We start from the raw sequence: 66,647 nt of genomic DNA on the forward strand, positions 1-66,647 counted from the left end.
TATATAGTGGTTAGAACAAAGACACATTTGGTTATTAATTCCAATGTGGCAAATAAGGGCATAGAAAAATATAAGAAAAACACCTAAAATCCAAATACACTACACAAATATGTAAAAATACATCAGAAACTAAAAATATTTGGGCTGAGCGTTAAACAATTGATCATCTCAAGGCAATATTAGATCGGCTTAACGCAGAGCCGAATCGGCTCTACATTAAGCCAATTGGGTTTAGGGGCGTTTCCAAGTTCACATTTTAAAGCCAATTTGTACATGCACAAAAGATCAAAAAAGATTAGGACACAAGAAAAATAAAGCAAAAGAGATAAATAAGATTGAATTAAATAAAAACCTTAAGAAAATCATACAAACCCTAAAAGCAATACTAACAGTAAGGAGCAATGGCAAAATTTCAAGTCATGGAATCCTAAAAATAAATTAATTATAAAAATGTAAAGAAAGCATAAATCTAATATGCAATCCTAATAATTTGACTAAAATAGATATATAACCCAAATTTGACTAAAATAGATCTATAAGCCAAAAAAAACATATTAATAAATTTAAAACCCTACATGTTCATATTATCAGATTCAGTATCCAACATGTTCATAATTATCATATTTAATTCCCAGCATGTACATATAATTAGATTCAATTCCTAGCATTGTTATAAACATATTAATTCATAAGAAATCCTATTCCAATCATTTAAAACATATAAGAAATAATAAACAAAAGAAATCCTAATCATATTTCTAAAACCATAAAGGAACACAAGAACCAGTTTAGTGCGAAATATGATGTTGATAATGCTGGATATAGGGTGTCGATATCCATTTTTCGGATCTAGATATCGAAGGAATTACAGAAAATCCGATAATGAAAGTTATTGCCTTTCTCGATCTTGGGAGATTAAGGAGGGGCGAATCCATGTAAAGGTTGAGGATAATTGGACTTAAAATTACTTTTCTAGAATCATTTTGGATCCAATTGATTGGCAAAATTAAGTTTGAGGGGTAAAGTGGTAGTTTTACAAGTTTAGGGACTAAATTGTCAATTTCTTTTGAAAACATCCTTATCTTTTCCATGCTTTGCAAAAAGACCATATCAATTAAATATTTCAATGGAGTATGATTCATAATACACCAACATATATAATATCTCAAATGAAAATAATGAACAAACAAATAGAAAAAAAAAAGATATCACTTGCGTTGGTGATTCCTTCATTCTTTACTCTTTATTCCATGCTTCCACCCTCCGTTGTTTAAACCTACATTGGACACAAATTTGAATTTAGCTTAAGATTGTTTCTTTCAACAAAATTAAACTTACTATTCAATTAAAACCTTGCGGGCTTCTTAAGAGCTAGTTTAAGGTCATTAGCTCGACCCTTTTCTTCACTTTGCTTCGAGTAGAGCCAATATAGCTACATGGTTTAGTAATGTCCCTCCAATGTAAGCCTTTACTCTTTGCCTATTGACCTTGAACCTTTCGCATCTAAGATTCTCCAACTTTATTGTCCCATGACTATAGCGACAAACGTTCCCTTGCTAACTTCTAGACTTGTAGTGGCAGATTTTAGTTCATCATTAATATGTAACAGAAAAGTCCTTCGCTTTTAGCTATTATTAGCGATGAATTATGTTTCAGTTGCTAATTTTTTTTAAAGATAATATTTAATTTTTGCCATCACTAATCTATCGCTACATTTCTGGTTTTCTTTTAATAAAAAGTATATTATTTATTTATTATTAGTATCAATAAAAAGTATATTATAATTAAATTAAAAAATGAGAAATTATATTAAATCAACGAAAGAATTTGAACACAAAATATAATAACATAAAGTATATAGAATGTATAAAAGTGTAAAAAATAAAAACACATAAAATCAATCAATAGTCAATAGGTCAATGATCAGGATAAGAGGTGAATGAAGGAGGATCCTGCGGAGGTGTATGCTGGCCGGGACGTGTTATTTCTATTATGAGGCATCACATGTCCTTCATTTGCTTCCGAATTTTCCACTCAATTACGACCGTTGTGCCCATAGCTGCCTGCTGCTCCTCTAGTACTGTCCTCACTGTTCGTCCATCTACTGTTGCAGTTCCTGCTACAACTCCTAAAGAATAGTGCCTCGCATATGCTACACATTAAAATCTGAAGATGCAGCAATGAAGGAGGAGGAATTGGTGTAGAAGTCTAGAGCTCTCGCACCCATATTATACACTCGATGCTTCTTCTCTCCACCAGACGCCTCTAAGAACAATTGCTTCAGGTCTGGCTCTTACGTCACCGTCGAACCTTCCTGTGTGTAACTAGCTTTTTCCTTTATGACGTGATAGCGATCATATAATTAGTTTTAAAAAGGTACTAAAAGATAATTAGGAAAATCAACCTTAAATATTAATTGTTAATAAACTTACAGCTACTTTATTAGACCTCATGTCAATCTATGCTTTATTCTTCTTGCTCGTGCGTAGCCTCGAAAATCTCGATGTAGTCTGGCTCTCGACCTAATTCTTTTGCCAGCCAAAGAAAACTTTATACATTAATAAATAAACATAAATAAATATTAAAAATGCAATCAAACATATGATTCTCACATACGTCCACTATACTCTACCCTAGAGATAGAACCTCTAGTATGGCATGAAGGATCGTATCTAAGGCCGCTTGTCTCACTCAGCTGGTTCTTCGATGCTGTAGCACACTTGGTTTTGAACTCCGGCTTGAACCATTCTAGCAGCCAACTATCCCAAACATTCTACAGGCAATCAAAGGTCTCTTGTCGGATCCCCTCCTCCTTGATAGATTATTGATGTATCAAATACTTGCTTGTGATTCCCACTTCTTATGAATCTGGGTCTCGAGATGCGGTTGCCACATAAAGTGTTTTTGATAGGAAAAAAAATATTAGGCGGAAGTTACTTGAAAGACTAAATTATTAATATAATTCGTTGGTATAACGACCATCCCTAATCACTTATCAACAAACGCTTATAATCCATCCTTAAACTAGCAACAGATAAGGCGATAGATTCTTGTTGCTAAATGGTAGGCTAGACTTGTAATATTAGTGATGGAATTGAAGACAGTGGCGATGAATTAGTGAGCAACAAGCCGAAGCTAAGTAAATCTAGCTAGCGACGAACAAAGATCTCTTATTAGTATGCATTAGATTACCTCTTATTAAGTCTTTAGATGTAACACCCCCGTTACATGCTAACCAACAGATATTTTTCAGGTGGCATACAAGCATTGTAGACTATATACCACATGTAGATAGGTCAATATACTGATTATTAAGAATCAAAACACTAGGTTATTAACATATAAATATATAATTATACTTATACATCATTTAACAAGTATTCATAACATCTTCTTATGCCTTATAAGGCACACTTCAATATACATTACATAACTACATACAAAATGCATCATGAGGAGACTCCATAAAACTGGCCTAACCTCACAGAACTGTTAAATGCTACATTTCGAATACAACCAACTGACGCACTACTATCTAGAAACCTGGAAAAAAATTTGGAGAGGGGTGAGCCTCCAACTCAGTAAATAAATAATTAACATAATCTATATCACATACACTTAATACAATTTTCACTAAATCACATAACTTACCATGATTCATAATTTACGCATAAGTTCATACTATTTAACTCAATTCATTACAACCATCATAAGAAAATACAATTCAGCAATTATGATTAGTTTTCACGGCTCGTGGATCCCCTTTAATGTGTTATTCCGCCTCATCCTCACCTATCATACATGTAAGCTGCTCTGCCTCATCCTCACATTACACACTTTTATAGCCTCTCTAGGCTTTAGCCTCCTAAGGCTTTATATATATATAAATATATTTTTTTTCACAGGGGAATCCACCATTCACATATGCATACGCACTTAACATCACAATTCAATCATTTCACTTATATCACATTCATGCAATAATAATTGTTCCACTCAACACCAATCATTTCCATCTCATTCATGGAAACATAACACTATATTAAGCAAACACAACCATTTGCGGAACATTTGATTAAATATATGAATATAGCAAATATTAACTATTTGCTTACTTAAAATACACTTATTCCTTCACCATAGAAGGACCTTCTTTCTCCACAACTTCCTTTCCAAGCCTTTGAGTTTCTATTTCTAAATATTCATGTAAATGCTAGTTCTAATGCATTACAAGACCATTCCCTTTTTAATTAATAGGTCTAACTCTTCCTCTAAGACTCAACTACTGTTTTAATATCATAGAAACATGTTCTATCTAGCTATATACCAATTTAACTCAAATTAACATCAAATAAATAGCATAAGACTAATCTCCAACATCTCTGTTTTCTGGACAGAATTTAGTACCAAAGTATATTTATTGATGGGAAAAATTGGCTTAATATAAAAATCTTGTATTAAATAGACATATACTTTTATGTTTAGAGTTTTATCTCCAAGAAGAATTACTCAATTCTGACTTCTATAGATTTAATTATTCCCAAATTACTGAGCAAGTGTCATACAGCTTGCTATACTCGAGCAATAATCTGTTTGCTCAATTTAGGCAACCAAAACGGCAAAACTAGCAAACTCATAAAACTACAACGTTATAGAGGACTCTTCAAGCTTTCCATAGACACTAATTAAGCTTAATTTGGATTTATATAACTCAAGTTATTGCCCAAAATACAGAACATAAAAGTTGGTGGAATTTTGACAGTTTTCTGTCTTGACATACTTAAGTTTAAATCAAGCTTAATCTCTTTGCAATCATTCAATACTCTACTAATTCATGATAATCAGATATTTAATTAATCAATGAAAGCATCAATTGAAGTTTTTCCAATTTTATAATTAAGAACCCTAATGAAAAATTAATAATATTCAAGTAACAACTCACCAATTTCAGCTTTTGGATTGCTAATATGCTCAAATCCTTTAGTTTTAGCTTGGCTCCTTTAATAATTGATAAAATCCTATCTTAATTTTAGGTTTTTTTGGGTATTTCACTCCTCTCTCTTGTTCTAAATTTTAGATTTTTAGTCAGGTACGAATTTTAGAGAAATGAAGAGGTAAAATGAGCTTGCTCATGGTTCCAATTTCCAAGATTAATCTCTTTCCTAATTCTTAATGCCACCACCTACTAAAATTAGTCTTATCATCCCAAGTTTAATTCTTACTAACCATATATAGATACTAACTTTCAATTGTGTCATTTAAGTCCAATCTTTTTACCTAACCTTCAACTAGTGGTTCAATTAAGTCTTAAGGCTTAATACACATAACCCAAGTACTTAATCAACTTATCTAAATTAATAATCTAACATCATGCTTCTTATTCTCTACTTATAATTAATATATATCTATTTTCATAAAATAAAAATATTATTAATATACCATCATATGCCCAATGATTAAATGTAAATGCATATAACATGTATGATGAGAATATAGTGACAGACATTCCCTTGCTAACTCTTAGACTTATAGCAATGAACTATAGTCCATCACTAAACTACATCGACAAAGTCCCTTACTTTTAGCTACTATTAGCGATGAATTATGTATATGTCGCTATTTTTAAAAAAATATTTAATTTTTTCCATCGCTAATCTATCGCTATATTTCTGATTTTTTAATATAAAAATATTATTTATTTATTTATTTATTATTACTATCAATAAAATACATATTATAGAGAAATTAAATGAAAAATAAGAGAAACTATATTAAAATCAATAAAAAAATACAAAATATAATATCATAAAGTATATAGAATACATGGAAATGTGAAAAATAAAAACACATAAAAGCAGTCAATAGTCAATAGGTAAAAGATCAGGATCAGAGGGGAATGAAGGAGGACCCTGCGGAGGTGTAGGCTAGTCGGAACTTGCTATCTCTGCAATGAGGTGTCGCATGTTCTCCATTTGCTTTTGCATATGGTCCTGCATCTACTGTTCCATTGTGACCCGTTAATCCTCTAGTGTCGTTGCCCGTTACTCCTCCATTTGCTATTGCAACTCTTGCTGCAACTTTTGGCGAATAGCGTCTCTTAAATGCTACACATCAAAATCTGGAGAGCAATAGCGGAGGGGAGGGAACTATTGTATAAGTTTGGAGCTACAGCACCCATGTCATACACTCGATGCTTCTTCTCTCCACCATACGCCTCTAAGAACAAGTGCTTCAGATATGGCTACCGCGTCTCTATTAAACCGTTTTATGTTTGACTAGCTTTCTCCTTTGATAGCGATTCTGCAATTAATTTAAAAAAAGTACTAATAGATTAAAATTGTTAAAATTAATTAGAAAAATTAACCTTAAATATTAATAAAAAAAGGTGCAAATAAGCCCATGACATTTAGCGCGAGAGAACATAAGCCCATAATCTTTTTTTAGTACAAATAAACATGAAAAAAAATGTTTTTTGTTATACTCTAAACCCTTTATTAGATAGAATTTATTTTGCAAATAAATATCATTTGGAAAGTAAATAATACAGTGAGAAAAGAGAGTGAATAAAGAGAAATAGTTAATAATAGAAGAAGAGAAAGAGAAGAAGTAAGTAAATAATTTAAACTTTTATTGAATAGAGAAAATTTTACAAAGAGAGATAGTAGGGAAGATAGTTCAAGAGTTCAAGTGATGCCTTCTTACTTCTAACGTACATCTATTTATAATAAGAAAAACTATACTATTCGGACTTCAAACAATTTTGAGTCTGTTACATTATTAATTTGTCAAAAGAAAAGCGATGGTTGTCAAATTATCTTGTCCACTTTGTCAAAAAGAAAAGATTCTTTGTCCGCCACTTGTTCATTCTTATCGACTTGTTTTGTCTTTTTGTTTTGTCCATTCTTCAAAAGATGCTTGTTTATCTTCTTGTTTTGTCTTTCTTTGTCCACTTGTAAAAAAGGAAAGATTCCTTGTCCATTTAGTCAAAAATAATGTCATAATTGTCGAGTCCATAGCAATCATCTTCATTTTGAGGAGCAAAGCTAGGTCCACTAGTGCTTCCAGAGTCCTCATTGTCACTATCTCCAGAGACTTGTGACAAAGCTTGTTCCAAGGCTGCTTTGAATTCCTTCTTTATTGTATTTCCAGATAATTTTGCTAAAATTTTGCTTTTATCCGATAAAAAGTTAAATTGTCCCACAGATTGGCTCGTACCAGATATCATGGAATTTTTTCCCGCAAAATGTTTTAAAATAGTTTCTTTATTAGTTTGAATGTCTTTGCAGTTTGTCCACCATTTGACACTATATTCTCGAACTAAACAGGCAATAGAATTTACATTTGGAGAGGGTTTAAAGGGTTTCACCTTGAATTGCCAAGAAAATATCCAAGGTAGGTTAAAGGTTTCGGAAAAAATGATCAATTTGTCATGTTTAAGAATGGGTAATTTTTCTTTAAAGATGGTAAATCCTTCCATAATTTTAGTAGGTAGAATTTCTGGGCAAAGTCCAAAATAGGTCCACCAATCAGAAAACCAATTGGGAAAGGTTTTTGAGTTGGTTTTGTGAAACATAAAGAACCAGGAGTGGTTCCAATTTCGAAGATAAAAAGTATAGTACCAGGCTTTCTTATAATCAAAATAATTAAAGCAAGAAGGTGTAAAGGTAACAGAAATTTTTTCGTACTCCCTGCGCCGAGGAGTCCCAGGAGCGTAACGTAAGGATCTAATTGATTGCTCTTTTTTTTCGATTGAGCTTTGGCAGTATAAGGATTTTGGTTCCAGTCGGTTAGGGTAAGGACTTTCAAAATTCTGCATTTTGAATAGGATATTTTTTCAGGAACGTCTTTATCAAAGGAATGTTCAATTTCTATTGAGTGAGTGTCCAAAAGGATAAATTCGTAAAAAAATTTTAGTTTGTACGAACTTTCAGGAATGAAAAATTGTCCAGAGGGAAAAGTATGTTGAAATAATTGTTGATAATTGGGATTTTTCAAATTCCCATTGAATATTTCGCTTTCAAGAATAGTTACAATTTGGTGTTAAGGTTTTGTGAAATATTTGGGTGGTTCGGTTTTAGAAGAACCTGGTTTTGTAACAGCTTGTAAAAAGTTGGATGGTTTAGGTGGGGTAGAAGGAGTTTTATCAAGTATTTCAAATCTGTTGGTAGAAACCAACGAAGATTGTCCAGACTTTTTAGCCGCAAAATCGGCTGGAGATAATTTTTTCTTAACGGGAGTGCCCATAAGAACTAGCTTGATTTATTTCCCTGCAAAAATTCTCTTGTCAAAAAATCAGGCAAAGAATTTGAAGAACCTTTAATATACTCAATATCAAAATCAAATATTCCTAAAAGTGCTTGCCATCTAGCAAAAACTTGTTTCGAAATAAAAATTTTAACATCTTTTTCCAAAATATTTTTTGCAGCACTACAATCAATACGTAGTAAAAAATATTTTCCAACTAAATCGTCTTCAAATTTTGTAATACACAAAACAATTGTTAAAAGCTCTTTTTTAATAGTAGAGTATTTGGATTGGGTTTCATTCCATGCTCTAGAGTGAAATCTAACCAAAGACTCTGTATTTTGACTAGGTAACCTCTGTTTGAGAATACCCCCAAAACTTAAATCAGAGGCATCTGTTTCTACTATGAGAAAGGCATTTGGATATGGTATGGATAGACAAGGTAAATGACGAATTTTTTGTTTAATAGTTTGTACGACTCGAGTGTGTTCATGGGTCCGGGGTTTTGGATTTTTTCTAAGACGATTGAACAAAGGTTTACAGAGGATTCTAATATCCTTAAAGAAATCAGATACATAATTAAGGCATCCCAAAAATCTTTGAAGTTGATTTTTGTCCTTAATTTCATCAAGAAATTTGTAAGTAAATTCCAAAACTCTTGAAATAGGTGAAACATTATTTTCAAAAATTTCATGTCCAAGAAATCTTATTTTTGTTTGGCATAGTTTCATTTTAGGTGCAAAAACAACTAAACCATTTTGCTTAATTATATTGTAAAACTTATGCAAATGAGAAAAATGTTGTGCTAATGAATTTGAAAAGACTAACACATCATCAATGTAAACAATGGTAAATGATTGATGATCATGAAAAATGTCATTCATATTTTTTTGGAATTCAGATGGTGCATTTTTTAATCCAAATGGCATGACATTCCATTCATAATGACGAAAAGGGACATTAAAACCAGTTTTGTAACGATCTTTTTCATTAATTTGAATTTGCCAAAAACCAGATTTCATGTCAAACTTGGAATAAATTTTTGAATCATAAAGTTTTTTCAACAAATCTCTTTTGTTAGGTAAAGGATATCTAATCCATTCTAAGACTTTATTTAAAGGTTTATAATTTATGACAAGTCTAGGTACACCCCGTTCTCTTTCTGCTGCATTGAAAACATAAAAAGCAGAGCAGCTCCAAGGAGAACTAGAATTACGAATTAACCCCTTTTGTAATAATTTATCTATTTCTTTCCTACAATGATTTTCAAGTTCCGTGTTCATGTGTATAGCATGTGATTTTGTTGGTATGTCATTTTAAGAAAAATATTTAACATAAGGTAAAGAAATCACATATTTTTTCCAATTCCAAAAAGCATTTGGGACAGGTGCACATAAGTCTTTAGTAAAGAGATTCTCAATATCTTTTATTTTGGCTTTTGTCACATCAAGGTCTAACTCTTCTTTAATCTTTATAGATAAGATTTCTTTATTTAAAAAAGTAAATTATTTTTTCTTTTGACTAATAAGATCATTAAAAACGCAATTTTTCTTTAAAATATTTATGTCTTTTTCTTGCTCAGAGAAAATGAATTTAAAATAAATTTCTTTTCCTAATAATCTAGTTTTGATACCGTGAGTGTTCACTGAAAAAGGATAAAGCAATGCTAAAAACGGAGTTCCAAGAATAACAGTAGCAGATAGATTTTTGATTAAAATAAAAGAAGTATAGAAACATAATCCATCATTACAAATTTTAACTTTAGAAAGCTTATAATTTATTTGCATTCTTGACCCATCAGTAATATGTAATTTTTCGATTGTTTTTTCAAAAAACTAGGTAGGAAAAATTCCTTCTCGAAATCTAAATTTTCATTTTTCAAATTATTAATTTCTTGTTTTATATTTTTAATTTATTCTTGTAAATCTTGAATATTAGGTGTAGAAATTCTAGAAGATTTTGGATCAAATCTTTGAAAACTTTCTTTTAAGTTGTAAGGAATAGGTTCAGATTTTTGGGTTTCGTTATGCAAAACAATATCTCTTAATTTTAAAAAGTATTTTTCTCTGTCTGAAGGGTTACTAATTTTGTCAACTAATTCAAAAAGATCAGAAAGGATTTCTTTTGATAAAACATTTAAAGTTGAATTACAACAAGGACCTGTACAAATTCCAGGACCTTCACATGTTTCAAAATCAGTATTTGTAGAAGAAGAATCACTTAAAATATTTAAATCATTTTCTTCAAAATCACTTAAATCAGAATTTCGAATCATGTCGGATAGTAAAAGATTAAGCATTTGATCTTTAAGTTTGTCAGAAATGTCTAAATTATTGATTTTTTCTTTCATTCTACACTGGGATTTAAAATGACCAACACGACCACATTTGTAACAAACAGGAGGACCTTTCTTTTTATTATTTTTATTTTTATTTTTATTTTGAGAAATATTTTTGGATGAAGAAGGTTTTTGAAAATTCGAAGTATTTTTTCTATAATTTTTATTAGAAGATTTTCTTTTCAAATATTTTTTAGTTTTTGAAGAAGGACCTTGAATACGTTCATAACCATATTGAGAACAGAAATCTCCTAACTCCTTTTTAGATTGTGAAAATTCATTTTTAATTTTAGCTTTTAATTTCAAATCCGTACACAAAGCTAAGCCTTCATTATTAATAAAATTAATAATTTCTCTATAGGTTAAAGTATCATAAGGAATAGTATTTCCATAAAAATCTCTAATCCTAGTTCTAACCTTTTCAGCAAATAATTTAGGTAAACCAGCAATAAATCTTTCTTTCCAAAAACTATGGTAACAATCAGTTCGAGAAAAAACTTTAGTTAAAAAGACGTCTTTATACCAGCGAAAATCTTGAAGTTTAGGACAAGTTAAATTTGAAAGAATTTCAGAAGATCGAATTTGATATTGATTAGGTTCACCAACAAAACATTTTGTAATAGCAAAAAGTAAAGTTGCTACAGCATCTTCTTCTTCAGTTTGAACAGATGTTTGATTTTCAGTTTTTATAACTATTTTCCTAGCATTTAAAATCCTTGATTTATCTTCTAAGGAGGTGTAATTATCCCACCATCCTTTTAATTGACCAGTGAAGCCAGATATTAACATCTGAGCTATTTTTTTTATCAGTATTATTTACAAATCTAGCTCTGTACGAAGTACAGGCCATGGTCATTTCCTGTAACATACTTAAAATCTGATATTCAGACAGACCATCTAAGTTCCATTCATAAACAGAATCTCCATCATATTTTGCTTGAGTAAAGCTTACTCTTTCTTCAAACAAAACATCTGGAGGAGTAGGTCTAGGATAATAATGTCTAGTCCTAGGTTTGTCAAAACCTCTATTATTGTATATTTTATTTATTTCAAATTTATCGTTAAAAAATTGACTCTCTAAATTTTTAACTTCATTTTGTTCAGGATTATCAGAATTAAGTACACTAACAGAAGGTTTATCTTTCAAAGACAGACTAGCTAATTTTAAATTTATTTGGTTCAAAATATCATCTTTATCATTTAATTTAATTAATTGTTGTTCAGGAATTTCATGGGGTTGGAAAATAGGTTTCATAGGTACTCCACCTGGCCTAGGTGCATGATTATTTAGGTTGGACGTCTTTATCCTATCCAGTTGTGAAGCAATTGTAAAAAGAATTTGATTTGTATAATTATTTTGATTTTGAACATTTCTAATATTTTTTAATAAAGGGAGTTTGTCATCATTCTCAGAGCTTATCCTTTTAAAAGGTGAAGCAATTATTTCTTGGTTATGGACATTTATCTTAACTTCTTCTAAAGGTGGATGAACAAAAATAATTTGTTTATTTCCTACAGTTGTAGTCCAAGTTTTAGAAACTCTATCATTTGTAAAAAGGTTTTTAAAAGGAAAATCTATATCATTATTGTTACAATAAATTTCAAACCAAATGAAAAACGGAACATTAACCTTAACAGAATTTAAATATTCATAAAATTTTTCTTGAATAGTGTCTCTTTCCCCCCTTGAAAAATGGTTTTGAAACCATAAAACTCTTTCACAATTTCTTATATGATAATAATCAGATCGTAAGAAAGATTTATCTATTTCAAAAGGAGTAGAAATCATATTTAATGTTGAAAAATTTTTCATAGTTGATCTTGAGGGTGACAAAACAGGTTCATCTAATTTTTATCTTGATCTATATTTACAGAATCAGTGTAAAAAGGTTGAGAAATTCTATTGTCAAAATCAACTCCTTGTAAATTTGTATTTGGATTTGAAAAACGTGTTGTGTGTGTAGAAGGTCTAGAATTTTCAAAAGTAGACAATCTCGAAGAAAGTAAAAAAGTAGGTGAAAAATTTATTTGAACAGAACCATTAGATTGCTCTAAAATTTGTGAAACTCTAGAATTATTTTCAATAGATTAAGGCTTATAAATTTCTTGTAAATCCCAAGTTCCAGCTTGCGATAACTCATTCCATTTTAATCTTTTGGGAACTTGAATTTTTGAATGTAAAGGATTAGCTTCAAATAAAATTGTCTCATTTCTTGTTAAAGAATGTCTAGCTCTAGGATCTATAGTTGTTGTCATTACTTTATAGTAAATTCTATAAATGACAGCTATAGATCTAGAATTTTCAGCAAAATCCATATTTTTGGTTTTAACAGTTAAAATCAAAGTGTCTAAAATATTTGAATCAAATAATAAAATTGAAAAATTTGGATAACAATTAAAATAGACAGGACCATTGGCTAAATTCGATTCAGCCATAGCCAAAAGTGAATTTGAAAAATTCAAATGTCTTGCATCTCTTAAACAAAGAAAAATAGGTATGTCCAATCCAATTCTAAATAAAGGTTTAACAGCAATTTGAACCATGCCTATATGCAAAAATTTAAATTTCTTTTTAATATGTTCATGCAATGCAGAAGATGAAAGTAAATGTAAATTTTCATGAGATTTATTTAAAGCAATAGTTTGTTCAGTTTGTTTAATAGAATAATTTTGTGCAAAATTAAAAGTTCCAATTCGATAAATACTATTAACATTTTGTTTAGGGATGGACCAATTATGTAACACCCGGAATTTTTTTATATATTTAATAAAGAGTTTTTATTTAAGTTAATTTTAGCTTTATTTTTATTCGGTTTAATTGGAATGATTTAAATACAAATTTTGAATGTTCATGTTAGATAAATAAATGAGTTATTTTCCATATCCAATTAGTTTGATTTTCAAGGAGTAATTAAGTAAACTATTTGAGAAATGATTATATTTTGGTTATTCAAATTTTTTTTCCAAATGCATATTTATATAAGTAAAATTATATATTGAAAAATTATGGTAGAATTGTAAAGGATGTTTATAAAAGAATTTTTGGAAAATTGGTATTATAATTGATTAGTAGTATTAAATTTTAAGTTGGAAATTGATTATTTAATTTAATTATGTGTTAGGACTAAATTGGAAATTTATTTTGGAATAAGGATTGAAAGTATAATGTTATTTTTATGGGGTATTAATGGAAATTTGTGAGCTTGGTATTTTTGTAAATAAATATGTCGGTCAGGGGTATTTTTGTAATTGTGTATTTTCAATAATTCGGTTTTGGCCCAAATTAAATAGTTAAGGGCTTAATTGAAAGGCTAAAGGAAAGTTTGGGGGTTAAATTGAAATTTTGATGGATGAAATTGTAAGTAATTAAGGAAGTTGAGGGACCAAATTGTAATAAGGAAAAGTTCAGGGGTCAAATGTCGATATTGAAAGGAATGGAAATCGGGGAGAGAGAAAAGAAAGAAGGAAGAAGAAGAAAGGGAGGAGAGAGAGCTGGCGTCCATGGTGGACAGACGGAGGCCAGGCGGTGTTGGCGTCGGAAGGAGGCAAAGCGAAAGCACGATGGTGGCGGTGGAGGCGGTGGCGGCGTCGGTGGCGGAATCGCTGACGTGTGGCGGCCCGGCGTCGTTCGGCCGTTCGGCCTTCCGGCCGATCTCGGTGGCGATCGGCCTCCCTTGGAGAGCTTCCTTTTGGCCGGCATCGGTTTTGGTGGCCGGGAGGAGAGTTCCGGCGAAGTGGTGGCGGTAGTGTTTTTGGGCTTTTCCGTGAGCTCCGGCCGGAGGATAGATGATCGGAGGATGTATCCCGACTCTCCTCAGCTCAAGCTTCGCGATGGCACTGGTTTCATGGCGATCGGGCTTCGTTTGCAAATCGACGGTCGAGATCGTCCATAAATTTCTCCGGATAATCGGGTGTCAAATCGAAAAATTGGGAGCAGGGATCGTCATCAGCGCGTCGTTGTGAGTCCGATGGTGTGTCCAGATCGTTGATCGGACTCCGGCGGCCGGAGGCGAGTCGACCGAGCGTCTCGGTAATTTTCTCTGGCCGTTGATCTTAGAAATCCTTGATTTTAAATTTGTGTCTATTTGATTATATTGAGTATTTGATGATTTTTGTGAGTCAAAAATATTTGTCTGTCAGTTGGCCTGCCATAGTCGTATTTTGTGCTGTGTGGCGGAGTCGGGAAATAGTGAAGTTTGGGGACCCGACTCCCGTTGTTTAAATTGTTGGATATTTGGAGTGTTTTTCTGGCAGGTCCTGGACCCGTTTTTACGGAGGGTAATGTTCGTTTTGTAGGGGAGGTTCTGCTGGATTTTCGGTAGAATTCTCCCGAGTCGAGATTCTTAGACAGTCAGTCCTAGGAGTCTAGACCTAGGATTAATGATCGATTGTTTCAGCGTTTTGATAAATTGTTTTCCGTGATTAGATGATCTGTCTGTTCGGCTCGCTCCAACCGAGGCACCGGAGCAGAGCTAGGAGGTCGCCCAATCCTGTGAGTTAAAGTCATTTAATCATTGCACTATTGCTAAGTCTGATTTTAATATGCTATTTTGGAAGTTTATGTTTAACATGGTTACTAATATCTCAACGTAATTAATTTTACTGGATTATTAATTATTGAAGATAATATGAGTATTATTATAGTAATGTTATAATAATTCCAAATATTATCGATTTTCCACGAGTTGCACGATGTTTTACTCTTAATTGTTAATCATTAATTTGATATGGTTGAATGACTTCATTTATACAATGATATTTATTAAATGGATGATTGTGTCTTGGGAAACGTGGCTTGTAGAACATGCCTTTGATGGGTTACATCGGGACGCGGCGCACCGATAATGATCATGGACATGTAATAAGATTTTCATGGGTTTGCCACGGTCGAGCATGGCTCTGCAGGGCTGATTTGTGTAAATTCTGGGAGGTAAGGTCCCTGGTCGAGCATTGCTCTCGGCCGGCTTATTTGGATACTTAAGTGACCGGTGGAGGTAAGGTCCCTGGTCGAGCATTGCTCTCGGGGGCGCCCGATCTTATTGGATTAAGAGAGCCGAATGGCTACTAGATTTCTTATTTGGATATTTAAGTGACGGTGGAGGTAAGGTCCCTGGTCGAGCATTGCTCTCAGGCGCCAGTCTTATTGGATTAAGAGAGCCGAATGGCTACTAGATTTTGGGGTTTAGGGTTCTCTAGAACCACTCGTCCCGTAAAAGTAAAAATATATTTTTATTTATTCATTTATTAATTTATTGTGGTATGATTATAATATGGATTGTATTTACGTGCATGGTTGATATTTTGATTTGAATGATTAATATTTTATGTGAAGGAAATAGTAGGGTATGATTATAGTATGATTTGATATCGATTTGAATAATCTATGTTTTCCGAGAAGAAGCAATAGTCCCTAGATTATTTGATTTTAACTCACTCTAGACCGGTCTCCATTTATATTTTTCAGTTGTGGTATTAGTTCTCCATGACTCTTATTCAGTAACTGACTCCTTCATCATCGGGTGATGTATTTGATTTGGTATGTAAATTGGTAAATCTTAGATTCTCATGAGTAGTAATAGTAAATGTATCGGTTGTAAATTTTCCGAGCTTGGGTCTCGCCTAGTTTTTCCGGTAGACCGAAGTAATTTTGTAAAGTGTAACTATTAAGATAAATTGTGGCTTTAATAATATTAATTTGAGATGAGATTTGTTTAAATCAGTGAGTGTCAGGCTTACTACGGGTTTCGGTGGCCTTAAGCCTACCCATTCCCTAGTGCCGGTCACGGGCCCACGGGTGGGGTCGTGACAAATTATGTAACTGATTTTCTATTTCTGGGATATTAGACTCTTGAACAGTAAATTCTTCAGAATTTAAATCAAAAAAAGTAGAAGAAGAAGAAGGAGAAACTATTTCTCGATTACTAAAACTGCGAAACAACGATGTCATTACCAAAGACAATAAACAAGTAAATAATGTTTAGGATAGTGGGACCACCTACCGGGACCACCCTAACTGATAATTGGGAAGACGGGCTGACCAACGGAAAACCAGGCTGACCAACGCTACCTTAAACAATATTACGAGTTTAATGACTAGGCTCTGATACCATATGCGGAGCATGATCAGAAAAATAGAGAAATAGTTAATAATAGAAGAAGAGAAAGAGAAGAAGTAAGTAAATAATTTAAACTTTTATTGAATAGAGAAAATTTTACAAAGAGAGATAATAGGGAAGATAGTTCAAGAGTTCAAGTGATGCCTTCTTACTTCTAATGTACATCTATTTATAATAAGAAAAACTATACTATTCGGACTTCAAACAATTTTGAGTCCGTTACATTTTAATTTGTTAAAAAGAAAACATTAGTTGTCTGCCATCTTGTCCACTTTATCAAAAAGAAAAGATTCTTTGTCCGCCACTTGTTCATTCTTATCGACTTATTTTGTCCTTTTGTTTTGTCCATTCTTCAAAAGATGCTTGTTTATCTTCTTGTTTTGTCTTTCTTTGTCCACTTGTGAAAAAGAAAAGATTCTTTGTCCATTTAGTCAAAAATAATGTCATAATTGTCGAGTCCATAGCAATCATCTTCATTTTGAGGAGTAAAGCTAGGTCCATTAGTGCTTCCAGAGTCCTCATTGTCACTATCTCTAGAGACTTGTGACAAAGCTTGTTCCAAGGCTGCTTTGAATTCCTTCTTTGTTGTATTTCCAGATAATTTTGCTAAAATTTTGCTTTTATCCGATAAAAAGTTAAATTGTCCCATAGATTGGCTCGTACCATATATCATGGGATTTTTTCCCGCAAAATGTTTTAAAACAGTTTCTTTATTAGCTTGAATGTCTTTGCAGTTTGTCCACCATTTGACACTATATTCTCGAACTAAACAGGCAATAGAATTTACATTTGGAGAGGGTTTAAAGGGTTTCACCTTGAATTGCCAAGAAACTATCCAAGGTAGGTTAAAGGTTTCGGAAAAAATGATCAATTTGTCATGTTTAAGAATGGGTAATTTTTCTTTAAAGATGGTAAATCCTTTCATAATTTTAGTAGGTAGAATTTCTGGGCAAAGTCCAAAATAGGTCCACCAATCAGAAAACCAATTGGGAAAGGTTTTTGAGTTGGTTTTGTGAAACATAAAGAACCAGGAGTGGTTCCAATTTCGAAAATAAAAAGTATAGTACCAGGCTTTCTTATAATCAAAATAATTGAAGCAAGGAGGTGTAAAGGTAACATAAATTTTTTTTGCAGTATAAGGATTTTGGTTCCAGTCGGTTAGGGTAAGGACTTTCAAAATTCTGCATTTTGAATAGGAGATTTTTTCAGGAACGTCTTTATCAAAGGAATGTTCAATTTCTATTGAGTGAGTGTCCAAAAGGATAAGTTCGTAAAAAAATTTTAGTTTATACGAACTTTCAGGAATGAAAAATTGTCCAGAGGGAAAAGTATGTTGAAATAATTGTTGATAATTGGGATTTTCCAAATTCCCATTGAATATTTCACTTTCAAGAATAGTTACAATTTGGTGTTGAGGTTTTGTGAAATATTTGGGTGGTTCGGTTTTAGAAGAACCTGGTTTTGTAACAGCTTGTAAAAAGTTGGATGGTTTAGGTGGGGTAGAAGGAGTTTTGTCAAGTATTTCAAATCATTGGTAGAAACCAACGAAGATTGTCCAGACTTTTTAGCCATGAAATCGGTACCGGAGATAATTTTTTCTTAACGGGAGTGCCCATAAGAACTAGCTTGATTTATTTCCCTGCAAAAATTCTCTTGTCAAAAAATCAGGCAAAGAATTTGAAGAACCTTTAATATACTCAATATCAAAATCAAATATTCCTAAAAGTGCTTGCCATCTGGCAAAAACTTGTTTCGAAATAAAAATTTTAACATCTTTTTCCAAAATATTTTTTGCAGCACTACAATCAATACTTAGTAAAAAATGTTTTCCAACTAAATCGTCTTTAAATTTTGTAATACACAAAACAATTGATAAAATCTCTTTTTTAATAGTAGAGTATTTGGATTGGGTTTCATTCCATGCTCGAGAGTGAAATCTAATCAAAGACTCTGTATTTTAACGAGGTAACCTCTATTTGAGATACCCCCAAAACCTAAATCAGAGGCATCTGTTTCTACTATGAGAAAGGCATTTGGATGTGGTATGGATAGACAAGGTAAATGACGAATTTTCTGTTTAATAGTTTGTACGACTCGAGTGTATTCATGGGTCCAGGGTTTTGGATTTTTTCTAAGATGATTGAACAAAGGTTTACAGAGGATTCTAATATCCTTAAAGAAATCAGATACATAATTAAGGTATCCCAAAAATCTTTGAAGTTGATTTTTGTCCTTAATTTCATCAGGAAATTTGGAAGTAAATTCCAAAACTCTTGAAATAGGTGAAACATTATTTTCAAAAATTTCATGTCCAAAAAATCTTATTTTTATTTGGCATAGTTTCATTTTAGAAAAGAGAGTCAATAATATATTTTATTTCTTAATTATAAAGTTTACCATATTTATTATTTAACTTTATTATTAAATAGAAAACCAAATTCATCCTTTTGCCATTTCAAAAATCATCTCCGATCGAAACCATAATATGTGATGGAAATCATCATCTCCATTCTAGTTCAAAATTCCCATAATTCATTATTTCCCTATTTCCCTTTCTAAACAAATTGTTCTTCTCTTTACAATCGTTGTTTAAATTGCCCTTATATCCCTATTGTATCATCATTGTTATGCTCTCTACCACACCATCATTCTTGTGCTCTTTGTTCCCACCTGTATTTCTTCTTTGCGACCTAGGCTAGAGATTAAAGGCTAGCTCACAGTCGTTCTTCGCCGTAACTCCTCCTTCTTCATTATATTGTCGTCATCACTGCTCATGTTGTTACTTTAATGCTCTTTTGGTCAGTTTTGTTATGAAGTTTGACCATATAAATTAATTTATTTTTCTTTGTAATTTGTTGGAAATTGTGAGTCAAATAGAAACAAAAATATGGAATCTTGTTGGATTTTTTTGTTTCTACCTTTCTTGTTTTGCATTAATTTTCTTCATGTTTGCTTGTGGTATTTGAAAGATTTTATCTAGATTTTTTTATAATAAATTTAATCTAGATTAGTAATGAGAAAAAGATGAAAATGAGGTGGGCTACTAATTTTGGTGATGATTGGAGGTAGCGTGCAGGCGGTAGAAGTGATGATGGACATTAGATCAATAGGGGCAATAGTGGCGGAAGGAGCATGGATTGACAATGGTGGCAGCGGTGGTGGATGTAACGGTGAAAGTTTTTTTATTAAATTTGTTTCTAAAGAAATAAAAAATCCTTTCTAAAAACGGATTTTTAAATATTAAAAGTTAAAAGTGATTCTGAAATATTTTTCTCTGACAACGATATTTATTTGAAACTGAGTTTCATCTAAATAAAAGATTTATAATATAATAATAATATTTTTAAATATTTATTTGTGTCAAAAAAAAAAGATTATAGGCTTATGTACTCCTCGTGCTAAACATTAGGGGATTATTTACACATTTTCCCCTTTAAAAGTTTTATAGGTTACCTATAGCATCGAGCGGGTTCTTCTACTAGTATAAAATATGCATAAATAAATATAATTAGTTATTAATTAATAATTAAAATTTAGTATAAATAAAAATAAAAATAAAAATTGATAAAAATAGAAGTATAGATAGAAAAAGTTGATCTGATTTAAGAAAAATTTAAATGACTTAAACAATTTTTACAAAATAAAATTTCTTGTTTTTTTTTTAAGACTGTTTGTAGGTATAAATTAAAAAATATTATAAAATTATATAATGTTTAAAATTTTTTACAATTAAAAAATAAAAAATAAAATAAAAAATAAAACTTATAGTCGAATACAAATTTCAAGTTAAAACAAGTAAAAGCAAAAATGAAAAAATATTAAACTATATAAAAAAATTTATTAATAAACTCAAATTAGTAAATAAAAGAAAATAAGAATTAAAAATATTAAATCTAATATATATAGCAAGAAATATTATATTAAAATAAAATAAAATAATTAATTAAATTAAAATAATAACAATAAAAGTACATGTAAAAACTAAAAATTAAAATATTTTTATTCTTATAATTATAGATTAAAAGAGAAAAAAATGACTTTTATGAATTAGTATTTAAGAAAAATAATAAATGCCATTTTTTTAATAATAATGTATGACAAACTATTGTTAAATTATTTTTTTTGTTTCAGTTTTAATATACACTAGTCGTTCGTTATTATTATTTTAATTATAAATTAATAAAATTAAAATTTATTTTTAATATTTTATAATTATTTTAATACTATTTCAATAATATTATAGAAATATATAGAATATTTTAAGACTTTATTAGTGTAATAATATTTTAAATTTAATATCTTAAGGTTTATTAGTGTAGGAATACAAAATTATAAAAATATTCATTAATTAAATTTTCAGTATTATATAAATTAACTATGTCAAAAATAGTGCCGCATACCTATAAAAAACCTCAAAATTTAATTAATATATCAATATATATTAGATGAGAGACACGAATAGACGACTATGTCCCGAATTTGTTGCCCTAAAATGAAGGGCTGAGATATGAGAGTTTTGAAATCTAACGGTGAATAGATCTCTAGGAAATACTTTAAATTCATCACAAACAGAAGTTTGGATTTCTCTCGTTTCTCAGGCAGTGGCTGGCAGTAGGGTTTCCAGGGTTTTAGAGATTCAACGAACGAGGAGGAGAAGAAGAAAAAGATGGTGAGTAGTATGGTTGAAATGGCTTTTATTTGTTATTTATTCTTTGTTTCTGATGCTTTTTTCCATCTTTCATTGTTGAAGGTTCTCCAAAACGACATCGATTTGCTCAACCCTCCGGCAGAGCTCGAGAAGAGGAAGCACAAGCTCAAGAGACTGGTGCAGTCTCCTAACTCATTTTTCATGGTAATTTTCCTCTTTTATTTTGAGTTGATGATAATTTGATTTTGAAGAGAAGGAAAGCCCCAATTAAAAAAAGATTTGAAAGTAAACAGATGATTTGACTGGATAACAGGATGTGAAATGTCAAGGGTGCTTCAACATAACGACAGTGTTCAGTCACTCGCAAACAGTGGTGGTGTGTGGCAACTGCCAGACAGTGTTGTGCCAGCCAACAGGTGGCCGTGCTAGGCTTACAGAAGGTTGCTCTTTCAGGAGAAAGGGTGACTGATTCAGTTTCATGTTTTCTATTGTTGGTAAATGAAACTAGGTTTCTTTTTTCTTTCAAAAGCACCAACTTATGTATTTTTCTTAGCAAAAATTGAGGACCTACTTTTACTTTAGGTTTGTCAAGTGAGATTTATTAGCGCCTGGTTTCTGTTTCCTCACAATCTCATATTATATTCTTAGTTTTTCAATTGTTCCTATTTGTTTCTACCTTTATGCTCTTTAATGCCTGTTCTTTCTATTCATTGCGTTAATTCAATGACTTGTGCTGTTATAGTTTTATTGAATTTGGTGTCTCAAGTTTTGCCTTGCTTACTATGACTGATGTATTGAAGTTCTTGAAATCAGAGAATCACAAATTTCCCTTCTGGAAACTTAAATTGGGACTCTTCTTTACAAATAGAATATGATTGAAAAGCTACCTTATTCGAGCAGATTATGGAATTAAATTATAATATTATTTCAAACTGCATTTCTTTTCTGGTCATCTGTCTGTTTCTGTTGGATCTGTATAATTCTTTTCTATCCATTTGTTCTATAAAGGTATATCACAACAGCCTTGTTGGAGTTATAGTTCCCTCTGGTTTATACATATATAAAGGGTTCATTGGAGCTGTAGTTGGCAAACATTTTTCACAGATCAGCACATTTGTGCTGCTGATGTCAATGCATAGTACTGTACTGCCCAACTTGAGTTCAAGATGCTTTACACTTTTAAACAAAGTTTCAAATGTCTTTGTTCTGATCTGGTCTGCCGCATGAATCAGTTTATATAAATTATCTGGTATCTTTAGGAGATTCTGATGTTCTATGATTGTCTGTTTATTTAGGTGTTAATACGTAATGCATCATCTTGGATCTGTTGAGTGTAATTACACTATTATGTGTTAGGAGTTTTCAATGTTTATGGTGTTTTTCCTTATGGAGGAAATTGCTGAAACCCCATTTTAAGTTGTAAGGGTTAAGTTATTGCTGGTTATTTTATGGTGGTTTTTTCTTGTCGTACCTTAATCAGTTACTATAATTTCTGTGTTCATATATTCTACTATGAACGACACAATTTGCAAAGACATTACAGTAAAGCAATACAAGTAAAATTGCAAATAAGGGAAGGGGACTCAGCGGACTCAATTTGAAAAATTTTATTCAAATTGAGTTGCGCAACTTTAGTTCAAGGCCTGTATGCTGGGGCTGTGTGGGCACTTCCCACAAGTTAGCCTATGATAAATCTATCTGTCATGCATAAGGAACAGATTATAACCAATTTGTAATACAATGCAATACTATTTGAAATATAGCTATTGTCAGTTGACACGCATATTGAATATGAGTTGGGGCAAAGCATTCTCTGAATAGGTATTAGAGATGGCTTGTAGGAGAAAAGACGCTCTTTTGCTATTCTCAAGCGCCTCAATGAGCGTCTTACTGTTCTCAGCCATTAGGAAATAAGCTTTGGCTATCTTGGCCTCCAGTTCAATTTTCCCTTTCCAAGCCCCTCGATGCAGATGCTTTAGCAGGGATCATAGATTGTTCTTGATACCCATTGATACCAATTCTTACGTATCAGCTCAGTGTTTATATTTCGGATCAGGATCGTGTAAAGCTTGTCTAGAAAGTTTATAATAAATAATTTTTTGTTCTAAAAGGAAACTTTTATATAAATATGAGAGTTAAAAACTTTGAATTAAATTCATTTGACTCTTTATGGTTTATTGCTTATTCTATTCTATTTTCATAAGCATTAATAATTTGATTTTTTTTTTGCTTTTTAATTTTTATTAATAAAAATAATAAAATTGAAAGTACTTTTAATAAAGTGTATATAAGCTTCTAATGTAATTATTAAAATTAAAATAAATAGTGAAGTTTAACATTTTAAATGTGAAGAATCAAATTAATTCCTTATTCTATAGATTTTCTTTTATTTTACTTTTACCTATAATCATTTATAGTTCTATTAATTTATTTTTTCAAATCTTTGCTAATAGAAAAGATTGATTTTTTGATGTAAACCAAAATAAAAACTGAAATTTAACTCTTTAAGTATTCGAAAGCTAAACAAATTTTTTAATTCAAAGAATAAAAAGTTTGGTAAACTCTTATTTGATAGAATTACTCTTTACAATAAAAAGTTTGACATATAACAAAATAAATGAAAAGCTTGGCATAGAAAAGAAATTAATTGGAGATTGTTACAAGGGGAAAATACATCAGAAAGATAGACTTAGTAGCTCATTATCAGTGATGATCTTTGAGCTTCGGCCGTCTCCAAAATCCAAATCACATTAATACCACATTCTTAAACTCCTATTTCACGCTCTTGTATGCAGAAGCAGAACCACTGCCCAAATCCTCCTGACAGCAGAACGTCTAAATACAATTAATAAAAAAGAACATGTAAATACATCTCCACTAGGTCAAAGGTTTTGCATCTAACACTGCTTTAAGCATAATATAACGTCTTCTTACTTAGTTAAAGTGGAACACAAAATGCAAACAGAAATACGAGAAACCATTGTCTATCAAGGTATTCTGAGATTTTATTTTGGCACAATTACCTCAACAAATTGATCGAAACCTGCCGTACTGGACAATTGGAACTCTTACTTTAGGGGCTTCAAACCCTGCGAAAGTCTTACAATAAGAACTATTTTTTGCCTTAAAAAGAGAAGCAAAATTAACAAACATGCTTTTGCACGGTTAGTAGATCCTATAGATAGTTTACAATGTCACGCGAAAGAGAATCAGTGTGATAAAAAAGTAAAACTGATTAAACCAGAACCCATTGAACTGAACCAGATTTTTAATTTTAGGAAAATGATGAGTAACCAAATTGAAAAAAATCGAAATACTTAATTCACATGTGTTTTTCATACACGTTTATATACAAAAAAGTTAAGAATAAACTATTATTATTGTTTAAATTTTTATTTTTCAGCTACATTTTACTATAGATTTTTTATTAAAGTTTTTCATATATTATATAATTAATATAAAAAATAATAATACAATGATAACAATAATAATAATAATATTACATAATTTTATATGTGACAATAATAATAATATACATTTAAAACACTGAATTAAAAAACCGAACTGACTGGTAAAAAATCATTTAAATAATTGACAACTGAATGACTAATAATAAACAGTTAGATTTCTGAAATCACTTCAACAGTTCAAAGAACTAGACCGTGAGAATCTCTTTGTGACATGGGAGCATCAGGATTCAGCAACATACAGACAACAGTTTCTCCTTATGAAAATGAATAATGATGTAACACCGGGACTGTGGAGTATGATACATAAGCGTCATCCTAAAAAATAATTGATTTCTCTTTGAGATTTTATTTTTAAAGGCAAAAAAAATAATTTCGGACTAAGGTTGGCATCAGTGAATTCATAACGAAATTACTTGTTGAGATTATTACATAAAGACAAGGAGTCAATCATTGACTATGCACAAAAAGCAAAGGAAATGTAATAGAAGATTTTCTAAAGCTAAAAACATGAAAAATAACTTGGGATGAGAAGTCTTCTTCCAAGCATAATAGTTCATTTTTGTTTGAATAAAGGATGTGGGCACCTTAACTACATTAATATAATTTTCACTCTGAGACAATAATGAAAGACACCTAAATGTCAGTGTTGGTCCACATATCAAACCTTTTATGTAACATGTAGGTATCTGCCAAAAAAAAAAAGATTTTGATACAGCCAACTTTTTTGCCCTGCCAATGTGTTGTCTTCCTTTAGAACCTAGTTTTGATTTTTCTCACCTCTTTCACGTCTTCTCATTTTTATGATTCTCTCTCTCAGCAATTATCTTCCTACAACCCCAGGCCAAGTCAGATTATCTTGTACCATATCAGTGCGCTAAAATTTTATAACACAGTATTATTCACATTCACTTTTTGAAAGCTAATGGTCTGTTTTAAAAGAGAGGAGAATGGCAAAAAAATTGGCTCACAAATTTGTATCATACTCGATTTGACTCACAAATTTGTTCGAGTCCCATAATCAATTTCCACCAATTCTTTTTCACCCCTTGTTTCTGCCTCTTAGCAAACATAGGCAAAGATTTTTATTTTTAGAGGCCATATACAAACATGGAAAGTAACTTTGATGATAAGTGTTCTTCCAAGAACAGCAGTTACTTCTTGTTTAAATAAAGGATGTAGGCAAATATATGCCCTTTAAGTCTTCATCCAGAAACAAAGATAAAAAGTTCTCAAGTACTCATCCTCCTTTTGTTTCTCAATTTTAACCATATCTCATGATTATGTGGTGAGAGCATTGCCATTTATTCAAAAGAAAGAACAGTTCCTGATAGAACCAACACCTATGACCTTCCGGTCGATTCTCTTTGGCATCATACCTAGGGAGGAATTGAATCATAGAAACTCTAAAAAGCAAATCTGCCATAATTTTATTAAACTGAAATCTGAAATCTGAATACTGAAAAAACAAACAATTACTAGCCCAAGTTTACAGGAATAACTACTCCTAAAACCTCAAAAATTTTTAGACTCATAATACTAATCCTCATCCTTAAAGGATTTGAACTCTATATAATAAATAATACTTATTCTAAACCAACAAGAATTAAGAATAAGACTCAACAATAAAGACTCCTAAAGAAATCTAAACTAGTATGCTATACCCTAATTCAAAATTTCTCAAAACTTTTTGAACTTTGGTTTTCTTTTTAAGCTTTTGTAGTCTGCATTTGCCATCCAATCCAGTGGACTATAGTATTGTAACATCTAGTTTTAGTTTCCTTCTATATTTTATCTTCTGATTAGTTCTAAATTGTTGATGCTTCAACTCTTAAGATAATCTCAAGAAAATGAGATCCTTTATTTCCATGACACCTTGCTTGTACATTGCCTTGGCATATCTACTACGTCTAAGTATCATAATCAAAATCACCAAGTGATCTAAGTTAGAAATTTCATCCCTACAATACTAGGTTGGGAGTAAAAGAGCTCTTAAGATTCTTTACCTCATGACATTAAGAAAAGTGCAATCAGTAAGACAAATTCATTTGTCTTTTCACATGCTGTAATCAAATCATCTTGCCTATTGATTTACTATGTTAGCCTGGAGACTCAAACCCAAGCTAACCAAAGAAAAGCTCAAATGCTGCATGATCAAGTTCTGATAGCTTCGAGTCTGATTGATAGTAGATATTGGAACAATGAAGAGGCAATTCTTTATGGGTTAATAAGAAGACTTGGCTCATCATTATATATGAAATAGAAAAACAAACGGAGTCTGTGTTTGAGTAAGAAAAAGATGAGAATGCAGATTATAGATGAGCTCGAACATAATCAGTTATTGTTAGCTTTCAAAATGGACTTTTTAAGTGGTGATGCAAGAAACTGAGTATAACTAGCAATGGTTACTCCCTGGTGCTAGCAAAGTATGAAAAAATGCATGCATTTCTTATGGTGCACCTACAAAGAAAATAGCACACTATGTAAACAATTGTAGAAGCTCCTATTATGAGCACTAATAGTACCTTGGAAGTTCTCAACTCATTAACTGCCAGGCGAAGAGAGTCATCTGACAGTATCAACCGTGATAATGCCCCAGTGCTTAACCTGTGAGAGCCGAATCAAGTCAGTACATAAATTAGTTTGGGCTTGCGAAGACTAAAGATGAAGAGAATTTAAACTGTAGTTCAACGAAAATTAGGAGGATTAATATGACAAAATGAAGAGAAACAAATGATATTATATATAATAGTAGGAAGAAAGAAAGATTTAATTGGCGCAGGCAATAAATTCACAAAAGAGAAGAAAAGAAACTTGTTGGCAATAGGTTATGATGGTGTCCAGGAAGATGATGTACATGTACGTACCCCAGGAATTTAGCTGCTTCAGATACAGAACCCTCAACAGCAAAGACTAGATCGAGGAGTGCTTGCATTCCCTGCAAGAATACATCTAGCAGAAGTGAGATTGTAGAAGAAGTAATGGAGCTGAGATTGGAAATGGATTCAGCCTTACCAAAACAAATTTAGGATTATTGGGACCAATTTGTGGACCGCAATCTGATCCTCTAATAGTAGATTTAGGAGGAAGAATTTGAAGAAGCTCAGGAGGAGGGGAATAGGCATCAAGATACACAGCGTTCCTGACTAGCTCAAGATTAGAGTATAATAGAATTATTAGGAAGAAAAAGAAGAATAATCTGTTTACCTTTGAGAGCTAAAAGGGTGCGCAGGCGACGTAAAGCAGAAGCGCGATTCTTGTGCTGGGAACGGTCCTCAACGGCCTGGAAGTGAGAAAAAGAAGAAGAAAGAAATGTAATATAGACAAAAGAACATGTGAGATGCAATTGCATATAGAATACCTGAGAAATAATACCGGTGGGGAGATGCTTGATACGGACGGCGGACTCTCGCTTGTTGCGATGCTGACCACCAGGTCCCGACGCCTTGTATGTATCCATCTCGCACTGTCTCATCAATTCTTCGTCGCTTAAGCGCAAGTATTTCTTTTCATTTCCATTTTCATTTCCATTAGTCCTAGAACTGGCACAAGCACTAGAACTAAAGCACCACAAACGTATCTGTTCAAACTCTGGCTTTCTTCTTGATATCCTTGCTGCTGTTGATGTTGTACTTGTGTAACAGTAGGAACCATTTCTTGTTGTGCTTCTGCTACCAAGCTTACCAAGAAGAAGAAGAAGATGATTACATTTCCATACCAACTGATTTGCCATCATTTTCTTTTTATTATAAGATTTTACCCATCACTAGCAGCAGCAGCAGCAGCGGCAGGAGGTTAAATTTAATATCAAGCACCTTCCTTTTTTTTTTTTTTCTTTATTTTAATATTATATAGAATATTATGTATAAATTAAAGAAAAAAAAAAAGGAAGAAGAGAATTATCTGTTTGTTTCAATAATTTTAATTTTTTAGGAATTAGGGAAGCAAAAGCGACGTCGTAGAAAAAGTCCTCTCTTCTAATCTATCTGTATTTCACTATAATGTTTATGCTGGTAATTTGGTCTTCTGGCTCAATCTCCACCTCTCAATCAATCAGTCCCAAGTCCTAGCTAAAACCCAACAGTTACAGTTAGCTATGCTATCTTCTTCCCAGTGGCGATAGTAGTAGCACTACCTCCTGACTCAAGACATCATTGGTAAATACCTGATTTTATCACTAATTTCTTTAACCCTAACTCACAAACATTCACCTTCTGATCTATACATTTCAATGAATTTTACAGTTATGCAAAGCATCCGTCTAATTAGGTAACTCAATTCTTGTTCTTCTGTTTTCTTTTTTTCGTTTTACGTCTGATGCTGCACAAAATCCTTCTCCTTCTCTAATTTGATAATTGCTACAATATTCGGTTTTCAGGAGGAGGATTAATTGTCAGTGCTGATGTTCAGAAGCAGCAATATTGTTGCCAGGGTTTTCGAGCGCCAAGTTCGCACCCTTCCTCCCGGCACTAGTGTACTCACTGAACACTTGATGATAATTATATTGAATATTAACTACCTGTGGCGCTTTATTTTGATGGCTTAGTTTCATAGTGGCCACTCTTTATTTTCCCTTTAATATTATCTTTGCATTCATTATTCTCAAATACTGTCTCTATAGCAGTACCAAAACCTTTTATCATTTTACTTTGATCTTAAATACCTTGCATATCCACCCTAAAAAAATTAAAAAATAAATTACCAAACAATAAAAAAGCTTTCCTATATATATAAGTAAAAGATATAATTTTCTATTTGATAGCTTGTATAAAATTGATTAAAGCTATTCAATAATTCCTCGATTCCAGCCCTGAATCGTGAGGTGGCGCGGTTACAGGTTCATTGTGCTAGGCAGTTTTATGAGAATTTAGTCCCAAGTTATACCATATACGATGTTGAGTGTCCGGATCATTCTTTGCGCAAATTCACAGATGATGGTCAATACCTCATTAGTTTTAGCAGAAGTCATCAGGAGCTGATTGTTTATAGACCAAAATGGCTCTCGTATTCATGCAAAGGAGAACATTGTGATCTTCCCTCTAGAGCAAACAGGTTTGACAGCTTTTTCACTCAACTCTACTGTGTTTCACTTGCTTCCAGCAATGAGGTTATCTGCAAAGATTTCTTTCTCTATGTGGAGAGTAGCCAATTTGGTGTTTTTGCTACTTCTACTGCACAATTTCATGATACACCTGCCATTGGAGGAGCTATTCAGGGAGTTCCCTCCATAGAAAGGATTACTTTTCATCTCTTAAGGTGTCTACCCATTCTGTTCCTATCAGTTGTGGCATTATTTCTGAAATATCTTTTCACCTGTCCCGATTTTTATTCTCTTATGTGTTCAATTAGATTGGAAGATGGAGAAATTCTGGATGAGAAGGTCTTTCAGAATGATTTCATTAATCTCGCCCACAACATGGGTGTCTTCTTATATGATGATTTACTGGCAATCGTATCACTTCGTTATCAAACAATTCACATTCTCCAAATTAGAGAATCTGGTAATCTTGTAGATGTACGTGCTATAGGTGCATTTTGTCGGGAAGATGATGAGCTTTTCCTCAATTCCAGTGCACAGGTGAGTGGCATATAGTTTAAAGCTTCTAATAACACTTTAGACTGTTGTAGCACATTTATGGAACTTATAGCACTTTGGCAGAGTTGCAACTGGTCAATCTACTTATTGGTATTTGGAGCTACCTCCCTCCTTTTGGCGGCATGTAATTCAATAAAAGGTGAAAAATCCATGAGCAAGTAGTATATAAGGAACAAAATAAAATGATCTAAAGAAAGCAAAAAACAATTAATAAAATAGTAAAAAGGATTTAATGCATCCTTTTCTTGTTTCAATTTTCAATACATAGTGAAGTTTTAGGTTAAATTTCTTTCCAATTGAAAGGTTGAGGAATAAGGATTCACCATTTTAGGTTAAATTTCTTTCCAATTGAAAGGTTGAGGAATAAGGATTCACCATTTTAGGTTAAATTTCTTTTGAATTGAAAGGTTGAGGAATAAGGATTCACCATTTTAGGTTAAGTTTCTTTCCAATTGAAAGGTTGAGGAATAAGGATTCACCATCTCTTTTGCATCTTTATGATCAATTAATAATTATTTCATATTGTCCCACTCACTTGCAAAATGTAACTTTATTGAGTTGCTTTTGAACTGCACATGTTTTAATGAACAAGAGACACTCTTTTATTTTTCTTGTTAATATTTAGCTAGTGAAAGCTTACTTTATGATACATCATGACTGGAGCTAAAGGTTTAGCTTTAAAGATTTATTATAATTATTTTGTGTGTTGCTTATGGAATTGACTTCTGACAATGAACTATTAGCTGCAGTTCACAGTAATCCCTGACAAAAGTAAAATGCATCAACCCTCTCGGAATCATATTGAAAATAATGTGCCTAGTACACAACCGACTTCAGACAATTCTTTTTTGAATGGCATCAAGCAACGCTTGCTCTCTTTCATTTTTCGAGGGATATGGAATGAAGATAGACATAAAACCACGGTCAGTATTTAACTTTCCAAATCTTCCTTTACTTTCAAGTCTAAAGATTAATGGTAAATTGCATTTGAATAAATGTATGTGAAATTTTAAGATTTGATTTTGATGGTAAATAATAAATTCTCTTTGATTGTTTAGATTCATGAACGTGGGTTAGGTTGATGAAGGTGGATAACAACCTTATTCAAGTATGAATTAAATTACCTGTTAGAAAGGAATTTTCTTACGCTGTGTTTGGTTGAAAATCCATTAAGGAATTGATTTTATTTGAGAAAGAAGACAAGAGAGAGAAAGTATAATGAAAATTATAAAGTTGAAAGAGATATTTTGGTGTTATGAGATACATTGACTTGTTAATATGAAATTCATTTAAAAATTCTATCTATTTTATTAGAATTTAGTTTAGCTATTACCAATTCTACAAAATTGATAATGTAGAATTCTAAATTAACTTTCATTTCAATCAAAACGCACAAACTTTAGATTTGAAAATGAATTCTATAAACTTTATGGATTTCAACCAAACACAATTTTCAGATATATCTACATTTGTTAATCTAATAAATTGATAAGTGGTTGATCTTTATCTCACAAAATATAATCTGAATCATGTTCAAGTCTCTCATTTGTAATTCTTCCATCTATAGATAATATTAAAAAAATTGTTTGTTGCATGGTGCGAACAATTCATGTAGTGGTGAATAAAAAGGGCTACTTGTCATATTCTCCATTCTTGCCTATATTTCTGCAGATACAAAAATGATATATTTACAATTTATGATTTCCTGTCTTGCTTGGATAATTTGCGAACCTCTACATAGAAGCTAATAATAGTTTCCTTTATGCTTGTGGTGACTATTAATAAGCTGACTTTTAAATGGCTGCATGTGGAGTAAGGCTTAGACTTTAGTGTATTTATTTTGATACCTATATCTGCGAGGTAGTTGTAGTTTTTCAATAATACTGTAGTTCCTCGGCATTGCAGTATTACAATTATAAATAATACAATCATGTAGTATTCACGAGCATATGGACTTGCTTGGCGACCTCAAAAAATGTGGCATGTGTGGCCTATATCATCATGATTTATAATAAATAAACAAAATTTCCTAAAGGTTGAGCTTAAAGTTTCTGTGTTGAAATGTGTGTTCTTTAAAGGCTTAGTCATTTCATATTCCTTTGATCGCTGTTGGGCTCCATCACTAAATGTAGACAGGGAGATTGAAATGAGTTAACAAACACATGTCCAACGAATGCATTTGGTCCAGCACGACGAACGTATGTAGGTAGTGAGAATGAATATGATGAAGGGGTAAATATACATTGACCTAAGGCAAAGTTGTGAAAAAGTTTTTACATGTGCACCGCACAATATCATATTTACCAAATTTATAGGGTCTAATATTGTTCCTTGAACAGTGTGCAACACTTTTTTCTTTTTCTCCTTAAAAAAAGTTACTATCTTTCTCTACTTTGTGAGGGTCTATTCTATTCCTAGAACAATGCGAGGCGCTTCTGTTTTTTTTGGGTCTTTTTTTTGTTCGAAGTTTTGGTATTCCTTTTTATTATGTAATGTTGCAAATGTTGCTTTTTGTATTTTTATCAACTCTTGGACTATCTAGCCCCTGATACTTTAACAAGAACAGTGCTAGGCATTTCTCTCTGTTTTTTTTTTTCATAAAAAGAAATTGTTTTACTTTTACTTTTATTTTTTAATTTTCCATTTCTTAGTTCTTTTCCTCGGACTAATTAGCTATATTTGTGCTATTGGCATTGTTTAATCTTTTAAAGTTTCTTAAAGACTAATGGTTTTTTTTTTTCTTACAAATGAAAGAGTAGGGTTCTAAATCTTTGAGAATTTGAAGAATCCAAAAATAGTGCCATTTTTTCTTTTTCTATTTGCCCTTTTTCTAACTAATGTTCATCATTATTATTTTTATTAAAACACTTTAAACATCATATTTGGAGAATGTTAGGAAGGCAATTCGTTTAGAATTAAAAAAAAAAAAAACTTATTAGTAGTCTATTTGGTGCATTCATTGATTAAAATAATGAAATTGAAACTTCAAGTATGGAAAATGACACTTTGACTAGTATATTACTATGGTATAGGTGTAGTATTTTTGTAATTTCAAATACATTGTCATATTAATATAAGTTGTCCCTAGATATATAAATTTTGGCGCATATTGCATGATATTATTGAATACTAGAGAAAGATTTTGCAGCAGACACGGGGAATTGATGCGAATCTTATTGGCACTAGGAGTCCTACTCCAACAAGGAATCCTATTTCAACTTCTTTTGATATAGATTAGGTTCATATTAGGAATAGTGCAAGACTATTTTATATTATAGGATACTGCAAGATTAGTACATACACACACAAAATGTCTAAGTAAATATTGGACATGCTTCATGCTCAATAACATAACCTTATTTTTATTTATTTATTTTTGAACTACAGTAACATGGCTGATTGCTTGCAATAAAGTGGTAATATAAGAACTCTCGGTACCTTAGTTTCTCATAAGCAAACTAAGAAATTATTTAATTTTTCCTTTTATGTGACCCCTTTCCGAGTATCTAGGATGACTCAGAGAAGAGTCTGCCAATGAGTCTTGCTTCTTAATCTTCCTTCCTCTTCGATGTATGGTTAGTAAAAGGAATAAGGTTCAATTTGGCCCTTGAACTTCTTGAAAAAGATCAATTTCACCTCTTTTACCTTTTTTGTTCAAAAGGAATGTCGACAATACTCTCTTTTGAACACTCTCTTAGACAATTGCTATCTTATGGGCTCAGTTTATCCAGTTTTTTCGACCTAATAACTTGTTAGCTATTTAACAAGTTAAACTAATTTTATATTCTTTCTTAATAAATAAAAGTAAAATAAATTTATTTACTCTTTCACATACATAATATGTTATAACTTAAGATTTACTATTTTAATTTCAATTTTAAAAATATTTTATTACTTGAATAATAATATTTTTTATTTTTAACAATTTTATATTTTTATAATTATTTATATAAAAATAAAATTTACTTAAAATTATTAGAAATAAAAAATATTGTTATTCACGTAATAAAATATTTTTAAAATAGATCGTTAATAAATAAGTTTATTCTATTTTATTCATTAAGAAAGAAAATATAGAAGTAGTTTAACTTTTTAAATAGGTAGCAAGTTATTAGGTTGAAAAGTTAAACAAAGTGGACCAATAGAAGAACAATTATCTAAGAGAGTGTTCAAGGGAGTGTCACTAGCATTTCTTAGTTTAATTTCCCCTTTAGTTGAGAGAGTGAGAGCCAGTCTCTCTCTTAACAAGTAAAAATTAATTTAATAATTCTTAAAAATCTATTTCTTAATTTAAAAACAACTTAAATATTTAATTAGAATAAACAAACTACCTTAGACCACTACTACCATCGCCCCTGCCATCACTGCTACTGCCCTTACTACTGCTGCAGCTGCCTTCACCAATATTGGCAGCACCCTCACCATCACTGCTGCTGCTGCCTTTACCACCATCGCCAATGCTTCCCTCAACACAACCAGAACTAAGTTTTCATCTTCATTTACAGCAGAAGATCGAGACAATTTTCTTCTTCTTCTTCTTCCGTTACTTCTGGCTGCTGCCATTGCATGATAGAGATAGTTTACTGTTTCTTGATTTCCTTCTTTGAGATATATTTCTTGGTCGTCTTTATAGATTTCGAGAACCTTCTGCAATTGTTGTTGTTGTTGTTTGTGTGAGTATTGGATTGAAGTCTCTCTCTTTCTCTGAGATGCATTTCATAGAGTGCAATAGAGTGCTTTAATTTTGTCCCTTTCTATATTTAGTCTTTAATTTTGTTTCTGACATACACTTTTTTTTTGTGTGTCTCTCTCTACAAAGCTTTGTTAAGAGTTTGTATTGGAGTTTTGGATTTTAATTGGCCTAATTACAAATTAAATCCTGAACTTTCACTTTTTAACAATTTTATCCAATTGTTTCAAAATTTAAAACAAATACTCGTTCTTTTAATTTATTCTTAAAAATACTTTTTGATAACAATTTTAAAGTTTCACAATAAAAAAGATGATGTAGGAATTCGATTATGCTTATTAAAAGAATAATAATTATGAATCAACAAAAATAGTTTATCCTAGATTTAATAATATGATCATTAAAAATCTCATGTATGTGCATTCTTTCACATATTTTACATCTAAATGCAATAAATTTTTTATTAACTCGGTAATTTTTATGTTAGTAAGCATAACTGACTTGTCACGTCATTTTTCTCATTGTAAAATCTCAAAAGTTGTTACTAATAAATGCTTTTGAAAATAAATTGAAAGTATAGGTATTTGTTTTAAAATTTTGAATTAGTTAGATAAAATTATTAAAAAATATAAAGTTCGGGATTTAATTAGTAATTGGGCCATTTGCATTTGTGAGCAGGCAGGCAAATTGGTTGTTGAGCTATAGGTGTTGGCCTGCTGAGCTTAGACCCAAATGTGAGGATGTCTATAGTGGCGGAGGAGGGGTTATGTTGGATGTTTGGTTGAAAAGAGGTGGTGGTGGAAGAACAATGATATTTAATTCATTTATTTATATTTTAATTCATCTACACATTTTATCTTGAGAGTGAATTACATGCACAAAGGTATAGGGAGAAAAGGGGTTAAGTGATCTAATTTGGTAAAGTTCTGGGCTGGTTTGAACAAAATAGGTCAAAAGGGGTGAATTGATCTTTTTGGAAACATCGAGAGGCAAATTGACCCATATTCCTTAGTGAAATTCTGTATTGAAGATTCTCGGAGAGAAGCTTTGGATTTCCATCGTAAACACTCAGATTGTCTGTGAAACATAGTTATGTTCTTTCATTCCTTCTCTAATACAAATTACAACAGATTCTTCCCATTGGTTACTTAACTTACTTTGAATTCAAAAGAAAACCACCCTCTAACACAACGACTTCCATTTTATGGCACAAGAAAGTTTGAAGAGTTGAATGTACAATAATTGAAGTGAAACTGATAGACTATGCAAGTAAACAGCAGCAAGTCTTCTTATTTTTGTACCAATGTGTAAAGTGCTTCTACACCTTTCCACGGAATGGCACCACATGAATTTTAACTTAGTCTTTCCAAATGTACTGCTTTCCAGCTTGTAATTCTGTGGGATATTACTGTAATTTAAAAAGATATATGGTTTGGAAATAATGTTGATTAATGCTATGTATATTTGCTTGGTAAGATTGTCCTCTGTACTTCTCTCTGAAGAACAATGTAGAGATATATACATGTTTTTAAATAGTTTAGCGATCTAATAAATTATCAGTTTTAAAAGCTCTGCAAATACTTTACTTATAGGAACTCATTGCTTTTATTCACTGCTTTGCTCCATCAGAGGGTCCAATGCTTGAAGAAGAAGTTCTATTTCCATTTTCAAGATTATGTTGACTTGATTATGTGGAAGGTGCGGTGACAAATGCTATGTGAGTTGAACTATGCATGTTAACGTGAAGTTTAACTAATTTACAGATGACTCTTAAACAGGTACAATTTCTGGATCGACATCACCTGCTAATCAAGTTTGGTAGTGTAGATGGAGGGGTAAGGCCCAAGTTGTCATGCTGAAATAGCTGTAAGATCATTCAATTACATGGACTCATGCAGACACAACACAAATAATAGACAATATTTGCAGTAATCCATTTCTGATAAGAAAACTCAACCAAAACGCGTTAGCCTATGTACAGAAGTATAATTATAGCAAGAGATATCTCCTGCACTAGAAAACAAATTTGTTTAGCACATCTGTCAAAAATAAACTTTCTCTTCCTCAAAAGCTCTTCAATTTCTCTCCAAAATGGGGAGGGGGACAAAAAAAAAAAAAAAACGAAAAGCACTTTTCTTCTTCCTACATGAGAGAAAACATCCCAAGTCATTCCTCCTCCATTGTTCCGTCAACAACCAAGAGGTTCATTTTATTGTACCTGTTTAAACATTTGTTTGCAATAAGCTTTTAATTGATTTAGCAGCTTCCATGAGTAAAGTTTCTTTTGCTCAATATTGGAAATTCTAGATAATGATCTTGATATAATTCTTGCTTCAGGTATCAAGAAGTGCTGATCACCATCCCTCATTCTTTGCTGTATATAACATGGATACAACTGAAATTGTTGCTTTTTACCAGGTATTTATTTGCGAGTCAGTTCTTTGTTATATGTCATCTTTGGACTTTTTGCAGTTTCCCAACATGCTTGTAATCTTCTATTTCATACAGAATTCAGCAGATGAGCTTTACCTCTTGTTTGAGCAGTTCTGCGACCATTTCTATGCAACATCAAGAAATTCGTTGCACATGAATTTCATATCTTCCCATTCAAACAACATTCATGCTTTTGAGCAACTTCGAACCATTAAGAATAAAGCTAGCAGTTTTTCACAGGTCAAGTACTTTTGTTTTGGAATTGTTTGATATGTAATTTACTTCTAACACTACTAAACTGTCTTTCCTTGTATTATAATCTAAGTTGCTAATGAATTCTGCAGTTTGTGAAGAAGATGCTGGCTTCTTTGCCTTTTAGTTGTCAATCACTGAGTCCTTCTCCATATTTTGACCAATCTCTCTTTCGGTTTGATGACAAGGTTTGATTCACGAACTATTAATTTATGTCTTTGTGTTATATCTGCTAGATGGGGATAGCATTTCTGATTTATGTCATGTTCATATCATGTCAACTCATGGGCATAAATTGGATTAGGATCAAAACATATACGATATGATTAATTAATTGGAATCAAAGATCCAAACATGAGCATAAGCCATTTATTTTGCTTCTGTAACGTGACAGTATGGCATATGTAACTTGTTTCATAACACAATTAACGCAGGATTAAACGATCCTAAACTATTGAAATTCTAAATTAATACTAACTTGGAAAACCTAAACCAATTTTAAATAGGATAATAAAAATTTAACTGTTAAATATTCGTAATGATAATGATAATATTAGATACTAAACTTCCAATAGAAAATTACAACAAGGACATAATTTCATAACTATAATAATCCTTAAGCTTTGAATTCTTTTATGGAATTGAAGTTGCGCAACTCTAATGAGGAAAAAATAAAGGAAATAATTGAAGGAGCTTGCTCTTGATGAATGCTGAATGGAGCCCATGTTGGAGATGCAACCATTTGAATCAGTGTAATTTTGAAGGGAACTTGTGGACTGTGAAGATATGGGGCCTCTTTATTCTTTTCAAATGTAAATTCTCATCAAAACTTCAAATGGAGCCCCAACATATGTTATATTATCGAAATAAGCTAAGTTTTTTTATGAAAGCATCAAATTATCCCAACCCATATATCCCTGCTCCTTTCCAACAGAGTGCATGAATGAAATGGAAAAATTGAGCTTATCAGGAAAAAACAAAACAAGGAGGTCTGGAGAGTACAGGTCTAGGTGTTAATATTTTTAGCACTTAAGGGGTTTTGGCTACATGCACGAGTTAATCTGTTCTATTAGCCTTACCTGCTCTTTTATTATTCTGTATTCTTGAACATGTGTAGTGCTTTGGAGGAGAAAAAAAAAAGGAAAGAAGGAAAAAGCGAAGTAGGTTATGTTTTATCACTTAGCCACTTAGGGAACAAATCATGTGCGTGTTAGCTCCCATGTGTTAGAGCTAGTGTTCTGCTGCATGTTTCTCTGTCAACTAAAGTTGAACCATCTGATTCCCTGCTTACCTTACCTTTTATTGTTCTGTTCTTTAGCTCATATCTGCAACAGATCGGCATAGGCCTTCAACAGACCATCCTATTAAATTCATTTCTAGACGGCAGCCATGTGTCCTCAAATTTAAGATCAAGCCAGGTATTATTTTCAAGTTAAAAAGCTTCTTAAAGCAAAATGATTCTGTAACCATCAGTTACACTGCTGTGGTCCTCGGCAGTTCTATTTTGGGGTCGTTATGAATTAATTACTCTTCCACAATTTAATAAATTCATTTATCAAAATAGGGCTTGAATTTCAGCTCGTTGGTTGCTGCTGGTTGAGAATTAAGCAACTCAAATTTAATGATGCTCTGATTTTTAGGTCCTGAAGCTGGAAGTATAGATGGTCGAACCAAAAAGGTTTCATCTTTCCTCTTTCATCCATTTTTACCCCTTGCTCTCTCCATTCAACAAACGTTGTTCATGCAGCCATCAGTTAACATCCACTTCAGGGGATGAAGATGATGGTTCTATTGTTTGGCAATATCCCATTTGTATGTCAGCTTATTCTGAGATTTGAGATGAGATTAAGCAGAATGCACAGTTATTTAGGTTCGCCATAATTGGATCTGTCAGTTAATTACCAGCTTTCATGCGGTTATGGTCTGACCAGGTTGTAGATTTGCAGATCGAGTCACAAAGTGATTCGTAAAGTTCGCACCATCTTGTAGGTATAAGGAGACTGCATTCATGATTTTCATGTCCAAAATCATGCAACTTATGTTTGGTTGATGATAATATGATATAGTGAATGTAGGGGAAATTTTTAATCTCTCTATATTGTTTATTTCATTTAGCTATAAATACAATCCAACTATTTCTTATTTATTTGATTCAGTAGGGGACTCTTGTCTCCATCTGGTCAATCATAACTCCCAGCTAACATAGTGTTTTAATTTTTTTTTTAAAAATGATCCATAATGAGAATCATAAAAACAAAACTCTTGATGTGGGCGTGGACCAGTATCATCTTACAATGTGCCTTTTTAAAGTCCAAGCAATTGAACATTTTTAGTATGATCTCTTCTGCAATATATTAAATTTGCCTACCGGAAAGGTTAACATTCAAAAGGTTTCACTCTCTAGCATTGCCATTATTCCTTGGGTCTCTTGCACAAAAATCATTTTTTCAGATATCACCTGATCATGGGTCTGGGTACTTGTCCGGCCTGCCCAGGTCTGTACTCTTCGGGCCGGGCTTGGACAAGATTTTTTATGTAAAAGCCCGGCCCGGCCTACCTACGAAAAGCCCGTACTCTGTGGGCTAGGCTTGGGATTCATATAGAAATTCAAGCCTGGTCCGACATCTAGTTTAGTTAGAAAAAAATATGTCAGCACTCGAATCTGTGACATTCCACTTATAATTAAGTGTCTTATACCACTTAGCTAGTTATTATTTCTATTTATAGTTTTGTTATTAATAATATATAAATTAAACTATAATTGATGTTTGTATCTTTATTATCATGATGAACATGATTATTGGGTTTAAATTTTGAATATTTGTGTTGAATTGTCGGTCGGGCACGGTTAGGTCCGGCCCGAGCTCACCTAGGCCCGGCCAATGAACAGAGATTTGACAATTGGCCAGGCCGGGCTGGGCTTTTTAAAAAAATTTTGGGCTCGGGCTTGGGTAGAGAGATATTAAAAAATCTTCGGGCTTGGGCGGGCTAGGGCTTGTTCAAAAAAAAGTCAGATCCGGTCAGGCCCGGCCCGAGCCCGCCCGGGCCCGGCCCATGAACAGGTCTATCTCTAACGCAAAAATTGCAAAATTCCTTTTTAAGTTTAACCTTTTGTAGAAATACACTCATGGGTCATTTCTCGCTGAAACTTCTTCCAACTACTATACAAAAAAATAATTTATATATATATAAAATAAAAACAAACCCCTCAACTGCTAATTGGGTTCATATCTAAACCATCTCTTTCTACCATGTAATCTGTAATTGTAAATTGTTAATTACAATTATAGCTAAATTAAAATTTTGGTCATAATAGAGTAACGTGTCATTATCAATAATTTACATATTATTATCATATATATGTTTATATATTACACAGATTTACCAAGATCAGGTTATACATGAATAGAAAAATGAATGACGAGTGTAAATTATGAATCAAAAAGAAGAATGAAAGGTGAAGTCATTTCTTTTTTTATTTTCATTGTAAATTTTATATAATATTTTTAAAGAGGGAAACGATATTGGTAAAGTAAAAGAGATAAATATCCAGAGTTGAGAGGGTAGCATCCAATTTTGATTGAAAATTTAATTTAGCTATAATTACAATCAATTAACCAAATTAGACCATTTAAATTAAAATTTAAAAGATGGCTTAAATTTACAAAAAAAGAAAAATATTTAAATTCTTAATGTCATTATGCCTTAATTTATTGTTTGCCACTTGCTTAATTATTATTATTTTATAGTTATTGTCTTTTAAATTTGTATGTAATAATAATTTCTAAAGTTGATCTTTTTCCTTTATAGTATGCATATTATTTTTTTTTTTGTTAAAATTTTTCAAGCATATTATTTGATGATATAAAAGATGAATTTGTTTGAAAATCTAATCAATTCATTACTAATTCTTATTTATTTTTTATTCATAATACTTTTTAAAAAATTAATTTTTAATATTTTCAATCTTTTTCAACAAATAAATAATAGTTGAAGATAATTTTTTATAGATGTACAAACCAACCAAAAAGTAATCAAACATCAACGAAACATTAACCAAATATCAACCATACATCAATAAAATTATTCAGGTACATAAACAAACCTAAATTAAATATAGAAATAAAAAAATAAAATAAACTCTTCTCCAAATTATTGTCTCCTTTTCTTAGTTACTTGTCTTAGTCATATTTATTTGCTAATTTTATGAAAATCTATCCCTAAATTATCCAAATTCAGTCAATAACTTCACAATTATTTTTATTCTTTAATTATTTTTCCATCAACAAAAGCAAATAAAAATCAACCATAATCAAAGAACAAAATAAAGTGAATCTAAATATTGAAACATAATTTTTAAATAAAAAAAATTAATTTCTAATCTTTTTGATAATTTTCAACTCACAACCATTCAGGAGAGGCATACAATAGGCATGCTAATGCTAAATGGATAGCTGACTATTAGTTGAAAGGTTCAAAGCTGATCCCACTTAGGCAATTCAAGAGATCATACTAGCTATGAAAGAAGACTGTGATACTGATGTGTCAAAGACTTTAAGCATGGAGAGCAAGAAAAGTTACCTTGAAATTTATCAATGATGATGAGACAGAACAACTTTCTAGACTTCATGATTACAAAGCTAGAACTGTTAAGAAGTAATCCAGAAAGCACTATAGTTTTTTATTTGAATGAAAGAGTTTTTAACAGTATGTATGTGTACTTTGCTGCATTGAGAGAAGGATTTAAGTCTTGTAGGCCTTTGATATCTCTAGATGGGTGTTGGCTTAAAAGAGTATTTAGAGGACAGCTTCTCACAGCTGTTGCTATAGATGCAAATGACTACATCTATCTAGTGGCATTGGTGTGTTGTCTAGAAAGAAAACAAGCAATACTAGAAATGGTTTTTGGAGTTGATGGCTGAAGGCTTGGACATATTAAATAGTTATCATTGGATCTTCATGAGTGATAAACAGAAGGTAAATATTCTTCACATTTTCCTTTTTTTTTGCAATTAATATATATGTGGTATTAATTTTGTGTTGTGATTTTGGAATAGGGTCTTATTCGTGCCATTGAAGAACTATTCCTTAACTGTGAACCTAGGTTTGTGTTAGACATGTGCATAATAATTTTAAAAAGAAATTTAATAGTTTAGGGTTGAAAGAACTTGTGTAGGATGCTGCTAGGGCAAGTTATGTCCAGATATTTAAAAAAAAATGGACAAGTTTGCATCAAAATCAAAACAGGGACATAACTACATGAATAACATCCCCCTTCTTCACTACTCTAGGTCTCATTTTAGGTCTAATGGTAAGTGTGACATATTGTTAAACAACTTATGTGAGTGTTTTAACAATTTTATCTTAGATGCTAGAACCAAGGGTATGATAGGTATGAATGAGATTATAAGAACAAAATTAATGAAGAGGATACATAAGAAAAGGGATGCTATAAAGAGAGTGGACTTTTCTTACTACCTTAAGATCCTGAAAAAACTAGAAAATTCAAAAATTTTGCTGAATGTTTAGAATAGAGTAGTCTAGGGGTGATAGGCTTCAAGTAGTTGGACTAAGGGGATAGTTTGTAGTTGACAAACAGGAAATGACATGCACATGTAGGAGGTGGGATCTAACTCGTATACCTTGTTGTCATATTGTATGTGCACTTTGGTATAATAATGAAGACCCTGAATTTTATCTACATGGGTACTACAAGTTGAAACATACCTAAAATGCCATAGCCATTTGCTTTACCTAACTACTAGTCAAGAATTTTGGCCCAAAAAAACTGCCCCACCGGTCTTCACCCCTAACCAGTCAAACCTAGAAAAGGCAGGCTTGCTAGAAAGAGAAGGCTAGAGGAAGAAGAGATGGAAGCTCTAATAAAAAATGGTAAGATCACACAAAAGGACTTTGTGATGACATGCACAATTTGTGGTGCTAAAGGCCATAACAAGAGGTTTCATGGTGTTGGTACTTCTACATGGAAACAATAGAGGAGGAAAAACTGCTTGTAAGTATTCCTCTCATATACTTCTGCCTGCAATAAATGTCATATGAACTAATGTGAATATGTTATACTAGGTGAAGAGGAAGACAAAAAACAACAAAAGAAAAAGGGATCCAATGGTGAAAGTAGTGCACAGAATGTAAGCTACTAATATACTGTATATACTTCTGATAGATTAAGACATGTATTTTTCTTTTGGTTTACCAAGTTTGTGAGTTGTATTTACAGGTGCAAAGTTGTGCTGCCACTTGTTTTGATACACATGAAGATAATCATGGAGCTTTAAATGTTTTTAAAAAACATGAAGATGATCATGGAGCTTCAAATATATTTGATACACATGAACCTGATCATGAAGATGACCATGGAGCTCCTATAGGCACAACTCCTTTAGGGACAGCTTCAATATTCGATAATCTGTCACCACTAATCCCATTATCACAGGTAAGTAATCTATCACATCTAATAAATAATTGAGTAATGTAAAATAGTGGTATGCTAACTTGGTATTTTATTATATAATTATTCAATGCAACACCATCAGTAACACAAGCAAAAATAGCTGCAGTTGAGCTTGGCATACCAGTTCATTTAGTTGATTTCCAAGATTATGTTTCACAATGGAAATCACATTTATAATCTATCATATCACCTTCAAAAACTTCCACTAAGAAGACTAAGAGCATTAATTATATGTTGAGTGAGCTACCAGCAGATATGGGCATTGGAAGACTTTCACATACACAGAAAGAAGAAAGTGCAAAAAATCCAGCAACTGAAGCTAAGGGAAAAAAAACTTTCAAACTCCCAAGATTGTTGAGCAAAGAGGTTGGGACTGAAGGAAGTGCTATAATAAGTAAGAAAGGAGTTGGTACAGCAACAAAGCGTTCAAGGCAAAGAAAAACAGAAGATTGATGGAAGTGTTTCAACAAAGAAGAGAGCTTGAGTGCCTCCAAGAACTATAGAGAATAAAAGAATTAGGCTTGGAAAGGAGACAATGACACATGTAAAGGATGTCAAGCATACATTGTATGCAAAAGACTGATACATAACATGTTCCTTAACTACTAACTTTTAACTCACAAATTAATATGTATAACAAAACTATTTATATGAGTCATACATATCACACACCAAAAAGCACACAACATCAAATAATACACTCTTTTTTTTATATACACATAAAATGCTCCAGTTTTATACATGATAATAAAATTTACTAGACATGTCACGTCCAAGAAAAACTGAGGGCGACCTCCTGTTGACCTACCTGACATAATGCTAGTGCGTTAGATGCAAATGTTTTGTCAAAACTAATTATAATTCTTCTAATCCTGAAAAAGAAATAATGCAGAGGAGTGAGCTTGCAACTCAGCAAAAGAATAACATAATTTCCTATGAAAAATAACACAATTAAACATGTAGTATTATCAAGTATCAAATCATTCGATATTTAATTATGACTTTATAATGTATATATAAACATTGTGAATTATAATTTAATTCCATAATATATATATATATATATATATATATTTATTTATTTATTTATTTATTTTCATGGATCCTCATACGCACATAGCCAACCATAATCTTATAGGGAATTCCATATCGCACACAGCGTTGCCTTATTCACAAGTAGCATTGCGTCCTTACGATCATCCAACCATAATTCTTATATTTATATATATCATATACCACTTCATTTAAATAACTAACATCTCCATAATATATAAGAAACCATAATATACCTATGATATACCAAAAACATACCATATTTCAACATGACAGATTTAATAGTGTGCATTCAAAAATACACCAAAAATTTCACATTAGGAATTCCAAAACTATATTCTCCATATCAATAATATTATAAATCTAGATTGATTTGAAACTGATTTTACATCAATTGGATGTGTATAGGAAGAGAAACATAAAAAAATAATCCATCATGGTCAAGCTGTCAATAAAATTAAGCAACAGAAAGTATGATCCAGATTGACCATTTGGAGTTATAAAACTCCAAATATGGCTAAATGAAATATATTGTTCACATTATAACAAGACACCTTAATTCACCAATCAACATTCATATATACAATCTCATTTCGAAAACAATCACCCATCAATACTATAATTAAAAATCACTATAAACAAAAATTAACATCTATTAATATATTATATACATTTCCCTTAATCAATCAATTAAACAAATAAATTATAATTATTTATTTTATGTTATATTCACATAGAACATTAAGTTATTCACTTACCTTTGTTGCTCCCTTCCCTTTGCTTGAGCTTACTTGGCTATCACCCTCATCCCAAATTTGTTTAGCTGAAATATATCATAATTCACTTATTTTTTAAAACCCAAAGTTAATAGAATTTCATCTAGCATGATAATATCACTAAACTATCTACATATGTGTGGCTGCCAACTATGACAAAATTAATAAGGTGAATTTAAAAATCCATCAAAACTTCTATACAACAAATTTCATGATGAAACTTTCCAGATCACTAACCTTATGTGTCTAATATAATTTAAAACTGATTTTGTTTCAATTGGAGGTGTATAGAGAAATATCCCTACAAAAAAATCCACATTACTCAAACCAAAGATGGAAACTGAACAATAAAATGTATTATCTTATTATACTAACATAGAGCCTCATTCAGATCGAGCTAAAGAAATAAAAGTTTTAGATAACTCTTCAAAGTTTGCAATATCATCAAAGAACACTCGATTTAAAGCTTCCTAGCTCAAGATATGATCAAAATAATAAGACTGAAAAACTGGGTCTTTAGAACTCGAATTCTATGTCTTCTAAATCCTAACTCAATTCAACAAAATATTAAAATTACTTACCAAATAAACCTCTAAAACCTTTGTAAATGAAGATTAAGATCTAAAATGAATTCTAAATCTCCAAATTCCGCTTGGAAATTCAGTTTTCTTTTTTTTGAAGAAGAAGAAGTAAGAAAGAAGAAGAAGAAGAAGGAAGAAGAACTACCACCGTTTCTTTCTTCTTCCTCTTTTCTATCATATAAATTTTCTTTTAGGTTTAATTAACCCCTTTATTTTTGTCATTAATCAATTCAATCCTTTAACTTTCTAATTCTTATTATGGACTTAATTGTAATATTTATAATCTTCTTCTATTTAACATTAGCATTAATACCATACAAATCTCATGCATTTCTCATATCTATATGTTATGCATATTATAAAGATAAATGCAAATGCATTAGGTGGGCATTATAGAGACTTAGATGAAGAAGACCTAAAAACAATTGTTTTGTTTTTTAAAACCCTAATTAATACTGTTTGTTTTGGTTGTTCTGTTGTTATTATCTGTGTGGACCTAACATGTAGTCCTTTGACAGATTTTTTTATAATGGCTTTTGACAGCCTTGGATGTAGGTTCATGTGCTCTCTTTTTTATCATGATAGGAATAAAATATTGCATAGGAATCCCACACCCATTCACTTGTTCAAATATTTTATTATTAAAAGCAATCAATAGCCTATATTATTCAAATGAGAGCATGTTGTTGTTATGCTTATTATTAAATTATCACTCAATTTTTATGTTTCTTAGCTTGATTTATATAACAATTTACTATGCTTATTTATCATAACATTAAAACAAAAACCACAGGAATCTATGAAGAAAACCACATTTCATTTCATTTCATTTCATTCATCATCAAAATAGAAAAGTAACAGTAGTCATAAAAACTATTATTTTCAAAATACACCCCACCAACACCTAACTACCTTTGTTTCTAAAATATATCCTACCACCTATCCAAAGTACATCTTCAAATTAAACTAACAAAAGTACATCTTGTAAATCAAAATCCTAACCACAACATAAAAACCAAACTTATACAGGTCCCTACTGCGCTTCATGCTCCCTTTTTCTTCTTTTATTTTCTCCAGCTTCAAATTTAGCAAACTAACTCCATTCTTGTGCTCATTCAACAGCTCACTTGTAATGTCAGATTCAAACCTCTCCAAATTAGCATTGAAACATCGTAACTTTTGTAGCATCACCAATGTCTTCTCATTAACCCATACGTCGTGCCACTTAAAAATATCATAGCTTGATCCCTGTACAAGAACAATCCTTCATTACAAACAAAACCATAGTAATAAACATTAAGAAAAGCATTGTTATACTTACTACAAATGAGCATCCCCAGAACTTGTGACCAGGGTTCCTCTCAGTTCGAGAGATGAACAATTTTGCAGGCTTTCTACATGCACAGTTAGAATCCTCAACTCCAAAAGTATATTACTCCAGGTTAATCACACTTTTAGTTGTTTCTTGTTCCATTTTTTCAATAAGATAAAGTACAACGAAGCTTAAGAATCGATTTTGAGAGAAAAGAGAACGAAAGAGTGAATTGAGTCAAATTGTAAAAACTAGGGTTTGAAATTGGGGATTTTTTTATTTATAGTTATTTATTTGGGGGTGGGACATAAGTGATTTGCTGACTAGGATTAAATAAAGGACACAGTAAAATATATGTCAAGTAGGAGGTGGTTCTTTGTAAATTCAAAAGCCACATCATCAATTAACTGCCATAATCCTCATTAGTACTGGCGAAAGTAACATAAATAATAGGAAGGGGACCAAAAAAAATAAATTAAAGGTTTGGTACCAAATGGAAACAAGAGGCAAAAGTTTAATACCAACAGGGCACTTAACCTATTTTACCAGGTCGTCTTATTCTAGTCTGATCCTTTTTTAAAATCTATATAGCAGTCTCTTATTTTCTTCTTTATTAAGAGAGAATCTCTCTTGCATAAAACATAATAAGATCTTAATGACTTTAGTTCTCTTACAAGTGGAGTTACCTTTATTGCAATAGAAACATTAAGCTGTAAATTTTGCAAGTAAACAAATTGCAATTAGTATCAAACCTGGTAGAGATCTAGTGTAGAATACTATACTAAATAGAAATTAAAAAAAAAACTAATTTTTTAGGCTTTCTTCCACTTGTCTTTAGGGCTGTATCAGTTTCCTTATGTGAATCACTTTTTTGATATACTCAGTTACCAGTTTGATCAAACTTCCTCTTCAAATCTTAATTTTTCCTCCTTTTTCACTCTTTATTTCCTCTTTTTCTACATTTTGTTGCCTTTTCAAATTTTTTTCATTTATGTGAATTTGGAGATTACTTTGGAATATTTCACTCAAAATGGATGGTTCAACAAGATATCTAGTTTTGGAATATTACAAATGAGATATTCTAACCTCTAAGCTAACTTTATTAATAACATGTAACCTCTAAAACATTATTTATAAGAGAAACTAAAATTCTCAAAGTTTCTTTTAAATTAAAAGAGCATTGTGTAGGTTGTTAGAAAGCTTAAAAAGAGTGTAAGCATTGTCTCATTCTTGCCAATATTTTAGGTCAATTGTCCAACCATCCAAAATGTCAATAATATATTTTATTTTTTGATGTCAATAATATATTTATTCGATTTAAAACACCAAAATGTACCTTTTAGAAGCTATTATCAATAATAACTTGAATATAAAAAGATCATATTTTGATATTTTATCAAATAAAACATCCAATAAATAAAAAATAATTTTTTTAAATATGGATATTATCTGATCTCCTAGAATTTTCTATTTCTATATGCTATAAATAGAAAGCTAGGCTCTAAGTTTAAGGTTAACTGTTGGTAGTAATTGTTAGAGCATTTATTAGTAGTCGATAAGAATTAAGAAAGATAGTAACCTAGAACTCTCATTTTAGGCAACTTTCATAGAATGATAGTGGGTTTTCTAAAAAGGCTTTCATAAATCAAACACCAGAAACAAATCCTAAAGCACTGGATTCATATTCCATATTTGATTCTACCTCCTCCTCATCACTAGAGACTCAAGGATCAACATAATCTGATGACAACCTGGGGGTTCACAAATCCAACACCATCAATATCCTCTACTTTTTTATTTTAAATTTTATGTTATTATAAACATGCTAGGATTGCTTATGATCATTGTTAATGTCTTGAATTTTTTTTATCCCTAGTTTTGGGGTTTCAATATGTTTCTATAATATGTATGCTTGCTGGATTCTAAATCTGATAACATGTTCTTCTATGGGTTTTGGATATGGTTAGTTATATGAATAGGGCAATATGGTAGATTTACTTTTCTATTATGGTAATCCATATATTTTCATGATTACATTTGGTTTTAGGTTTACATGATCAATTTGTAGGAAATTACCATCGAAAGATTTCTACCTTTTGTAAGTTTTGTTTTTCATAATATTTTTGTTCTTGCTTTAAAATTAATTGCTTTATGTCTTTATTTAATGTCTATTACCTATATTTATCATGTTTGACATGTGATGTGCATGTAAATTTGTTTCTAGGTGAGGGAGGACTAAAAGACAATCAAAACTGGCTTGAGCAGAAGCCTATAGTCGATCTGTTCAATGCTAAGCCGACCTGCTCTATGACATCACCAAATCGGCAGTATGGGAAGATGCCCTAATTTCTGGATTTTCAACTTTTTTTAGCAATTTTTGTATTTTGTGACCTAAATTAATATTTTTTTTGAGTTTATTACTTATTACTTAGATTTACTTTTTGTTTTTATTTTCTGTTTTATTTTGGATGTACGACAACTATTTGATTATTCGATTGTTAATAAAAATTGGGCATCTAGACTTAAGCCTTAAAATTGAACCTTGGCATAAAACTTGTAGTCCATTAGATTAAACATATGGTAAATTAGGCTTAAAATAAATCCTATATATACTTAGTGGGCTTTTTCCATGTCCTAAATCAATTAATGAACTCACTTAGAATAAGATCACTCAATTGGGCCTTGGCATGTAAAAGAGCAGTACATTTAAGTTAAAGATTTGGTAATCAAGATATAATTTGTAATTAGGCTAGACTAAGTGGACCTCTTTTATATAACCAAATAGTAAAATAGGCCAACAAAATAAATGGCGACTAAGCCTAACTAAAATGGAGTTAGACTTAGGTGAACCTCATATGTTATAGTGGTTATTTATAAGAATATCATTGTTGTGTTTAAAAGAAATAGCTCTTTAAACAAAGTATCCTCCTACAATTAGGGGTCTTTGGCTCTCGCTTATTTGTATCACCAAATGGACATCACTGTCCACGGGAGTAAGAGGATTTGCAAATTCTTGCATGTCGTACACGTAAGTTCCACTCCATCTTTTTTATTTCTACCCTTTACTTTTTATTGGCATCATTAACTTCAATTTTGCATATTTGGGCCTTAGAGATTGGCCTTATGGTGGGCTCACAGCCCATCAACACTTCTCAAGGTTTCCCACGCTTGAGCCATTGGGGTTCAAGTAGGAGCGTCCCTTTGGAATGGGCATAGGTCCATGTGCATCACATATGGATCAACTTCCTAACCTAGGACAAGGTAAACAAAAATTCATTAGTCATATTTGTAATTTTTGTATAGAGTTACTTACCTTTCCGGTTTACAAATTCATAATGATTGGCTAGGGGAACATCGTTATTGGTATCCCTATATGCTTTCTGCTGCTGACCTCAAGCATAGGAGGATCCTGATGACCAAACCTGCTTATTGGGCATAGTATTTGGGCGAGAGGATCTACAGACGAGAGCAAGGTCCTAATAGATGTCGAGTCCCTTTATCTCTACCCCTCTCTATGTTCTAGACAACCGACCTTGTTAGGAAGGAGTTAGTGACATGCTTGTTGGGATATGATGAGCCTGAGGATCTCATCATTCCTTTTCGAAGGACGGACTACACTTCCTTCATCCCTTAGCTACTAGGGACTGTGTCGTTTGATGATGACACTATGGCCCAAGTACACTTTCTATCTTACATTATCGAGCCTTTTATTTTCCTTTGTTTTTCTTATTTATCCAACCGCTTTATTTGTCGTTCATCCGTCGTACCCCTACTGCTTTTGAGCCGATAGAGAGGCAGTTTTTCCAACGCTCTTAGCCCTCCCATATCTCGAGCCCCTCTATTGGTGTTGCCTCCGAAGCAGCCCCTATGACCATATTGGATGTGATTCCAAGGAGCATCTCATTCCTCCCTAATCTAATGATCTCTTATTGGAGTCCTTATGGTGTGATAGAGCACCGACTTGCTATGGAGCACTATCTTCTATCGGAATTCACTCTGAGTACTTGTACTCATGTAAGTGTCATTTTGTATTATATTTTCACGTCCCTTATTCCTAAAAGATCATTAACATGTAAAGATAATTGCACAGGTTCAAAGGGACCAATTCGAGCACGTGCATGGATTGGTCGATGCTGCAAGAAGGCAATTCTTCATCCTCGGTGAGGACTGACGGGTAAGAAAAAGTGATTTATGAGATGTAGTATGTATGCATGTATAAAGTGCACTAATTAGACTCCTTTTGGGTTTTCCTTAGAGAGACTATGAGAGCTTGTAAGGGCAGGTGGGCGACTGATAGCGACTAATTTATGCTCAACAGTGCAAGATCAATACTTTAACGCTTTAGTTATCTACCTTACGGACCCAAGGGATGGATTCCTATTCAGATGATAGGATAAGGGATTCGGGAGAAAACTTCAGCTATTAGTTTTTCTACTACTTTTATTATTTTCTTTTTTTTTACTACTTTTTTGTAAAATTCGACTCTTCGATATATAATATTTGCACTTTTAGCATATGCATTGTCATTATTTTCTACTTAATATCATATATTTTGAGTGCACATATGACCGAAAAAAATGGCCTAATGACATCGATTGTGTGCTAAGCTGATTCGATTGTGCGCATAATTGATCGACTGTATGGTTAGCCGCTTTGGCTTTACAGTTGCATAGTCTGAATAAAACACTAATTTGAGATCTATAAATATGTCTACACCCTCACACTTTTCCATACAGGATTTTACTTTTCAGAGTTCAAAAAACATGTCCCAAAAAAGTGTCAAAAGTCTACAAACCCTTCTCAGACCTTAACTGGTGATAATTGGATTAAATTTAGAAAATTTCATCTTTCATCCTTTAAAGCCATGTAACATACTAAACTTTGATTATGGGTTTCTTCATTCTACCATTGTAGGTAGCAGTTTCAGGCGCACAACCAAGTGTCTTTAGCGACTACGACACTGCAAATATTTTTAACCTAATCAGAAACGCGCTAACTAATCACAAATACTAGCGAGGAGATAGGAATCACCACCCGGATAATTCATCGAGACACTTTTACTAATAAGTGACGTTTCTCAAATTCATAAAGAAGCTTACGCCATAAATCGAGAGATGGATTCATAAGCCAACTTCCTTATTTATTTATCTTTATCTTTAATTTTATTGTTTAATGACTTATTCCCTATAAATACAATATATATTATACATCGAGCACTACAACATGTGAGATCCACCAGAATCTATCCCATATATATATATATATTATATTAATTTCTAAAATCTAAATTTTTTTTGACACATTGGCTTAATTTTTGACACATCAAATTTTTATTTTGATATTTATAATATTTTGATACGTAGGATTCAGTGTTATGTGTCATTTTATAAATTCTTGTAAATGTTTTATTAATATCTTTTTCCTAACAAATTTAAAAGAAAAACTAAAGATATTTGCTTTTGCAAAATTAGAATCCATTATTGTCTCATCTTTTTCAATCTTTACAATATTTGCTTTTGCTCTTCAATCTTTATCATACATGCTTCTGTAGTAGAAAGTGGGATGCTGCCAATAACTTTGAAAACCGACTTTCCTTTGCAGTTTACACGAGATTTTTGCACAATCAAGAGGTGTGGGATGAAAGTGAAAGTGGTTGAAGAATTATGATTCTTTTTCTTTCCCAAGCCTGAGCCATCCAAGAGTTGTGAGTCAATTTTATTTTCTATCCACTAAAAAGTAGTTGGTGATTCTTTTTCTTTTTGATTTTTTCCCTATTTGATTTTTTTGTTTGATTTATCTATTTTTTCAATTGTATTATGTTTGTAAATTTTTTATTTATTTCATTTCTATATCTTTGACAAGCCTATCTAAATAACCCATATCATGTTCGTAAAGATGGTTGGGTGCATGGGCAGATTTATAGATGTCTGAGCAGATCAGATTGGTTGAGTCACAAATTGCTTAAATGCAGTGTAGTAAACATGGAAGTGGTGAACAGGGTCATTGGAGGCCATTGCTAGCAAATATCTACTGTTAGTGGGAACGCACCACAATAGAGAAAAAGAACAATATCGACGGGGTTTGCCTTTCAAGATCGAACATCTTTAGTTACTTTGTTATAAATAAAAGATTTATGGCCAAGAATGTACCATTCACCAGTTACAAACACGTCTAAATTCTTTGAAAGACTCCTTCACACGCTCCGCAGTAACCCCGTCCATCTGTAGTGTACTTTTAAAGAACTCAAATTGTTTTCTTAAATAAAATTTTGATTATTATTGTTCGATGACAACTAAAAGTTTTTTAAGAAATTATTTTATAAAAAAGGCCAAATATTTTGATAATCATTATCTTTCACTGTCACATTTAAAATAGAGTGTTAAATTATCACTATTAACAATTATTTTTGTAATACCCGGAATTTTTCTTTAATAAAGATAATATTAACAATAATTAATTAATGAGTTTTTATTTAAGTTAATTTTAGCTTTATTTTTATTTGATTTAATTTGAAATGATTTAATGGAAATTTTAATATTAGTCAATTGAATGAGTTATTCTTCTATACCCAATTAGTTTGAAATTTTAAGATATTAATCAAGTAAATTATTTGACGGGTAGATTATATTTTTGGTTATTCTAATTTTTTCCCAATGTATATGTATATGTATAAATAAAGTTATATATATTGGAAAATTATGGTAGAAATTGTAAAGAATGTTTTTATAAAAGAATTTTGGAGAAATTGGTATTTTAATTAACTAGTGGTATTAAAATTTAAGTTGGAAAATAATTAGTAAATTGATTATTTAATTTAATTGTGTGTAGGACTTAATTGAAAAATTATTTTTGGATGAGGATTAAAAGTATAATTTCATTAATATGGGATTTTAATGGAAATTTGTATGTTTGGTATTTTTGTAAATAATTATGTTGGTCATGGGTATTTATGTAATTGTGTATTTTCAATAATTCTAATTTGGCCCAAATTAATTAGTTAAGGGCTTAATTGAAAGGCTAAAGGAAAGTTTAGGGGTTAAATTGCAGTTTTGCTGGAGAAAATTGTAAGTAATTAAGAAAGTTGAGGGACCAAATTGTAATAAGGAAAAGCTCAGGGGTCAAATGCCGATATTGAAAGGAAAGGAATCGGGGAAGAAGAGAAAGGAAGGAAGGAGATGTCGGGGAGAGAGAAAGTGGCGAGGGAAAGAGGAGATCGGGTGTCCTTCCACGGTGGGCAGTGGCGGCCAAAGCATCAAGAGATCAGCGAAGAGAGGTAGCGGCTTTCGAAGGCCGTTTCTGGCCGTTTCCGGCCGATCTCGGTGGCGATCGGCTCCCCTTGGAGAGAACTTCCTTTTGGCAGCAGCGGCGTCGGTTTTGGTGGCCGGAGGAGGGAGTTTCGGCGAAGTGATGGCAGTCATGTTTATCGGTTTTTCCGGCGAGCTCCGGCGGAGGATAGACTATCGGAGGACGTATCCCGACTCTCTTCAGCTCAAGCTTCGCAATGGCACCGGTTTCGTGGCGATCGGGCTTCGTTTGCAAATCGACGGCCGAGATCGTCCGTAAATCTCTTCGGATGATCGGGTGTCAAATCGGAAAATCGGAAGCAAAGATTGTCCTCAGCGCGTCGTTGTGAGTCCGATGGTGTGTTCGGATCATCGATCGAATTCCGGCGGCCGGAGGGGAGTCGACCGAGCGATCGAGCGTCTCGGTAATTTTCTCTGGCCAGTAATTTTGGAGATCCTTTGATTTAAAATTGTGCTTATTGTTTTATGTTGAGTATTTAATATTTGTGAGTAAAAAATAATTGTCTGTTAGTTGCGTGCCTCGTGTTTTGTGCGGTGTAGCGGCGTCATAAAAATAGTGAAATTTGGGGACCCGACTCCCGTTGTTTGGATTATTGGATATTTGAAGTGCTTTTCTGGCAGGTCCTGGACCCGTTTTACGGGGGGTAAATGTCCGTGTTATAGGGGAGGTTCTGCCGAATTTTTGGTAGAATTTACCGAATCGGGATTTTTAGATAGTCAGTCCTAGGAGTTTAGACCTAGAATTAATGATCGATTGTTTCAGCATTTTGATAAATTATTTTCCGTGATTAGATGATCTATTTGTTCGGCTCGCTCCAACCGAGGCAACGAAGTAGAGCTAGAAGGTCGCCAAACCTGTGAGTTAAAGTCATTTAATCATTGCACTATTGCTAAGTCTGATTTTAATATGCTATTTTAGAATTTATGCTTGATATGATTGTTAGTATCGCAATATAAATGATTTCACTTGATTATTAATTATTGAAAATAATATAAATATTATTATTAGTAACGTTATAACAATACAAACGTTATTATTTTTCCCTCACGAATTGCACGTTGTTTTACCCTAAATCTTTAATCTTTACTTCTATATGTGTTGGATGATTTCATTAGACAATGATATTTATTATATGTGATGATTGCGATTTGAGAATGTGGCTTTCGTAGAACATGCCACTGAGTAATGATCATGGACAGGTAATAAGATTATTATGAGTTTTGCCCTGGTCGAGCATGGCTCTCTGGGCTGATTTAAGTAAATTGCGGGAGGTAAAGGTCCATGGTCGAGCGATGCTCTCTGGGCGCCGGCTTGGTTGGAATCAAGTATTCAGGCTGGAGGTAAGGTCTCTGGTCGAGCAATGCTCTCTGGGCGCCTGCTTGGTTGGAATCAAGTGTTCAGGCTAGAGGTAAGAACCCTGGTCGAGCTTTGCTCTCTAGGCGCCAGACCTGTTGGATTAAGAGAGCCGAAAGACTATTAGAATTTGGAGCTGGGGTTCTACTGAGCCACTCATCCTGTAAAAGTAAAAATATATATATTTATTTATTATGGTATAAATATAATATGAGTTGTATTTACGTGCATGGTTGATATACTGATTCGAATGATTAATATTTTCTGTGAAGACTGCAATAGTCTCTAGATTATTTGATTTTAACTCACTCTCGAGACTGACAGTCTCAATTTTATTTTTTTTCAGATGCGTGACTGTTAGTCTTCCCGCGACTCTTATTCAGTAACCCGACTCCTTCATCATCGGGTGATGTATTTGATTTGGTATGTAAATTGGTAAATCTTAGATTCTCCACAATAGTAATAGTAGATGTATCAGTTGTAAATTTTATGACATTCGGGTCTTGCCTAGTTCTTCTGGCAGACCGATTTAGTTGTGTAAAATTTAATGTTATTGTAAATTTTAGCGTTAATAATAGTAAAAGTTGAAATGAGATTTGTTTGAGTTGTGAGTGTCAGGTTTACTATGGGATTCAGTGGCTTTACGCCTACCCATTCCCTAGTGCCGGTCACGGAACCACGGATGGGGTCATGAAAAAGTTGGTATCAGAGCTTAGGTTTAGATTTCCTTCGACCTGAGTTAAGATTTTTCTTGGTATTGCGGAGCTAGGATCAAGTCTGTCTTGTTGTTTTCATTGACTCCATTGTCTCAGCCTTCACTGTTAGAGAGTCTATCATTCTTTTTTCGTGAGCTTGTCTTTGATGCTGTGCTGAGAATGAGCTTTATAGCGATGGAAAGATCCGAAGCATGGTAGACTCGTGCCGTTTTCATCAAATAATTAGTGCAATCCACCTTTGGAAGCTTTGATTGTTGTTTCGATGGTGGGCACCGCTGTTAGAATTAGTGCAGAGCTTGGTGGCAGACGTGTCATGGACTGCCTCATCATTGCAGCAGGCATCGCCTTATTGAGTAGTGCCGAAGTTAGTGCCTGGGAAGTCGAGCGGATGTCAGAGCTTTTATGGTTGAGTTGGTGATTGTAAGAAGCTTAAGAAAGGTGGTAGGAGTATTTTCGGATGCTCGGAATCCAGAGAAACTTAAGTGAACACTATTTATTTTTCTAAATAAAACAAGTGTTTTTAAAATACAATATTGCGCCCAGTCCCGAAAGAATTCATTATGGCATTTCAGTATTAGCATGCATAAATTCATTTTAGGGCATTGCATCATACATCGTGCATTGCAACCCTTGGTGATAAGGGCATCATCACCCTGGTGCGCGATATTATAGAATTTTATATAAAGAAAAAAAATGAATAGAGATTTTATGATTTTACAAAAGTATTTTTCCAAGATAATAAAGCTTTTATCAGTGATGATTATGAGGTAAATAAATAAGTAAATTTTTCAAAGTAAATAGTGTTGGCTTGAGAATTCTCTGTATGACGAGCTGAGTTGCTGTGAGAGTAAGTCTGTGGCGTTGTAAGCCCCATGTTGGATTATAAAGCAGGCTTTTGGATTTTAGTCAAAGAGAAATCTTGCGTCAGGATGGCATGGTTTGTGTTAGTTGACGCAATCGGATGGATGATATATCGAGGATGATGTGATGTGGATGTTAAGAATTTTCTGCGCGTGTAAGGACATGTCATTAGAAAGGAAATTTGGTGAGTGGATTTTTTGGCAGGATCAGAGTTGGCCCTTCTTGTGTGGAAACCCTTGGTTTTGTCGGTAGGTTGGTGAGGTGGCGTGCAAGTTGGACTTGCCGCCAAGTAATGTTCTCTGAGGTCAATTCGATTGTTTGTAAGTCTGAGTTGAGGAAGTGTATTTTCGATCCTTTGCTCGTGTTGGACCCTTAGTATATGAAAGTAAGTGAAGTTTTGTTTTCCGAGGAGCAGTAAGTTAGGATCGCAGATTCTCAGGTTCGCCATTTTTTGCTTAAGGGTTCTGTCGATGAGTCTTGTCGTTGAGTTTATTTCTGCCGAGGAAAAATTCTCGAGAAGCCGAGTGGAGATGAGAGGTTCCTAATTAGTTTCAGTCTTAGAGTGTAGCCCATTTTCTTTTAAATTCGAGGACGAATTTTTATTAAGAGGGGGAGAATATAATACCCGAAATTTTTCTTTAATAAAGATAATATTAAAAATAATTAATTAATGAGTTTTTATTTAAGTTAATTTCAGCTTTATTTTTATTTTGTTTAATTTGAAATGATTTAATAGAAATTTTAATATTAGTCAATTGAATGAGTTATTTTTCTATACCCAATTAGTTTGAAATTTTAAGATATTAATCAAGTAAATTGTTTGAAGGGTAGATTATATTTTTTGTTATTCTAACTTTTTTCCAATGTATATGTATATATATAAATAAAATTATAAATATTGAAAAATTATGATAGAAATTGTAAAGGATGTTTTTATAAAAGAATTTTGGAGAAATTGGTATTTTAATTAACTAGTGGTATTAAAATTTAAGTTAAAAAATAATTAGTAAATTAATTATTTAATTTAATTTTATGTAGGACTTAATTGGAAAATTATTTTTGGATGAGGATTAAAAGTATAATTTCATTAATATGGGGTTTTAATGGAAATTTGTATGTTTGGTATTTTTGTAAATAATTATGTCGGTGAGGGGTATTTATGTAATTGTATATTTTCAATAATTCTAATTTGGCCCAAATTAATTAGTTAAGGGCTTAATTGAAAGGCTAAAGGAAAGTTTATGGGTTAAATTGTAGTTCTGCTGGATAAAATTGTAAGTAATTAAGAAAGTTGAGGGACCAAATTGTAATAAGGAAAAGTTCGAGGGTCAAATGTCGATATTAAAAGGAAAGGAATCGGGGAAGAAGAGAAAGGAAGGAAGGAGATGTCAGGGAGAGAGAAAGTGGCGGGGGAAAGAGGAGATCGGTGTTGCGGCAGCGGTGTCCTTTCGCGGACAACCGTAGAGTGCCGCAATGACTGACTCGGCAAGCGGTAGGATCACACAAAGATAGGCAGCGGCTTTCGAAGGCCATTTTGGCCGTTTTCGGCAGCCTTTCTGGCCCATCTCGCTAGCGATCGGCTTCCCTTAGAGAGAGCTTCCTTTTGGTGGCAGCGGCGTCGGTTTTGGTGGCCGGAGGAGGGAGTTCCGGCGAAGTGGTGGCAGCCGTGTTTTCTGGCTTTTCTGGCGAGCTACGGCGGAGGATGAACGATCGGAGGACGTATCCCGACTCTCCTCAGCTCAAGCTTCGCAATAGCACCGGTTTCGTGGCGATCGGGCTTCGTTTGCAAATCGACGACCGAGATCGTCCGCAAATCTCTTCGGATGATCGGGTGTCAGATCGGAAAATCGAAGGCAAGGATCGTTCTCATCGCGTCGTTGTGAGTCCGATGGTGTGTTCGGATCGTCAATTAAATTCCAGCGGCCGGAGGCGAGTCGACTGAGCGATCGAGCGTCTTGGTAATTTTCTCTGGCCCGTAATTCTGAAAATCCTTTGATTTAAAATTGTGCTTATTGTTTTGTGTTGAGTATTTAATATTTGTGAGTCAAAAATAATTGTCTGTCAGTTGCGTACCTCGTGTTTTGTGCTGTGTAGCGGCGTCAGGAAAATAGTGAAATTTGGGGACCCGACTCCCGTTGTTTGGATTGTTGGATATTTGAAGTGCTTTTCTGGCAGGTCCTGGACCCGTTTTACGGGGGGAAATGTTCGTGTTGTAGGGGAGGTTCTGCCGAATTTTTGGTAGAATTTACCGAATCGGGATTCTTAGACAGTCAGTCCTAGGAGTCTAGACTAGGATTAATGATCGATTGTTTCAGCATTTTGATAAATTATTTTCCGTGATTAGATGATCTGTTTGTTCGGCTCACTCCAACCGAGGCACCAGAGCAGAGCTAGGAGGTCGCCAAACTTGTGAGTTATTGCTAAGTCTGATTTTAATATGCTATTTTAGAATTTATGCTTGATATGATTGTTAGTATCGCAATATAAATGATTTCACTTGATTATTAATTATTGAAAATAATATAAATATTATTGTTAGTAACGTTATAATAATACAAACATTATTATTTTTTCCTCACGAATTGCACGTTGTTTTACCCTAAATCTTTAATCTTTACGTCGATATGTGTTGGATGATTTCATTAGACAATGATATTTATTCTATGTGATGATTGCAATTTGCGAATGTGGCTTTCGTAGAACATGCCATTTGATGAGTTACATCAGGACCGCGTGCGCACCGGTAATGATCATGGACAGGTAATAAGATTATTATGAGTTTTGCCCTGGTCGAGCATGGCTCTCTAGGATGATTTAAGTAAATTGCCGGAGGTAAAAGTCCCTGGTCGAGCGATGCTTTCTTTGCGCCGGCTTGGTTGGAATCAAGTATTCAGGCCGGAGGTAAGGTCCCTGGTCGAGCAATGCTCTCTAGGCGCCAGACCTGTTGGATTAAGAGAGCCGAAAGGCTATTAGAATTTGGAGCTAGGGTTCTACTGAGCCACTCGTCCTGTAAAAGTAAAAATATATTTATTTATTTATTATGGTATAAATATAATATGAGTTGTATTTACGTGCATGGTTGATATACTGATTCGAATGATTAATATTTTCTGTGAAGACTGCAATAGTCTCTAGATTATTTAATTTTAACTCACTCTCGAGACTGACAGTCTCAATTTATTTTTTTTTCAGATGCGTGACTGTTAGTCTTCCCGCGACTCTTATTCAGTAACCCTGCTCCTTCATCATCGGGTGATGTATTTGATTTGGTATGTAAATTGGTAAATCTTAGATTCTCCGCAGTAATAATAGTAGATGTATCAGTTGTAAATTTTATGAAATTCGGGTCTCGCCTAGTTCTTCTGGCAGACCGATTTAATTGTGTAAAATTTAATGTTACTGTAAATTTTAGCGTTAATAATAGTAAAAGTTGAGATGAGATTTGTTTGAGCTGTGAGTGTCAGGCTTACTACGGGATTCAGTGGCCTTACGCCTACCCATTCCCTAGTGCCGGTCACGGGCCCACGAATGGGGTCGTGACCATTTTGTTATAAAATGCTTCAAATGTACTCTTTAGTTTAGATTCATCTTTAAATTTTTAAAAAATTATAGCTATCTATCTTTGAAATTATATTTAAAATTTTGGGTTTAACAAACACTATTATTTTTTTTCTTTTTGCATTTCTACGATAATAAATTAGAATTTATTGAAATAATTTATTATTTATTCAAAATTATAAATAATTGATATCTTTTATTCTTATTTCTTTTTATAGCTTCTAACAACTTTGTTTGTATATATTTATATTCATGGAAGAGAAGGTAAGTATTACAAATTTTACATAACAAATTAAATTTAAATAGAATTATTATTATTATTATTATTATTATTATTATTATTATTGTTGTTGTTATTAATTAAATTGTTGTAATTATTTTTGGTGCATGGATCCTTATTGTGGACGGCGATTTCGAGCGTGCATTTAAATATTTTTAGTGACCATGGTACTGTAAGACTTTTCACCTAATCGGGAACACGCTAACTGGTCACTAAGACTAGCTCGGAGATGGGAGTCGTCATCCAGGTACTCATCGGGACACTTTTACTAATAAAGCTTATGCCACAAAATCCCAAGATGCATATGAAAGACAACTTCATTATTTGTATATGTTATTTTTAATTTTATTGTTTAATAAATTATTTCTTATGCAAGCAATTTATACATAGGCATACCAAATAACACACATGATACACCTAAGTCTAATCCATTTTTATTCAAGCCCCACCCATATTAGAATAGTTAATCTAATTTACTAGTTAATTATGTATGTAGCCCATCTAGTCTAGCTCAATTACATATTATGATTTAGATTTATAGCCTTTAGACCTAATGGACTACTTATTATGATGAGGCCTATTCAGTATGATTCTAATTCTAATTAAGTTCAAGCCCTAACTAAGCATGCCAAGGACCGCTAAGTCTACTTTAGGATTTTAGGACCAGTTTATGTCGATTAGCCTATTAGACTATCAAATTCATATTGGATCCAATTTTAAGCCTAAGTCTATATAGCCCATTTTAATTAATTAATGACATTATAATTAACCATACATTAAACAAAATAAACAAATAAAGCAGAAAGTATGACCTAATTATTACAATCTAGCCTACAACTATGTTTATGAAAAGGAAAGACCTAAAAACTATACAGAAGCCAAAATACACCAAAAAATCGTCAAAACTATAAAAAAAAAATAAAGGCTGGCTTGAACAACCGATCGACTCTAGGGTTTCTAGAATAGTTATCATCATCATCAGTACGTTTCCGTATCTCTAGAGCCGATTTTCACATATACAGATAGTAAAAATCATCTTAATTGGAGGGTATTTTATTGCATTTCATATGTATCGTAACTCATTAATTATTCGGGTGTATGGTTGCTAAGATGATGATTTCCTATCATTTGGTATCAGAGCTTGCTTCAAATTGAGGTTTGCTTATCATTATATTTTGTGTTTTATTGAAGTTTCCCATCTTCTTCTCACTTTCTTTATTTGTGTCGAATTCTTTTTCTTTTAATTTTTGTTCTTCTAAGTACTTTTTCTTTTTAAAGTTTATACCTTTGTGTTCATAAAATAAATTTTTGTTGTCCCTTCTTGTTCATCTTTTTCAGTTGTTCTTCAATTCTTTTCATTTCTTTTATTATCATAAAAAATGTTTCATCAAGATGAGTTCATTAGAAAATGTCAAAATCTTCATTATCAATCTTATGGTAAGTTGTGGGGTCAAAGAGATGATCGTTATGAAGAGTGTAGATAAAATTTTTATTCTTCTAAACCTAAGCCTAAGAGGTTAGATAAACAACCAAGTCAAGTTTTTGTTGATGAATTGTCAAAAGAGAGAAATCTTTAAGAATCAATTTTGAAGCATTTATGCATGAGCTTGAAGAGTTCAAGATGTTAACTAACAACTTTCTTAAGCATCTCAAAGATAAAGCCAATTCTAAGTCAGCATTAAAGACTAACATCGATGAAGTAGATGAGGTAAATTGCTTTACTAAAGTCACTATAGATTTCGAAGATGTGATAATTGAAGATGCCATAAAAGACAATGGTTTGTTATTTTTGAATGAATCCAGTAATGAAGAGTCTGTATTTTCTTTTTTAGTGACTTTCAAGTGTCGATCTCACTTACTGCCAATTCTTAGTTCTTTGTTATTAGCCTTAACCCTAATCACATTTTCCTATTTATAGAGGTAGGGTTTCAAGGGAAATCCTAAAAGAAGCGATAGATATTAGGAATAAATCGATAAATATTAGATTTTATTTTTAAAATTTAAATAATTATAGATAAAAATGATAATTATCTTCTAGAAAATATTCTAGAATTTGTATCTGAACATGAAATCATGACAAAAATGATGTTGGGGTGCAAAATACATAATGGGCTCTACATAGAGTCGATTGGCTCTATATAGAGGGAGCTTTGAAACTTACAATTAGGTCAAATTTATAAAACTGTTGTTTTAACCTCAAACTTAATTTTTTCTAACAATTAGGTCCAAATTGATTTCAAAAAGGTAATTTCAGTTGGATTAACCTCACTCTACCCTCGAATCGCCTGTCCTTTACCTCTTGAACCTGAGAAGGCAGTAACTTTCATATAGGATTTTCCATTCTCCCTCGATATTTGAATCTAGAAAAGAAGTGTTGACAGTTGCCCCTAATTTATCGAAATTTATGAGCATACAAATGCATTAAATAAATCAAGACAAATCATAAATATCAAGGGTATAATAAAAGGATATGTGAGCTGTAGAAGCCACACCTTTTAAGCTTGAACTTCGATTGCTAATTCGATGTGGAGAGCCACGCCCGCTTGGGTTGAGGACTTCACCTGCTTTTTGAAAACTACATCCATTCAAATTAGGATCCACGCCATGGAAATGGGAGCTATGCCCGTTGAATTGGTGATTACATATACTTCCCTCTAACTACTTTCCATTCCAGGAAACAATTTCCCGCTTCGAGTTAGTTTGATAATGTCCCACTTTTCGGGTACTGAGGTTGAAATTTCCCATCTTCGGGCACACTTTGACTTGTTTTTGATATTTTTCAAAAGCTATACTGGCATTTGGCACATTCAGGAGTAAAAGGTGATTTTGCTGGGTCAGGGACCAAACTTGTAATTTTCTCAAAAATTCCCCCTCGGGGTGCCAATGGGGCTTCTATATGTCTTCTGCGAACTTATACCAACTTCTTGGAATAAAAATTGATTTTGATAGGTCGGGAGCTTAAATGACATTTTTGCCCCTTCCTTAGGACATATATGTGGGCTTATCCACATTCCCTCTTCACCTTACCCATTTCCTCACTTTTCTCTCTGAAGCTCATTTTTGCTCTTTCTTTGTTTTCTCACTCAATTCTTAACTGTTTTTCACAAAATCAGTCCCAAAATGGTAAGTTCATCTTCTAGATTCGCTGGATGCATTCTATTTACAACCAATCATGAGTTTTCTGCTTTAATTTTTCACCAAAATGATCTTAGAGTTGGGAAAGGAGAGGAGATTCCTCTTCTAGCAAAATTGAGCATCTATCATGTTTTTTGAGCCGTCGAGAGGTAATTTCTTAACTTAAACTTTATTTTCTAGGACTTAAAAACTTGGCATGCATGTTATTTGCTTGAAATACATGAAATATTATGAAAAATCAAGAACCTTAAAGAGATGGGAAGATTAATAGAAAGAGAAAAGAGAAAAGAAGAAATATAAAATCTAATACAAGGATACTTAGTGTCGATTCTTTTTTTTTTTTAAATACTAATTGAAAAAGGTGTCCTGTATTAATTGGTCACATGAGGTTTAATTATGGATTCAGTTTATACCTTTGATCTATTTTTATTGTAGCAAACATGTCTAGAACCATATTGGTGCCAAATCTTTAGATTTAGTATCTAATTGACACAACTATTTTAATTTTTTCTTTGCATTTTCATGTTTAGTTTTTTTCTTTCTTAGATCAAGAGGGAGTTTATAAATATTGGTTTGTGCTCCTATAGCATAGCTCCTTTTGAAGCGGGAGATCTTTAGATTTGTGCAAAAAAAATTTGTATCTCTCAAAGGAGCATGAATTATGTGACAGCCTGGCCTAGAGAAACGGTCTGATGAGGGCGAGAAGTGGATGCCGGGGCAAAGATAGGATGCCTGGACAAGGAGCGATTTCTGGCAGGCTTCTAGGATGGTAGCACTCTAAGGTACAAGGGTACATGAATGAATCAAATTGCACATTAAAATAGGGCGATGAATGGTTGATAACATATATGTAAAGAGTTAGAACTAATCACATGAGGCGCCTTTTAGTTGTTTGGCTGTGGAGTTGTAGGAACTCCGAAGTTAAAAGTGCTTGGTTAAGAGAAATTTCAAGACGGGGGACCTCTTGGAAAGTTCTCGAACCCGCCAAAGGGACAAAATCGTGAGGCCAGTAAGGGCCAAAGCGGACAACATCTCATGTGATCTGGTGCCGAACCGTTACAAAATGGTATTAGAGCAGGACCTCTCTAGTAGATGTATAGTTCGAGGACGAACTAAGTGGAAGCTGGTGGGCATGTGACAGCCTAGCCTAGAGAAACGGTCTAATTGAGGGCGGAAAATGGATGCTAAGGCAAAGATAGAATGCCTGGACAAGGAGCGGCTTCTGGCAGGCTTCTAGGATGGCAACACTATGAGGTACGGGAGTACATGAATGAATCAAATTGCAAATTAAAATGGGGTAATGAATGGTCGATAACATATATATATAAAGAGTTAGAACTAATCACATGAGGCGTCTTTTGGTTGTTTGGTTGTGGAGTTGTAGGAACTCTGAAGTTAAACGTACTTGGTTTAGAGAAATTCTAGGATGGGGGACCTCTTGGAAAGTTCTCGAACCCACCA

General features: G+C 32.6%; 4 protein-coding genes across 8 annotated transcripts; 3 read left to right on the top strand and 1 right to left on the bottom strand.

The window, feature by feature from the left end:
- Positions 1-21,200: 21,200 nt before the first annotated feature.
- Positions 21,201-22,011, top strand: LOC8262658 (40S ribosomal protein S27-2). Its single transcript, XM_002519355.4, has 3 exons — positions 21,201-21,367; positions 21,449-21,550; positions 21,660-22,011. Exons 1-3 carry the CDS (start codon positions 21,365-21,367, stop codon positions 21,813-21,815), a joined length of 261 nt encoding a protein of 86 aa, XP_002519401.1. The 5' UTR covers positions 21,201-21,364; the 3' UTR covers positions 21,816-22,011.
- A 1,880-nt stretch (positions 22,012-23,891) lies between these two features.
- LOC8262657 lies at positions 23,892-28,653 on the bottom strand. Of its 2 annotated transcripts, none has more exons than XM_015719290.3 (7): positions 28,175-28,653; positions 28,021-28,096; positions 27,829-27,959; positions 27,681-27,751; positions 27,339-27,420; positions 24,370-24,435; positions 23,892-24,181 (listed from the first exon to the last, which is right to left on the bottom strand). In XM_015719290.3, exons 1-6 carry the CDS (start codon positions 28,547-28,549, stop codon positions 24,415-24,417), a joined length of 756 nt encoding a protein of 251 aa, XP_015574776.1. In that variant the 5' UTR covers positions 28,550-28,653; the 3' UTR covers positions 23,892-24,181; positions 24,370-24,414. The 2 variants fall into 2 exon arrangements, with proteins under 2 accessions (XP_015574776.1, XP_015574775.1); XM_015719289.3 differs by having other exon boundaries at positions 23,892-24,166; positions 28,175-28,652.
- Positions 28,654-28,781: 128 nt separating this feature from the next.
- LOC8262656 (light-mediated development protein DET1) lies at positions 28,782-39,930 on the top strand. Of its 4 annotated transcripts, XM_025157386.2 has the most exons (14): positions 28,782-28,970; positions 29,058-29,082; positions 29,192-29,287; positions 29,651-29,865; positions 29,959-30,069; positions 30,163-30,391; positions 31,153-31,332; positions 36,729-36,797; positions 36,878-36,934; positions 37,437-37,517; positions 37,608-37,772; positions 37,877-37,972; positions 39,103-39,202; positions 39,425-39,930. In XM_025157386.2, exons 3-14 carry the CDS (start codon positions 29,216-29,218, stop codon positions 39,559-39,561), a joined length of 1,512 nt encoding a protein of 503 aa, XP_025013154.2. In that variant the 5' UTR covers positions 28,782-28,970; positions 29,058-29,082; positions 29,192-29,215; the 3' UTR covers positions 39,562-39,930. The 4 variants fall into 4 exon arrangements, with proteins under 4 accessions (XP_025013154.2, XP_015574807.2, XP_015574808.2 ...); XM_015719321.3 differs by having other exon boundaries at positions 29,651-30,069; XM_015719322.3 differs by having other exon boundaries at positions 29,651-30,069; positions 31,159-31,332.
- A 1,275-nt stretch (positions 39,931-41,205) lies between these two features.
- Positions 41,206-44,941, top strand: LOC125369439. Its single transcript, XM_048371740.1, has 4 exons — positions 41,206-43,797; positions 43,869-43,933; positions 44,023-44,238; positions 44,510-44,941. Exons 1-4 carry the CDS (start codon positions 43,749-43,751, stop codon positions 44,612-44,614), a joined length of 435 nt encoding a protein of 144 aa, XP_048227697.1. The 5' UTR covers positions 41,206-43,748; the 3' UTR covers positions 44,615-44,941.
- The last annotated feature ends 21,706 nt before the right edge of the window (positions 44,942-66,647 follow it).

The sequence above is a fragment of the Ricinus communis genome, chromosome 3 (assembly GCF_019578655.1).
Source record: "Ricinus communis isolate WT05 ecotype wild-type chromosome 3, ASM1957865v1, whole genome shotgun sequence".
Lineage (NCBI taxonomy): Eukaryota > Viridiplantae > Streptophyta > Magnoliopsida > Malpighiales > Euphorbiaceae > Ricinus > Ricinus communis.

Coding starts and splice junctions, on each gene's coding strand:
- LOC8262658 (XM_002519355.4), top strand. Junction 21,551..21,659: donor CTCCTAACTCATTTTTCATG/GTAATTTTCCTC, acceptor ACTGGATAACAG/GATGTGAAATGTCAAGGGTG.
- LOC8262657 (XM_015719290.3), bottom strand. CDS start 28,549: ATGATGGCAAATCAGTTGGTATGGAAATGTAATCATCTTCTTCTTCTT. Junction 28,097..28,174: donor CCACCGGTATTATTTCTCAG/GTATTCTATATG, acceptor TCTCACTTCCAG/GCCGTTGAGGACCGTTCCCA. Junction 27,752..27,828: donor ATAATCCTAAATTTGTTTTG/GTAAGGCTGAAT, acceptor GTATTCTTGCAG/GGAATGCAAGCACTCCTCGA.
- LOC8262656 (XM_015719321.3), top strand. CDS start 29,216: ATGTTCAGAAGCAGCAATATTGTTGCCAGGGTTTTCGAGCGCCAAGTT. Junction 37,518..37,607: donor AAATTGTTGCTTTTTACCAG/GTATTTATTTGC, acceptor TATTTCATACAG/AATTCAGCAGATGAGCTTTA. Junction 37,973..39,102: donor TCTTTCGGTTTGATGACAAG/GTTTGATTCACG, acceptor TCTGTTCTTTAG/CTCATATCTGCAACAGATCG.
- LOC125369439 (XM_048371740.1), top strand. CDS start 43,749: ATGGTGTTGGTACTTCTACATGGAAACAATAGAGGAGGAAAAACTGCT. Junction 43,798..43,868: donor TAGAGGAGGAAAAACTGCTT/GTAAGTATTCCT, acceptor ATGTTATACTAG/GTGAAGAGGAAGACAAAAAA. Junction 43,934..44,022: donor GTGAAAGTAGTGCACAGAAT/GTAAGCTACTAA, acceptor TTGTATTTACAG/GTGCAAAGTTGTGCTGCCAC.